The sequence below is a fragment of the Pelodiscus sinensis genome, chromosome 24, assembly GCF_049634645.1.
Source record: "Pelodiscus sinensis isolate JC-2024 chromosome 24, ASM4963464v1, whole genome shotgun sequence".
NCBI classification, from domain to species: Eukaryota; Metazoa; Chordata; order Testudines; family Trionychidae; genus Pelodiscus; species Pelodiscus sinensis.
This window is the reverse complement of record NC_134734.1, coordinates 11618114-11670228: the sequence shown is the minus strand read 5'-3', so window position 1 is coordinate 11670228 and position 52115 is coordinate 11618114. Positions and strand designations below refer to the sequence as shown.

The 52115-nt window shown below is 60.5% G+C and overlaps 3 protein-coding genes across 4 annotated transcripts; 2 read left to right on the top strand and 1 right to left on the bottom strand.

Moving 5' to 3' along the window:
- The first annotated feature begins 4801 nt into the window (after positions 1–4801).
- On the top strand, positions 4802–24450 carry LOC102444238 (rho guanine nucleotide exchange factor 15-like). Its single transcript, XM_075907144.1, has 16 exons — positions 4802–4948; positions 9309–9618; positions 9705–10862; positions 11285–11330; positions 11644–11693; positions 11912–12123; positions 12890–13050; positions 19868–20020; positions 20528–20657; positions 20827–20901; positions 21012–21104; positions 21442–21596; positions 22298–22462; positions 22992–23077; positions 23249–23353; positions 23703–24450. The coding sequence occupies exons 2-16, from the start codon at positions 9315–9317 to the stop codon at positions 23885–23887; spliced, it is 3078 nt and encodes a 1025-aa protein (XP_075763259.1). The 5' UTR covers positions 4802–4948; positions 9309–9314; the 3' UTR covers positions 23888–24450.
- A 150-nt stretch (positions 24451–24600) lies between these two features.
- On the bottom strand, positions 24601–42794 carry PLOD3 (procollagen-lysine,2-oxoglutarate 5-dioxygenase 3). The gene is made up of 19 exons (XM_075907155.1): positions 42472–42794; positions 39201–39292; positions 38770–38906; positions 37783–37946; positions 37348–37460; positions 31932–31995; positions 31654–31751; positions 31059–31160; positions 30698–30829; positions 29907–30028; positions 29247–29351; positions 29039–29164; positions 28550–28691; positions 27989–28102; positions 27499–27564; positions 27039–27143; positions 26441–26587; positions 25891–26016; positions 24601–25060 (listed from the first exon to the last, which is right to left on the bottom strand). Exons 1-19 carry the CDS (start codon positions 42566–42568, stop codon positions 24905–24907), a joined length of 2208 nt encoding a protein of 735 aa, XP_075763270.1. The 5' UTR covers positions 42569–42794; the 3' UTR covers positions 24601–24904.
- A 1842-nt stretch (positions 42795–44636) lies between these two features.
- Positions 44637–48888, top strand: ZNHIT1 (zinc finger HIT-type containing 1). Of its 2 annotated transcripts, XM_075907208.1 has the most exons (5): positions 44637–44784; positions 45740–45910; positions 46577–46656; positions 46961–47130; positions 48619–48888. In XM_075907208.1, the coding sequence occupies exons 1-5, from the start codon at positions 44763–44765 to the stop codon at positions 48638–48640; spliced, it is 465 nt and encodes a 154-aa protein (XP_075763323.1). In that variant the 5' UTR covers positions 44637–44762; the 3' UTR covers positions 48641–48888. The 2 variants fall into 2 exon arrangements, with proteins under 2 accessions (XP_075763323.1, XP_075763324.1); XM_075907209.1 differs by lacking the exon at positions 46961–47130.
- Positions 48889–52115: the final 3227 nt, after the last annotated feature.

Here is a 52115-nt window from a genome sequence, read left to right as displayed (position 1 = left end):
CTGGGTAACACCACAGTGAACCAGCAGGACATCAGATGGCTGCACCCCATGCAGTTCCTGGTGGCCCCAGGCACAGGAGGCCAGGGGTGTGGGAGGCCACATCTGGTTTGGGTGCCCACAAGCATGGGCCTTACTGAATGGGTAACTGGCAACAGGCAGGGGGTAGAGGTGGCATGGCCAATTGGTTACATGGTGGGGACTGGAAGCCAGGACTCCTCGGTTCTCTCTTGGCTCTGGGAAGACAGTGGGGGCTGGTGGTTAGAGTGTGCATGAGGCACCAGGATACCTGGGTTCTGTGCCTGGCTCTGCCCTCACTGTGTGCCCAGGGATGCATCCCATGACTCAGTTTCCCCTGGCTAGAAAAGGGAAAAGCTTACCCCAGGGCAGGGGGTGCAGTTCATGGGATGCCCGGGGGGGAGTCAGCTGTCCTTTGCCCCCGCTACTGGAGAATCCATGTCCAGAACGCTCCCAACTTTGAGCCTGGTGCAGGAAGGGAATGGCCACTGTCCCAGTGTGTGTCCCTAGCCCTGTGTCTTTGTGTGCACTGGAACCCGCCTGTTCCCAGTGCTGGGCTCATTCTGCCAATTCTTCTGGCCTCTCCCATCATGCACCGGGTGCCTCTTCCTCCTGTTTGGTAGGGGTCTATGCCGCTGCACCCCACAATGCACTGGCAAGTTACCCAGAAGCCTTTGCTTCCTGGGGGTGCCCATACCTTGGGGTAGAGCTGGGAACCCACTGTCCTCAAGGAACTGCTGGTGTAACCCTAAGGCCCTTTTTCTACAGTGGTTGGGCTGCTCAGGGAGCCTCCGGCTTTCGGAACAACTTTGGAGCAGCCCCGTGAGAGTCACCTCCACTGGTGTTTGCCACACGGCCACTCACCAAGGCTGCGCTGCCTGGGTTGTGGGCATTGCTGCGACCCCACTGCCCCCCGGACTTCCCCGGAGCCAGTGTGTGGCCCAGCCCGGCCTCCCGGCTGCACCAGAGCCTCTCGTTCAGCAAACTGGCCTGGCAGCATCTGATCCTGGCCATGACCCTGGACTGCAGAGCCCAGGGTTAAAGCTGTGTGTCCCCCATGCCGGTACCCACAGGGCTAGTGATCCTGGCCCCACCACAGTCACGCTGCACAGCTGTAGTGCCTGGCCTCTCTCCCTCTGCACCCCGCGCCTGGCTCTTCTCTGACCCCAGCGCAGAGATTCCTCCAGGACCTGTTCCTGCGGCTCAGTGGGGGGCCTCAGATCCTAGCCACATCCCCCTCCACCGCCCAGCCAAATGGAGTCACCCTCCGGCCCCCAACACAGAGATTCCTCCAGGACCAGGATTTCCCACGTCCTCCTCGTCCTGCTACATGCATCCACCGTAGGGAGCAGATACCCCTCCCAAGCTCCCACACCGTGCAGGACCAGCACCTCTGCTGGGATCTGCAGCCCTCTCCCTAGTGCCCGCCCCACTCCCTGCAGCCCAGCGCCCCTGGTGCTCCTGCCCCATTTCCTGTGCAGTGCCACCTGCTACCCTGCCCTGCTCCCTGCAACCCAGCCCCCACAATGAAACTCCACCCTGCTCCCTGCAGCCCAGTGCCCCCTACTGCCCTGCCCTGCTCTCTAATGCCCAGCACCCCCGGCTGTCCCCACTCAGCTCTGTGCAGCCCAGCATCCCCTGCTGCCACTGCAGCTCAGTGCTCCCTGTTGAGCCTGTCACCAAGGTGTGGGGGAGTCACTGAGCCCTGCACCCCCATCTGCAGCCAGCTCTGACTCTCAGCCGGCAGGTGGAACAGAAGGTTTATTAGGTGACAAGGACACAGCATAGAACAGACTTGTCAGCTCAGGAACCAGGAACAGTCAGAGTCATTCATCTTGGGGGGTGGGGCCCAGAGCTAGGGCCTGGCTCTTGCACTGTGCCCCAAGCCAGCCCAGGCTGACTGGCTCCTGGTCCCAGCCAGGCTCCTCCTCCAGCCTTTCTCCTGCTTCCCGGGCAAAAGGTGTCACCTGGTGACACTCCCATCCCGGATGCAGGCTGTAAAGGGGGTCGGCCATTGTGTATGTGAGGGAGGCTCTTACACCGAAAATTCCCATTACCATCCAGGCACTGGTGCAGTTCCTGGGGAAACTGAGGCACACACGTGGGGTTACCATAGGACAGTAGACCTCACATGCAACATAACAAGGGGAATTAAACCCCCCACTTTGTGGCATCTCTGCTCCTAGCCCGCCCCCCACACTGGGGGGCCAGCAACCAAGCTGGGGTCTGCAGGCCCCTCAACAGCCCTGCCCCACTCCCTGCAGCCCAGCGGCCTCTGCTAGCCGCCGCCCCCTCTGCAGCCCGGTGTCCCCTGCTGAGCTCCCCAGCAGGCAGGGAAGGGAACTGGGAAAGCTCTCCTGAAGGAGAATCGCTGCACTGGGTGCGGCCAGGGACACATGGGTGGGGGGGCCGCGGTGCCAGGCTGGGGGGCGCGGTGTTAGGCTGGGGGGCGCGGTGCCGGGCTGGGGGCGCAGTGTTGGGCTGGGGGGCGTGGTGCCGGGCTGGGGGGGCAGTGTTGGGCTGGGGGGCGCGGTGCCGGGCTGGGGGGCGGAGTCCCTTCAGTTCCAGGCCGGGGGGAGCCAGGAAGCGAGTCCCCTCCCCAGCCCGGCTCCTCCCCCGGTCCCGAACCCGTCACATGGAGGCGGCGGCGCCTGCCCCGAGCTCAGGCTGCGGCCGCCTGGAGCAGCCCGGCGGCGTGTGCGGGACAAAGGGGGCCTGAGTCTGCAGCGCCGGGCGGGACCCGGAGAAAGACCCGCGCCCCGGCTCCGGCGCCCAGTGCGCACCCGGCTCCTGAGTCGCAGATCGGGCCGCGCCCCCGACGTTGAGCGAAGGTGGGTCTCGCCGCAGAGCCGGGGGAGCGGGGCAGGATGGGGCGGGGGCGCCTCCGCAGTGCGCCGCTGGGCGGGGGCCGTTTCCTGCCCGGCCCCCTACCCCGGCACCCAACCAGTGTCTGCAGCACGGCCAGGCTGTCGCCCCCTCCCCCGCCGAGCTCCTGTGGGTCCCTGCCGGCTGACAGGTCCTGGGTTTGGGTCTCTCCCTCTAGAGCTGTGTCCCCACGGGTGGCCAGGCTTCCCAGTGCCCCAGGGCAGCGCCAGGCGGCGTCGGGCTGCAGGGAGGGGGTGGGGAGGCAGTAGGGTGCGCTGGGCTGCAGGGAGTGGGCAGGGGGCAGTAGGGTGCGCTGGGCTGCAGGGAGTGGGCAGGGGGCAGTAGGGGGCGCTGGGCTGCAGGGAGCGGGCAGGGGGCAGTAGGGGGCGCTGGGCTGCAGGGAGTGGGCAGGGGGCAGTAGGGGGCGCTGGGCTGCAGGGAGTGGGCAGGGGGCGCTGGGCTGCAGGGAGGGGGCGGGGGGCAGTAGGGGGCGTCGGGCTGCAGGGAGGGGGCGGGGGGCAGTAGGGGGCGCTGGGCTGTAGGGAGTGGGCAGGGGGCGCTGGGCTGTAGGGAGTGGGCAGGGGGCAGTAGGGGGCGCTGGCCTGCAGGGAGCGGGCAGTGGGCAGTAGGGGGCGCTGGGCTGCAGGGAGCGGGCAGGGGGCAGTAGGGGGCGCTGGGCTGCAGGGAGCGGGTGGATGCAGTAGGGGGCGCTGGGCTGCAGGGAGCGGGCAGGGGGCAGTAGGGGGCGCTGGGCTGCAGGGAGCGGGTGGAGGCAGTAGGGGGCGCTGGGCTGCAGGGAGTGGGTGGAGGCAGTAGGGGTCTCTCTCTGACAGTCAGTGCTGACCCCTATGCCCTGGCACTACGGGGCTCCGTGCTGCTGCCCTTAGTGGTTCCCAGGCCTTCTCTGTGTGGACTCTGGGAAGCACCCAGGCATGTGGGGGGGCTTGTCCCAGCAACCCCACAATATGAGAGGGGGGGGCAGTGACAGGAGTCAGCAGAGCAGGTGAAGGAGGAAGTGAGAGACACAAAGTGAGTCAAGCTCTCACTGCTGCCGGAATGGGGAAGAAGTTCCCGCGGTGGGCAGGTACCTTCGCACGCAGCGGGGCAGGGAGCCAGGACTCCTGGGTTCTCTCCACGCCCCCAGATCTCCTGTGGGGCGGGCTCACATCAGGCCTGGCAAACCCCAAGCCACCTCTGTGGCATTAAGAGACGGGAGGCTGGCGCTGAGCAGGGCAGGATGGGTGTGAGGCTCCGGGGCTGGCCCACCTGGCTGAGCTCCGGGAACAGACGCTGCCTCACACCCTTGGGTGTTGACACAGGAGGGAAAGTTTCTTCTTGTGTGTCAAGACTGGCCGGCGTGGTGCGGTGGGGGTGGGGGTGTGTAAGGGGTGCCATGCAGAGCGGGGACAAAGTAGGAGGTGCTCTCCCCCCAGCGTTCTCTCTCCACCCCTGGCATTGCCCTTGGCTGTCCCAGCCAGGTCTCCATCCCAGAGCTGGCCGCATTTTCAGAGCAGGCTTGGGCTGGGGCAGCAGGAAGCTGAGCCGGGGGGGTTGGACAGGCTCTGCCTGCTGTGCGAGTGCAGACTGATGGGGGAATGTGCAGGGATGTTCCTCTACCCCCGCTCATTATACCTGCTTGCCCCCAGTGCCGTACCAAACTGCCCCATGCCAGGCACCCCTGCAGCACAACAGGGCCCCCCAGCGGGGCTGGTTGCAGATCGTGCTGGCTGGGATCTTGCTGGCTGGCCTGTTGTCTGGGTTTCCATGCCCCACCCCACAGTCTCTGCTGGATACCAGGTACCCAGGAGGAGCAGAGAGAGGACCCAGGAGTCCTAGTGCCAAGTGAGGCTGGAGACTGATTCCCCCTCACTGGTAGGAGTAAAGCTCAGGCTGCGGGGTGGTGGGAGGGAGGGTGCCAGGGAGAGAACCCAGGAGTCCTGGCTCCCAGCCCTCCCCCAGCAAGGGGCGGGGGCAGGAAATCAGGGCGGAGGAAGCAGTGTGGGGGGGGGGACTGTCAGCAGAATCGCAGCATCAGTCGGGGAAGGACCGGAGCAACTGCTGGCTCGGGGTGAGCTGGGGTGGGGGCTGGAAACCAGGGGTGGCAAAGGTGGCAGCTGGCCCCTCCCCTGCCCCACATGGCCCTGTGATGGATTCACACAGGGTGGGGGGAGAGGAGCCGGGAGCAGGCGGGGGGCTGGCAGGCTGGGGAGCAGGAGAAATCCTGGGGCTGGGGGATGTTTGTAAGGGGCTGGGGGGTCTCTCCATTGTTTATGTTGGAGATTAGCTTAGCCGGGACCCTGGATACTTGGCTCTGGGAGGAGAGTGGGGGCTGGTGGTTAAAGATGGGGGGCTGGGAGCCAGGACTCCTGGGTTCTATCACCATGTGGTCCCCTTCCAATGCAAGCCAGTTCCTGGATCTCTGCCCCCCAAGGGCCAGGCTCCCCCCTTCTCCCAGCTGCACCCCCAAATCTCCAGCCAGGGATCCCCAGAGACTGTAAGAGAAGCTGTCACTGGCCCAAAGGGCATGGGTGAATTCTCATGGCAGCCAGGAACAGAAACTAGGAGTCCTGGCTCCCAGACCCCCTGCCCCAACTACTAGCCCACACCCCCCTCACAGAGCCACGGAGAGAACCCAGGAGTTGTGGCTCCCCCTCTGGCATGGCTCTAATCACTCGATCTCTTGCATTTGCTGCCCCTAGGGACTGTGGTGTGTGAACAAGTTTCCTGGTGGGACTGTTTTAACTCCCTGGCCAGCTCTGTGTCTGCAGAGAGGCCTGCCCCTGTAGCTTAGGGTCTTCTGGGAAGGCCGCTGTGTATCTTAGACCCCATCATTCCTGAAGGGGATTCCTTGCTGGCTCTGAGAGCTGTGCTGGAGCTCTCAGGGTACCTGCTATTTCCAGAACAGCAATGGGGTGCCCTGGAATAGGGGCACCATGCTGGCCGCAGGCTGCCCAGCAACCCATCAGCAGGAAGGGGGCACTCAATGCGAGGGGCGCTTTGAGCAGTGTGGGGGGGCATGCTGGGAGCTTGGACCCTGGGGGCTCTGTCCCAACCCATTCCCCTTCCACCCTTTGTATTGCAGTGAGTTCCTGGGTCTCTTCCCCACAAGGTACAGACCTTCCCCCTTCTCCCAGCTGTGATCCTGACTGCACTAACCACTAGTCCCCACTCCCTTCCCAGAGCCAGGGAGAGAACCCAGGAGTCCTGGCTCCCAACCTCCCCCCAACCACTGGACCCCACTCCCCTCCCAGACTAGAGAGTGGAACCCAGGCACCTCCCATGTCTCCAGACACTCACAACAGAACTGTTGCTTGGTGCTCAGGGCTGCGGATTCCCTGCACCTGGGCTCAGTGTGCATAGTGCAGGGTGATGTCCCTCCCCCTCCCTCTCCTGCTGCTTGGGTGCCCCCTCTTCCAGCTGATTGGTCAGTTCAGTGCTGGCGCAGTGTCCCAGCCCATCCAGTGATAGGAGGGGACTGACAACTTCAGAGCAGCCCCCACAGAGCTGTGGGGAAATCCCCCTTGGGCACTACGGGGTCTAAGATACACATGGTGCAGTGCCAAAAGCGGCTGGCCGGGGGCAGCACAGAGCACAGAGGCCTCCGAAGGAGCTGTGGGATCCAAAGCTCTGTGTGTATAGGGTGGGGGTGAAAGAGGATGTGGCTGCAGGCAGGGGGTGGGGGCTCTCTGCAGACAGCCGGCCTGGGAGCTAAATCAGTCCGGACAGGAAACTCACTCAGACGTCACAGCCTCCCAGGGGCAGAGCATGCATGAGGTCTAGTGGTTAGAGCTGTCTCTGTGTGGACTCCTGGGTTCTATTCCTGGCTCTGTGAGGGCAGTGGGAACTAATAGTTAGAGATGGTGGGGGGAGCCCAGACTGCTGGGTTCTATGTCCAGCTCTGTGCACTTCATTCCATCCTGTCCCCTGACTCTGCCTCAGTTTCCCTGCCTGGGTTCCTTATTGCTGGTATAATCTGGAGCTGGGAGGGGCCAGGGCAACCCTCCCCCGGAAATTCCTGCCCTTCCCGTGCCTGAGGCTGTGGATTTTCCATTTCCTGTCTGCGGAAAGTCGCATTTCCACTCCCTGCTTGGGGGGAGAGGGGGGGATGTCCCTGTATTCCTCTCCCCACTGGGGCTCTGTAGGAGGCCTCCAGCACATACCCCCTGCCCAGTGGGAGATCTATGAAGGGCCAGTCCAGCAATCTACACCCCCAGGGGCTCCTTCTCCTCTCTGCTTGGGGGTCACTGTCCCCCTTCTTTGGCAGGCTTCAGCAGGGAGAAAACCCAGAAGCCCTGACTCCACCTCTCCGCTCTAACCACTAGTTCCCACTTCTCTCCGAGAGTCAGGGAGAGAACCCAGGAATCCTGCCCCCCCCACTCTAGTCGCTAGCCCCCCTTTTCCTCCCAGAGATGGGGGTAGAACCCAGGAGTCCTGGCTCTCATAAGTCCGTGGCTGTCCTGCTAGGGAAGCACTGGGGCTGTGTGAGACCTTAGCCCTGTAGTGCCCCAGGCTGAGGGAGATTTTCCATGCACTCAGCTGCTGAGGACAGGCTGCGGTGCTGCCTGGGCTCCCTGCCCCATGCGCAGGCGGTTCTCCCGGTACAAAGAGGCCCTGTGTGAGCCCTGCTGTGAGTCACCAGGGCTTGTGGGGAGCTTGGCTGGAGCGCCCGCCCGCCTACACAAAGGGCCTTTGAGAAAGGGGTGAGCCCAGAGCTGGGGGGGAGGGCTGTGATGGGGTGGAGTGGGGCTATGGGAGGCCTGGCTCCATGCTGGAGGGGGGCCTGCAGGGACAACATAGGGGTGAGGAGCTAGGGGGGCACCAGCCATTTCCAACCCCTAGACTGGTTCAAACCAGGAGTTTTCCTGTCACCACCCCCTCTGTGTACAGCCTGCTGCGGGAGGGGGTCTCTTAAGGGGGCAAGGCAGCAGTAGCCACTTGGGGGGAGGTCAACTCCCTCAGCTTTGTAGATTAACTTCCAGACCCCCCTGCTTCCCGCAGAGTCCCTTCAGCGGGGGTGGGAGTGACCCACTATGTGTCATGGGCCCCGCATTGCTGGCACCCATGGGTGATTCTCCCCAGTGTAGGGACTGATATCAGGTAAACTGAGGCACTGATAGATGGACGGCCATCCCCGGGATATGGGATCAGGGAGAGAATCCAGGAATCCTCACCCTCATCCCTTTCCCTCCACAGTTCCAGCCACTAGACCCCACTCCCCTTCCCGTCTGTATTATCCAGTGCAGCCCCACAACCCCACTCTCCTGGTCTGCTGGAAATAGCCCAAACAGCTGCAGCCACGCAACAACTGCCCCGAGTCTATCTCCGAGAGAGGACGGGCGTGGGGGACCCAGGACTCCAGGTTCTCTCCCCAGCTCTGGGGAGTGGAGGCTGGTGGTTAGAGCAGGGGCGCTGGGAGTAAGGACTCCTGGGTTCTTTTCCCAGCTCTGGGAAGTGAGCGGGGGCTGGTGGTGAGAGCAGGGGCAGCAGAGCTGGGAACCAAAGCTCCTGGGTTCTCTTCTTGGCCTGGGAGGTAGGTGTCCATCAATGCCTGGTGCCTCAGTTTCTCCTGCCGTCCGTTCCTGAGCTGTTGCACTATGGGAGGTGGGGCTGGAGGGTGATCTGGGTTGGAGAGGGGAAGAGCTTGTGCTGCCCTGCCCCATGCCCAACAGCGCCTGCGCCAGCTGCTGGGGAATCCAGGCCAAATTTAACGCTGGCAGCCGGGCAGGATTAGCCAGTGCCGGGGAGGAATGCTGTGTGGGGGGAGACAGATGCATTGGGTGTGAGGGGCTATCCCCCCCCTCAGCCAAGGCCCCCCTTGCAGCACGGCGCCCTTGACGCTCCTCTCTCCATGTCACTGGGGCTGCCTGGCGCCTGCTCCACCCTCCACAGCAAATCGCTCCCTGCCTCAGCCCACCGCTGTCACCCGTCCTGTGCAGAAAGGCAGGGCCCCATGGCACTGCCCCACCCGGGAGCTGCAGTATGGACATACAGTGGTGGGGGGCTGGGAGCCAGGACTCCTGGGTTCTCTCCCTGGCTCTGGGAGAGTAGTGGGGGCTAGTGGGTAGAGCAAGGGTGGGGGGCGGGCTGGGAGCCAGGACTCCTGCTTTTTCTGGTGACAGCTGGGTGTAGTTCCTGGCATCCCGGCTGGGTCCTCAGCCTCCAGCAGCTGCCTCTGTCTTTTCTGAGCCTCCTGTTCCAAATTCTTTTGCTGACTTGTGCATCCCGCCCCAGAGGTGGCCGCATTTCAGCGCCAGGCGAGGAGTCCCTGTGTAACTAGCCACCCACCCCAGAAGTGGCCACATCCCAGCGCCAGGCGAGGGATCCGTGTATAACCAGCTGCCCGCTCTACTGCTGAGGGATCCCTGTACACACAGCCCTACCCCGAGGAGGCCACATCACCTCCTGACTGTGTCTCTCTCCCCCTGCAGGTGACCATGTCATCGATGGACCCCCTGCCTCCCGCCATGCCCCCCGCCCAGAAGCCGACCCGCATTATGAAGCCGCGGCCCCCCACCCGGCCACGGCCCTGCCTGGCATCCCGGTCAACGGGCCAGGACGCCTGCCCCACTCCAGCCCCCTGCGGGGAGCAGCCGCAGCTCCAGTCCCTGCATTGCTCAGGCAACGTACGCAAGATTGTGGGGCGCTTTGACCAGCGGGCCAGCGGGGGCCGGGCACCCAGCCCTTCCCTGGAGAACGGGGAGCAGCGCCCCCCACAGGCGCCCCTGGGAACAGCGGTTGGTGAGTCAGGTTCGGGGCAGGCTGGGAGCCCACTGGGCATTGTGTGCCCAGCCCCCCTCACCCGGTCTCTGTCTCTCTCCCTGCAGGTCCATTGCAGGAGGCCGGCAGGGAGCCGCCCAGCCAGGAGCCCCTGTACGCCTGCCCCCGGCGCTGCCCCTGCGGCTGCCACCAGCGCCGGCCTGGCATGGTGCTGGTCTGGGTGCCGGCCCCTGAGGGGGAGGAGCCAGGCTCAGACGGCTCTGCCTCCTCCAGCGAGGAGGGTCTCCCTTTCCGGCACCTCCTGGTGGTCACCCCGGCCCCCCAGTCCCGCTGGTCGCCCCTCAAGCCCCCCGACCCGCCCCCCGAGGAAGGCACCGTGGTGCTGACCAGTTACCACTCTACGGCCAAGCAAAATGGGGCCCCGGTGCTGGCCAAACCCCCCCGCCGGGCCAAAGGGGGAGCTCCAGAGGTGGAGGCACCTCCCCCGGCTGTGCCCCCTAAAATCCCAGTCAAGCCTCCGCGTGGGGCCCAGGGCCCAGCGCTCAGCTCCCGGCGTGGCTCGCTGCAGCTAGATGGGGGGCACGGCTGCCCCCCATCCTCCACCCCCTCCCAGGACCCCCCAATCCCTCCCACACCATGTGCCCCGCCCCCTGTCCAGCACCCGCTGATCCTGCCCACACCACGTGCCACGCCCTCTGCCCAGCACCCCCAGAACCCTCTGATCCCGCCCACTTCACATGCCACGCCCTCTGCCCAGCACCCCCAGAACCCTCTGATCCCGCCCACTTCACATGCCACGCCCTCTGCCCAGCACCCCCAGAACCCTCTGATCCCGCCCACTTCACATGCCACGCCCTCTGCCCAGCACCCCCAGAACCCTCTCATCCCACCCACACCATGTGCCATGCCCCCTGCCCAGCCCCCCCAGAACCCTCTGATCCCGCCCACACCACGTGTCACGCCCTCTACCCAGCCCCCCCAGAACCCTCTGATCCCACCCACACCACGTGCCATGCCCCCTGCCCAGCACCCCCAAAATCCCCCGATCCCCACCAAGCCATGCCCCCTACCCCCGCCCCCTGCCCAGCCTCCTCCCCCACCCCCCGTGCAGCCCCTCCCCGAGACCCCACCCCCTGTCAAGCTCTGCCCCCCTCTTCAACCCCCTTCCCAGCCTCCCCCACCCCCTCCCCCGCCCCCCTCCTCTCAGCCCCTCCCGTCCCTTCAGAAGGAGAGCGCCCCGGTGCGGGGGGACGGAGCCTGCCAAGGTACGGCCCAGGAGCAGAGCTCATCCATGCCCCACATCTTGGGTTGGGTGGTGGCCGCCCTCTGGAAGGGGGTGGTTGAGTCGTTCTGAGGGGAGGGCTGAGATTGGGGGTCCTCTGGTGGGCAGGCTGGGGGGAGATGATCGGGGCTCCCTGGTGGGTGGGGTTTGGAGTGGAGCCAGGTTTGGGGCTGGCTGAGGGCGGGTAGGGCTCCCTGTGAGGTTTGGGGGACAAGCTAGGGGGAGGGGATTGGGAATCAGGTATCGGGGTTCCCCAGAGGGTGGGTTGAGAGTCGGGGGGAACCGGGTTCGGGGCCAGCTGGGAGGAATCAGGGCTCCTGGGGGCCATGGACTGGTGCTGAGGGCAGCCCCAGGTGATTACCAACTTGGGAAAACAGCCCCCCAACATCTGCTCTGTATCCCCAGGAGATTGTGATGGCCCCAGCCCAGAACCGGAGCTGCCAGAGGACAGGTGTGTGTTCCCCCCCCAGCCCCATCTGCCCCTGTCTGCCTCCCAGCGCATGTCTGCCCCTCAGCCCCAGGCATCTCTGTCACATCTGCTCCCATAATCCCTTCATTTGCCCCCCAGGCCTTGTCTGCCCCCCAAGTCCCTCTGTCCACCTGCCTCCCACAGTCCCTCCCATCTCTCCATCCTGTCTGTCTGCTCCTCCACAGCCGCTTTCTCTATCTGTCTGCCTGTCCCCAGTCCCCCACAGTCCTTCTGTCCATCTCGTCCCACCCGCCCCCCGTCTCTCTCACTCTGATCTCGTTCTCCCCCCCGACAGGTGCAGCCCATCCCCGAAGGGCCCCGGCTGGGGGTTGCCCTTGCAAGACGGTAGGGAAGATTCTGGGGGCTCTGGTGGAAGAAGGGGCTCTCTGTGGGAGGATTGGAGGTGGGGGATTAGGGCAGGAAGGGCCCAGGGGCAGGTGCATGGGGCTAGGGGAGAGGATCAGGGTCTTGGGAGCAGGGGGATGTTGTGGAAGGGGGTAGGAGCATGGGGGGCAATATGGGTAGCCTCCATCTCCCCCTGACCCTGTCCCCCCCCCCCGCAGAGCCCCTGTACCAGACGTACCGGCAGGCCGTCATCCGCAAGGAGATCCAACGCCAGACGCTGTCCCGCAGCGCCAGCCAGGCCAGCTGGGACAGCGACGCCGCCCCCCCCGGGGCCCCGGGCCCCCGCAGCACCCTCTGGCAGGACCTGCCAGCTGTGCGGGGCAGCGGTCTGCTCGAGCGCATCAGCCCCCAGGAGCGCAAGATGCAGGAGGTGGGTAGGGTGCCCTTCCCCCCCCCACCCGTCATGGGTCCTGTGCCCCCTTTTTCCCCCGCCCCACCGTGCCCCCGGTATCTCTGCACCCTGCAATGCCTCTGCTTCCTCCCGCCCCTGCCATGGGCCCTGTGCCCCCCGGTACCCCTGCCACTGCTGTGCCCCCCACAATGTCCCTGGTTCCTCCTGCCCCCCTGCCATGGTCCTTATGCCCCCTGGTAGTCCTGCCCCATTCCTCCCTCCCTGCTGTGCCCCCAGTTCTCTCTGCCCCACTATGCCCCTGGTAGCCCTGTGCCCTACAACGCCCCCTGGCTCCCCACATGCCCACTGTGCGCCTCAGTTCTACCCCTCCTGCCATGTATCCCTCCACCTGGTTCTCCCCACCCCACCTTGCCCCTGGTTCCCCTGCCCCCTGCTATGCCCCCCAGTGCACTGTCCCCTAGTACTCCCCCACACCCTCCACTGTGCCCCTAGTACCACTGTGCCCTGCTGTGCCCTTCGTATGCCTGTCTCCCCACCCTGCCCCCCTGGTAGCTCCATACCCCTGTGCACCTCTCTTGTCCCCTGGTTTCTCCTGCCCCCCAGCTTTCCCTGACTGCCACTGTGCCCCTCATTTCCCCTACCCCCCCGCTGGGCCCCCACAACCCCTGCCTCCCCATGCAGGTGAGGGATGTGGGGTGGCCGAGGAGAGCACAGGGACCTGCCCCACTTCCTCCCGCCCCTGCTGAGGGCCCCGTGTTCCAGCCTGAGCCCTGTGTCCTGGCAGAGCCTGTTTGAGGTGCTGACGTCAGAGGCCTCGTACCAGCGCTCGCTGTGCCTGCTGGCCGAACACTTTGTGGAGTCACGGGAGCTGGGCGAGACGCTGGTGCCCCGCGAGCGCCAGGCCCTCTTCTCCAGCATCCTGCGGGTCAAGGAGGTCAGCGCCAGGTCAGCCCGTGTTCCCACCCACCCCCATTCCTGGAGCCATCCTGCTTCTCCCTTTGTGTCCTTTCATTGTGTCCCCCCAATGCCAGCCAATGTGTCCTCCGCGTATCTCCATCATGTCTCCCCCTGTGTATCATAGACTCATAGACTTTAAGGTCATAAGGGACCATTATGATCATCTAGTCTGACCCCCTGCACAATGCAGGCCACAGAATCTCACCCACCCCTCCTAGAATAATCCTCTCACCTATATCCCAAGGTATGTCTACACTACCCTCCTAATTCGAACTAGGAGGGTAATGTATGCATACCGCACTTGCAAATGAAGCCCGGGATTTGAATTTCCCGGGCTTCATTTGCATAAACCGGGCACCGCCATTTTTAAATCCCAGCTCGTTCGAACCCCGTGCCGCGCGGCTACACGCGGCATGGACTAGGTAGTTCGGACTAGGCTTCCTAGTCCGAACTACCGTTACTCCTCATTCCACGCGGCACGGGGTTCGAACGAGCCGGGATTTAAAAATGGCGGTGCCCGGTTTATGCAAATGAAGCCCGGGAAATTCAAATCCCGGGCTTCATTTGCAAGTGCGGTATGCCTACATTACCCTCCTAGTTCGAATTAGGAGGGTAGTGTAGACATACCCTCAGATACTGAAGCCTTCAAATGCTTTGAAGACCCCAAGATGCAGAGAATCCTCCAGCTGTGACCTGTGCCCCATGCTACAGAGGAAGGCAAAAAACCTCCAGAGTCTAATCTACCCTGGAGGAAAATTCCTTCCCAACCCCAAATATGGCGATCAGCTAAACCCTGAGCATGTGGGCAAGACTCACCAGCCAGACACCCAGAAAGTTCTCTATAGTAACTCCTATCATCCCTCCATTGACCTATTTATCACTGATAATGAAAGGTCAATTAGTTACCAAGATCATGTTATCTCATCAAACCATCCCCTTCATAAACCCATCGGCTTCGTCTAGACTGGCATGATTTTCCGCAAATGCTTTTAACGGAAAAGTTTTTCCGTTAAAAGCATTTGCAGAAAAGAGCGTCTAGATTGGCACAGACGCTTTTCCGCAAAAGCACTTTTTGCGGAAAAGCGTTCATGCCAATCTAGATGTGGTTTTGCACAAGAAAGCCCCGATTGCCATTTTCGCCGTCGGGGCTTTTTTGCGCAAAACACTTTTTAGCTATCTACGCTGGCCCTCTTGCGCAAATACATTTGCGCAAGAGGGCTTTTTCCCGAACAGGAGCAGCATAGTATTTGCGCAAGAACACTGACAATCTTACATTAGATCGTCAGTGTTCTTGCGCAAATTCAAGAGGCCAGTGTAGACAGCTGCTTTTGCGGAAAAACTTGCCAGTCTAGACGCAGCCATCTAGTTTAATCTTGAAGCCAGATAGATCTTTTGCCCCCACTACTTCCTTTGGAAGGCTGTTCCAGAACCTCACTCCTCTGATGGTTAGAAACCTTCGTCTAATCTCAAGTCTAAACTTCCTACTAGCCAGCTTATATCCATTTGTTCTTGTGTCCACATTGGTATTAAGCTTAAATAATTCCTCTCCCTCCCTGGTATTTATCCCGCTAATATATTTAAAGAGAGCAATCATGTCTCCCCTCAGCCTTCGCTTGGTTAAGGTAAACAAGCCAAGCTCCTTGAGTCTCCCCTCATAAGACAGGTTTTCCATTCCTCGCAACATCCTAGTGGCCCTTCTTTGTACCTGTTCCAGTTTGAATTCATCCTTCTGAAACATGGGAGACCAGAACTGCACACAGTATTCCAAATGGGGTCTCACCAATGCCTTGTACTTGTATAATGGCACTAACACCTCCTTATCGCTACTGGAAATACCTCTTCTAATACATCCCAAGACCGTATTAGCCTTTTTCACGGTCATGTCACAATGGCGGCTCATAGTCATCCTATAAGCAACTAGGACTCCAAGGTCCTTCTCCTCCTCCATTACTTCCAACTGATGTGTCCCCAGCTTATAACTAAAATTCTTCTTATTAATCCCTAAATGCATAACCTTACACTTCTCACTATTAAATGTCATCCTATTGCTATCACTCCAATTTACAAGGTCACCCAGATCTTCCTGTATGATATCCCAATCCTTTTCTGAATTGGCAATACCTCCCAACTTTGTGTCATCCGCAGATTTTATCAGGACACTTCCACTTTTGGTGCCAAGGTCAGCAATAAAAAGATTAAATAAAATTGGCCCCAAAACTGATCCCTGAGGGATTCCGCTAGTAACCTTCCTCCAACCTGATAGTTCACCTTTCAGTATGACCTGCTGTAGTCTCCCCTTTAACCAGTTGCTTATCCACCTCTCAACTTTCATATTAATCCCTATCTTTTCCAATTTAACCAATAATTCCCCATGTGGTACTGTATCAAATGCCTTACTAAAGTCAAGGTAGATTAGATCCACTGGATTTCCTTTATCTAAAACATCTGTTACTTTCTCAGAAAAGGAGATCAGGTTGGTTTGGCACAATCTACATTTTGTAAAACCATGTTGTAATTTGTCCCAGTTTCCATTAGCCTCAATGTCTCTAACTACTTTCTCCTTCAAATTTTTTTCCAAGATCTTGCATACTACAGATGTCAAACTAACAGGCCTATAGTTACCCGGGTCACTTTTTTTTCCTTTCTTAAAAATAGGAACTATATTAGCAATTCTCCAGTCAAATGGTACAACCCCTGAATTTAGAGATTTATTAAAAAAATTTGCTAATGGACTTGCAATTTTATGTGCTAGTTCCTTTAATATATTTTAGATGAAGATTATCTGGGCCCCCCGATTTACTCCCATTAAGCTGTTCAAGTTTGGCTTTTACCTCGGATATGGTAATATCTACCTCCATATTCTTAGTCCCATTTGTTATGTTAACATTATCCTTAAGCTCTTCATTAGCCTCATTAAAGACTGAAGCAAAGTATTTGTTTAGATATTGGGCCATTCCTAGATTATCCTTAACCTCCACTCCATCCTTAGTAATTAGCGGGCCTACTACTTCTTTTTTTGTTTTTTTCCTATTTATATGGCTATAAAACCTTTTACTATTGGTTTTAATTCCCTTTGCAAGGTCCAACTCTACCTGACTTTTAGCCTCTCTCACTTTGTCCCTACATGCTCTAACCTCAATAAGGTAGCTTTCTTTACTGATCCCTCCCATCTTCCACTCCTTATATGCTTTCTGCTTTTTCTTAATCACCTCTCTGAGGGTATGTCTACACTACCCCGCTAGTTCGAACTAGCGGGGTAATGTAGGCATACCGCACTTGCAAATGAAGCCCGGGATTTGAATTTCCTGGGCTTCATTTGCATAAGCCGGGCGCCACCATTTTTAAATCCCGGCTAGTCCGAACCCCGTGCCGCGCGGCTACACGCGGCACGGAGTAGCTAGTTCGGATTAGGCTTCCTAATCCGAACTAGCTGTACTCCTCATTCCACGAGGAGTACAGCTAGTTCGGATTAGAAGCCTAATCCGAACTAGCTACTCCGTGCCGCGTGTAGCCGCGTGGCACGGGGTTCGAACTAGCCGGGATTTAAAAATGGCGGCGCCCGATTTATGCAAATGAAGCCCAGGAAATTCAAATCCCAGGCTTCATTTGCAAGTGCGGTATGCCTACATTACCCTCCTAGTTCGAATTAGGAGGGTAGTGTAGACATACCCTGAGATGCTTGCTAATCCAGCTTAGTCTAACACACCTGCCTATACATTTTTTTCCCTTTTCTTGGGATACAAGCTTCTGACAGCTTCTGCAACTTTAACTTAAAATAATCCCAGGCCTCCTCCACCTCAAGATCCATAATTTCTTTAGTCCAATCAACTTCCCTAACTAATTTCCTTAATTTTTTTAAAGTTAGCCCTTTTGAAATAAAAAACCCTAGTCTCAGATTTATTTTTGTTTATCCTTCCATTTAATTTGAACTGAATTAGCTCATGATCACTCAAGCCAAGGTTGTCCCCTACAACCATTTCATCTATGAGGTCCTCGCTACTCACCAAAACCAAATCTAAAATAGCATCCCCCTTTGTTGGTTCAGCAACTACTTTATGAAGGAATTCATCAGCTATCACATCTAGGAAAATCTGAGCCCTATTATTATTACTAGCACTTGTTCTCCTGTCTATATCTGGAAAGTTGAAATCTCCCATGATTACGCAGTTTCCATGAGTATTTACTTCATTAAAAACATTAAAGAGGTCTCTATTCATGTCCAGATTGGATCCTGGTGGTCTATAACACACCCCAAGCACTATTCCAGGGGAGGATCTGATAGTTTTCTTCCCCAATGTGATTTTTGCCCAAACAGACTCTGTCTTCTCCATTCCATCATTTTTTATTTCTTTACAATCTACCTCATCTTTGATATACAATGTGACTCCACCACCTTTACCCTTATTTCTGTCTTTCCTAAACAGCACATACCCTTCAATACCTGTACTCCAGTCATGCCTAGTATTCCACCATGTTTCTGTCATTCCTATAATATCTGGTTTCACTTCCTGGACCAATAGCTCTAGTTCCTCCATTTTGTTACCTAGGCTCCTCGCATTCGTGTGCCTCATTCCACGAGGCGTACAGCTAGTTCGGATTAGGAAGCCTAGTCCGAACTAGCTAGTTTGTGCTGCGTGTAGCCGCGGGCACAGAGTCCGCACTAGCGGACATTTAAAAATGGTGCCGCCCGGGGTCATGCAAATGAAGCCCGGGAAATTCAAATCCCGGGCTTCATTTGCAACTCCGTATGACTACATTAACCACCCTAGTGCGAACTAGGGTGGTAGTGTAGACATACCCTTACTTCGTTTTCCTCCCTCTCAGTGTTAAAATCCGGCGTAGAGATTACCTGGACATCTCCCAACCATCTCCCCCAAATTCCTAGTTTAAAGCTCTCTTAATCAGTTGAGCCAGCCTCCATCCTAGAAGTCTATTTTGCTCCCTACTTAGGTGAAGTCCATCCTGAGAGAACAGTCCTCTGTCCATAAATGCCTCCCAGTGACTATACATCCCAAAGCCCTCCTTATACCACCACTGCCTAAGCCATCTATTGATCATCATAATCCTGTCACATCTTAGTTGCCCTTCTCTAGGAACAGGCAGAATCCCACTAAAGATCACCTGAGCCTCAATTTCCTTGAGCGTCCTCCCCAGCCTAGCATAGTCTCCCTTAATTCGTTCCAGCGAGAATCTAGCCATATCATTTGTTCCTACATGAAGGATGTTTAATGGATTCCTTCCTGCTCCCTTAACAATCCTCTTCAACCTCAGTTCCACATCCTGTATCTTAGCACCTAGCAGACAGCACACCCTTCTATTCTCTGGATCAGCTCTGGTTACAGGCCTGTCTATTCTTCTCAATAAGGAGTCCCCAATCACGTAGACCTGCCTTTTCCTAGTGACAGTGCGATTCTCTGGTCTATCTCTTGCTTCTCTGATTGCAAGTCCTTGCCATTCCTGTTTTCCCTTGTAATCTTCTTTAACCCATCCTATATCCTCCTAATGCTCCATAAACTCTTCCCCTTTATCTATGGGACTAGCCACTCTTCTCTTCTTCCTTAACCTTCTATCTTCATTATCTACTTACTGTGCCCCTTCTTCATTCTCCAGCTCCACATAGAGCTGTTATGGAAGGAAAAATAGAGCTCCACATACCTGTTCTTGAGCTCTATTTTTCCTTCACTGACCCATCTTTTCCTCTGCCTGGTTCTCTTAGTCACATGCTTCCACTGTCTATTTTCTTCGCCCAGCAGTCCCCGCTCTGAGGCCCTTGATCCTGCTTCCATCTGCATATCTAAGCTTTCCCCTTCAGCCACGTCATGCCTTTGCTCCATCATCTGCTCAAACCCCCTTCTAAACTCGACCAGAGTTTCCACCTGCATCTCCAGTCCTCGGATCTTTTCTTCCATCAGCTCTATCAGGCGGCACTTCATACAAACAAAACTCCTTTCAGGTACCCCCTCCAGAATCATGTACCTACTGCAGCTACCACATCTAATCCTCCTCCTTGTGTTCTCTACTACCTGGGCCATGGCCACTACTGCCTCTCTGTTTTATCTGCTTTCTCACCAAAATCCTATTAGTCCGGTGAACACAAAAACAAACCAAAACACCCCCTCCATAGCAAAAACAAACCCCAAACAAGTCCCAATATCCAAACTCCCCCGTTTGATATCTATGTCGCTGCCTGACTAGAAGACTACCTTTATAGGACTAATCAGGGCTCAGCTTCTCTCCCAGCACACTGCCCCTACAAGCCTCTATACATACAAACAATACGAATCCAAATCCAAATGCAAACTTCTCCTCCAACAGAACTCCCACTCAAACTTGTTTTCAACTCTGTTTGCTGCCTCCTGTGCCGCTGCAGCTATCTATCCCCACCATGTCCCCCATATCTCACCAGTGTCCCCCCGTATATCCCACCATGTCCTCCCATATCCCCGTCTTGCCCAGTGTCCCCCCCATATCCTCCAGTGTCTCCCCCCATGTATCTCCACCATGTCCCCCATATCTCCCCATGTATCCCTACCATGTCTCTCATATTCCCCCGGTGTCTCCTCGTGTATCCCCACCATGTCCCATTGTCTTCCGTGTATCCCCACCATTTCCCCCCATATCCTCCAGTGTCTTGCCCAGTGTGTCCCCCCATACCTCCAGTGTCTCTCCCTCATGTCTCCCCAGCAGGTCACCCCTAGATCCCTCTGGCATGTCCCACCTGGAGCCCTACCATTTGCCTCTCCAGTCCCTTGGTGCCCCCCCGCCCGGCCCGGCCCGGCCCTGATGCCCTCTGTTCCTGTGGCAGGTTCCTGGTGGCGCTGGAGCAGCGTGTGGCTGAGAGCTTGCAGATCCGCGACCTGAGCGACGTGGTGGTGGCCCACGCCCGCAGCGACTTCCCCGCCTACGTGGACTATGTGCGCAACCAGCCCTACCAGGAGCGGGAGTACAGTGCCCTCATGTGCGCGCCGCAGGGCGTGGGGCAGGGGTGGGGCCACAGGGCATGGGGGAGGGGCTATCGGGGCATGGGGTCAGGGTACAGGCTGGCAGGGGATGGAAGCATGGGGGGGTTGGCAGGGCGTGGGGCTGTAGGGTGGTGGTGGGCGGAGGCTGGCAGGGGGTGTGGGGAGGGGGCTGGTAGGGGATGGGGGCACAGGGTGGGGGCTGGTAGAAGGTGGGCAGAGGCTGGCAGCAGATGGGGGTGTGGGATGGGGGGTGGTAGAGGGTGGGCAGAGGCTGGCAGGGGGTAGGGGCAGGGTCCAGGAGCACAAGGTGGGGCTGGCAGAGGGTGGGGGCTGGTAGAAGGTGGGCAGAGGCTGGCAGCAGGTGGGGGTATGGGATGGGGGCTGGTAGAGGGTGGGCAGAGGCTGGTGGGGTGGGGGCTGGTAGGGGTGGGCAGAGGCTGGCACAGGGTAGGGGCAGGGGCTGGCAGGGGATTTGGCCCCGTCTCACCCTTCCCCCGGCACAGGGAGCGCAATGGACCCTTTGCGGTGGCACTGAGCCGGCTGCAGGAGCATCCGCGGTGCGAGCGCCTGCCCCTGCTCTCCTTCCTCCTGCTGCCCTTCCAGCGTATCACACGTATCAAGATGCTGCTTGAGGTAGGGACCCGGCATCCGGGAGCTGAAGCAGAGCGGCTGGTGGTTAGTCGTGGGGGCTGGGAGCCAGGACTCCTGGGTTCCCTGCCCGGCTCTGGGAGGGAAGTGGGGGGCGGGGGACCTGGAGTCCTGTGTTCTGCCCCCATCTCACTGGGCTCCCCCCTTGCTGCAGAACATCCTGCGCCGGGCAGAGGAGGGCTCGGAGCGGGAGCGCAACGCCCTGGACGCGCTGGCCTGCGTCTCCAAGGTAAGCCGGGGGGGTGGTAGTTGCCAGGGCTGCCTGACGCCCCTGTCAGGAGGGAGGAAGGGGGGAAGGTGCTTTGGCTCTGTCTCCCGCTCACCCCGCTCTGCCCCCAGATCATAGAGGAGTGCAACTCGGAGGTGGGGCGCATGCGGCACACGGAGGAGCTGATCCAGATCGCCGGGCGCATCGACTTTGACCGGCTCAAGGTGCCACCGAGGGGCTGGGAGGGACAATGGGTGGGGTGAGGGGTTCTGCTCCCAAGGACTCTGCTCTTCCTGCCCTCCACCCCTGCCTGTCCCTAAGGGCCTGCCCCCCCATAGCTCTGCTGGGGGGGTCTGGTTGTGTGACATCCCCCTCCCATCTCGTCTCCCCTCTCGCACTCGCCCTCCCCATTGAGGGCAGCCCATGTGTTCTGCCCCCCATGGCTCTGGTGCTGCCCCCCGCCTTGTGCTGGGGGGTCTTGCCCCTCCCCTGCCATCTCTACTCTCCAGCACTTGCTGGGTCCTGCCCCCCCATGGCTCTGACCTGGCTCTGCTCCCCCAGGCGGTGCCCATCATCTCGCAGAGCCGGCGGCTGGAGAAGCAGGGGCAGCTGGCCGAGGTGCAGCCCCGCGGGTCCCTCTTCGGCACCAAGGCCCGGACGGTGCCCATCTACCTCTTCCTCTTCACCGACCTGCTCCTGGTCACCCAGCGCAAGAGGTGGGCCTGGGAGCTGGGGGCAGGGCCTGCTGCGAGACGGGGCGGGAGGCTGGGCAGGAGGTGCCGGGGGAGAGGGGGGACCTGGGCCGGGGTGACAGGATTGATAGGATGGCCTAGTGAGGGGTCCAGGACTGGGAAGCTGATCTGGGGCAGAGTTGGGTTGTGGGGGGCTCTGGAAACTCGGGCAGGGGCTGAAGGCAGTCTGGGAGGGGCTAGGGGGCTGGTCTGAGAGGAGTGGGGTAGGGGGGCTGGTCTGGGGCGGAGTCAGGTTGTGGGGGGCTCTGGAAACTCCGGGAGGGGGTGGAGGCAGTCTGGGAGGGGCTAGGGGGCTGGTCTGAGAGGAGTGGGGTAGGGGGGCTGGTCTGGGGCGGAGTCAGGTTGTGGGGGGCTCTGGAAACTCCGGGAGGGGGTGGAGGCAGTCTGGGAGGGGCTAGGGGGCTGGTGTGGGGCTGAGGGGCATTGCGGGCTCTGGAGACGGTGGGGCTGGGGGTGTTCTGGGAGGGGTGGGGAAAGAGGCTCCTGGGTGGGAGTATCTAGAGAGAAGGGAGCTGTGGGTGCTGAGGGCTGGGAGTTGGGGTGTCTGGGATGTCCAGAGGGCCTGTGAGCGGTGAGGGCGGCTGGACTGAAGGGGAGGGGGAGGCCGTGTGGGGGCTGCGACGGGGGGTGTCCAGCCGCACGCTCATGCCCCATTCCTCCCCCAGCGCGGAGCGCTACGTGGTGCTGGACTACGGGCACCGGTCGCTGGTGTCGGTGCAGGGGGTGGAGCACCCCCCCCCAGTCCCCGGCCTGGCCCAGGCCTTTTACCTCACCCTGCTGCACAACCACCAGGGCCGCGCCTCCGAGCGCCTCTGCCGGGCACCCAACCAGTGAGTGCGGGGCGGGGGCCCAGAGAGGAGGCCAGGGGTTGTGGGGCAGCTGGGTGGGGAAAGGACTACAGGCAGGGGTCCGGCACACTGGGGGGGATGCATAGAGAAGATCCTGGAGAGACGGAGGGGCAGGTGGGCAGAGAGTCATGGGGAGGCAGCTGGGGGGTTGTGGGGCAACTGAGTGGAAGACCCCGGAGAGACGGGGAAGGTGGGCAGAGAGTCATGGGGAGGCAGCCGGGGGGGTGTGGGGCAACTGAGTGGAAGACCCCGGAGAGACGGGGAAGGTGGGCAGAGGGGCATGGGGAGGCCGGGAGTACCTGGGGAGGGGTCCCTGGGGAGTAGACAAACGGGGAGGGAGAAGACAGGCCCCCCCCCAAGTCAGGCGGGGGGGCCATTCCCAGGGGGCAGGGTTTCCTTCCCTGTTCCTGAGGGGGCTCTGTAGCTAGCCTGGGGGGAAGGACGGGACCTCCCCACTGAGGACGGGGCGGTGGGGCATGAGGGCTCCTCCTTTCAGTCTACCTCTCCCTAGGTCGGACATGCACCGATGGATGGAGGCCTTCCCCCAGCATGGTGCCCCCCGGAACCAGCCCCAGGAAACCATCTACGAGGACTGGGGTGGGTACCTGCCCTGCCCGGCTGCCTGGGTTCCCTGCCTGGCTCTGGGAAGGGGAGAGGGGGCTGGTGGGTTAGAGCAGGGGGTAGGAGGGTGTTGGGAGCCAGGACGACTGGGTTCCCTGATGAGCTCTGGCAGCCCAGGGGTCTCACCTGCCCCTCTCTGCCCCCCAGATTGCCCCCAGGTGCAGTGCGTGGAGGCCTACGAGGCTGCTCAGGCCGACGAGCTGAGCCTGGAGCCGCTCGACATTGTCAACGTGCTGCGCAAGACGAGTGAGGGTGAGGACCCTGCTGCCCCCTGGAGCCCCATGCCTGGGGGGGGGGGTTCAGGTCCAGCCCACAGAGCCCCTGCCCTGCCTTCTGGGGAGCTGGATCAAAGCCAGGCATCCGCTGGCTCTCCCTGCTCTGTGCTTTGCCCCATTTTGAAACCTCTCCCCCTTGCTCCTCCAGCCCCCCATGACCCAAAATCCTTAGGGCCTCTTGCCCCACAGCTGTTGTCCCCCTCATGCAGCCACAGCCCCTCCCCCAGGCGTGGCTCCTTCCCCCATGGTGGCAGGAATGTGCCGAGCGCAGGGCCGGTGGCGATGCCTCACGCCAGCTGCGCTCCCCTCTCCCTTCCCTCCCTCAGGCTGGTGCCAGGGCCTGCGTCTGGCTGACGGGTGCAAGGGCTGGTTCCCGGCCAGCCACGTGCGGGAGATCACCAACGAGCACGTCCGCCGGCGCAACCTGCGCGAGAGACACCGGCTCCTGCAGGCTGCCCGCCAGCTGCAGCTCAGCCGCCACGCCACACACGCCAAGGCCAACTCCGCCTGAGCCGGGGCCCCGCCGGGCACGGACGCTGCCACAGGCCGGGAACAGCCCAGCCAACTCTCCCCACTGCCAGGTCCCCCCAGCACAGCGGGCACTGCCTGGGGGGCACAGGAGCGGCCTGGTCTGGGACGATCTACCTCAGCAGAGCCCCCCACATGCCTTGGGGCTGGGGGTTGCATTAGCCTCCCCTGAGCCAGCGCCCCCTTGATGCTCATCCTGAGCTGTGACCGTTCCCCCCCTCCCTTCCTGGTATCTCTCCTGGCCCCCCAGCACCTCTCAAGGGATCTGAGGGTGGGGGAATGCCCGGATGGTGCCCCATTAATTTATTGGGACTGGGAGGGTGGGGGGTGGGGTTAGAGTCCTGCCTTTGCAAGGTTTTTATAAAGAGAAAGCAAACATAAACCATGGTCATGTGACTGCCGGGGGGGATACACGGGGGGGGGGGGGCTGTGTCACACTGACCCGCCCCCCCCCCCCCCGGGGCTGTGTAGGGATTTGTGCTCTGGCTGTAGCCTGCCCCCAACCCCCACAGGTTGCAACATGTTGGACACCTGGCAAGGGCTGCCCCACGGCACCACCACCCCACAATTTCCACAGCTAGTAGGCTCAGCTGGGCCATTAGCTTGTGGGGATACAGCTCCCCTCCAACCCAGCGCCATGGAAATAACCCAGGAGTCCTGGTTCCCACCCCTGCAGAGACACACCTGAGGCCCTAGTTAAAAATACACCTTTATGGGGGGAGCAACCCCAATAACTTAACCCACTTTATACACAGCAGCCAGGTCCTCCCCCAGCACCCAGCTTATCCTGCCCCACGGGAGCGAAGACCCACCGGGGGAGGGGCCTTCGACCCACTGCCCTGGCCCGAGGGGGATGGGCGAGCGAAGGCACAGAACAGCCCCCCTACAGCTGGGAGGGGGCGGTTGACACCCCCTGGGCTGGGGGCAGGGAGACGGTGACCCAGTGCCCGGGGAAGGGGCTGGGCGAATTCCCTGAGTGGTGGGGGGGACATGGCCGGGGTTAGGGGTCGACGAAGGACACCATGATGTAGCGGGTGCCACGGGTAGTGGGCAGCCCCTCGTGGTAGTGGGTCAGGCGCCCGGGGTGCATCAGGCTCCAGCCCTTCCGTGGTGCCGTCACGGAGCAGTTGTAGCGCAAGAATCGGCAGCCACCGCCCTGCAGAGAGAGGGCCGTCAGCAGTGCCCCTCACTCCCGACCCGCAGCCCCCCCCACTCCCGACCTGACGCCCCCCCACCCTGGCCCTGCAGTGCCCCTCACTCCCGACCCAACGCCCCCCCCGGCCCTGCAGTGCCCCTCACTCCCGACCCGCAGCCCCCCCCACTCCCGACCTGACGCCCCCCCACCCTGGCCCTGCAGTGCCCCTCACTCCCGACCCGCAGCCCCCCCACTCTCGACCTGACACCCCCCCCCACCCTGGCCCTGCAGTGCCCCTCACTCCCGACCCAACGCCCCCCCGGCCCTGCAGTGCCCCTCACTCCCGACCCGCAGCCCCCCCCCACTCTCGACCCGACGCTCCCCCCCACCCTGGCCCTGCAGTGCCCCTCACTCCCGACCCGCAGTCCCCCCCCACGCCCGACCTGACGCCCCCTCCATCCTGGCCCTGCAGTGCCCCTCACTCCCGACCCGCAGTCCCCCCCACTCCCGACCTGACGCCCCCCCCATCCTGGCCCTGCAGTGCTCCTCACTCCCGACCCGCAGTCCCCCCCACTCCCGACCCGACGCCCCCCCCCCACCCTGGCCCTGCAGTGCCCTTCACTCCCAACCTGCAGCCCCCCCCCACTCTCGACCCGACGCCCCCCCCCACCCTGGCCCTGCAGTGCCCCTCACTCCCGACCCGCATCTCCCCCCACTCTTGACCTGACGCCCCTCTCCCCCCAGCCCTGCAGTTCCCCTCATTCCCGACCCACTGCCCCCCCACCCTGGCCCTGCGGTGCCCCTCCTGACCTGCAGCTCCTGCTCTCCAAGGGGGGGGGGGGGAATCTCACCTCGTAGTCCGTGTCCTTGCTGTTGAGCGCGATGTTGATGGTGAAGGTGGATGAGTCGTGGTGAGGTCTCAGCGCCGGCTGCTGCTCAGGTCGGTACCGGACCACGAAGTTCAGGAGGGCCCGGGCCTGAGGGGAGGGGTGGTCAGTGCAGGGATGGGAGCCCCTCCTGCTGGGTCCCACTGATGGGTATTGACTTAGAAGCTGCTGTTAGAGCCAGATGGAGAAGCCACTTGGCAGCCCAGCCCTGCCCCCCTCCCCCAGCTCTGCCGGTGCCCCTCACTCCCGACCCACAGCCCCTGCCAGCCCAGCCCTCCCCTCTCCCCCCCAGCTCTGCCGGTGCCCTTCGCTCCCGACCCATAGCCCCTGCCAGCCCAGCCCTTCCCTCCCCCCCCCAGCTCTGCCGGTGCCCCTCGCTCCCGACCCACCGCCCCTGCCATCCCAGCCCAGAGTTAAAGCAAGCTCTGGGGGTAGGGTCTGTGCACAGAGTGATGTAACTGAAGATTGCCCCAGGGACACCCCATCCCAGCTGGAGCTCTCTCAGGCCTGGTACCTTGGTGTAGTAGCCAGGGTACAGCTGCTCGGTCACGGGTGCGATGAATTCCCGCAGGAAGTGCAGCCACTCACGTTCAAACCCAATCTGGTTCATGTGAATGTCATCGGTCGGCACGTTTTCATAGCCCCCGGCCAGGCGAGCATCCTGGGGCCATCGGGATAGATCAACAGGGGGTGCCGGGCTGCAGGGAGTGGGCGGGGGCAGCAGGGGGCGCTGGGCTGCAGGGAGTGGGCAGGGGACAGTAGGGATCTCTCTCTGACAGTCAGCGCTGGCCCCTCTGCCCTGGCACTAGGGGGCTCTGTGCTGCTGCCCTTAATGGTTCCCAGGCCTTCTCTGTGTGGACTCTGCAGGGAGCAGGATGGGGCAGCAGGGGGCTCTGGGCTGCAGGTAGCGGGCATGGGGCAGCAGGGGGCACCGGGCTGCAGGGAGCAGGATGGGGCAGCAGGGGGCGCCGGGCTGCAGGGAGCAGGATGGGGCAGCAGGGGGCGCCGGGCTGCAGGGACCTAGGCTATGGTGCTGGGAGCAGGGTGCGGTGCAGTGGGCAGGGAGGCAGTGGGGAGGGCGCTTGGTTGCAGGAGGGGCTGCACCCACTCACCTCATGCCGTCCTCCGGACCAGATCCCATAATGCTCCACCTCTTCCACCAACTCGTCACAGGCCAGCTCAGTGAGGACGGGGAACCAATACACGTCGGGACAGGGCTGTGGGGAGAGGGGTTAGAGACAGGGCTGCCTGGGAAGGAGGGGGGTACTGGTGGTGGGTCACTGTGGGGCAGGCTGGGGGTGCCCAGAGAGGTACAGGAAGTTGTGTGTGTGTGGGTGCATGTAGGGGCAGCATCCCCAAGGTATGGGAAAGGATCGGTGCGGGAAGACACCTGGGGGGGGGGGTCCCACAGAGGTATTTGGCGGGATGGGGTTAGGGTTGACTCTCTGCCCAGCCCCCCAGTGTTCCCATGGGTGGGGGACAGGGCAGATGCTGCTAAGCTCTGCTCCTGAGCAGTAGTGGTGGATGGGGTTTTGGGGAGGTGGTGGGGAGATGTGGGGGTCAGGGGGTTACCTGTTCCACCAATTCCCCGTCCAGCACTCGGGAGTAGTTCTCATGGATGTATTTCTCCTGCCAGTCCTGGGGTACCCCAAATACAATGTGAGAGAAATCCTCTGCCTCCATCTCTCCTCCCCCACCCCCAGCCAGCCTCCTGCCTAGTTTCCCTCCTTACCCATCCACCATTACCCCTATACCATGCCCCACATATTGGCTGTTGGCCATAGCCCCTCCCCCAAACAAAGTTCCCTCTAACCTTTTCCATCCATGTGTGGAATATTTGTTTAATGTGCACCAAGGCATGTACCAATGTGCACCACCAGGAGAAACACAAACCCAGCTGTGGGCGCTCTGCTAATCAGTGTGGCACTGGAATCTCCTGAGCCCTGGCACAAGCGCCCAGCTTACAGGGAACCTTGGTGCTAGTCCCCCTCTCACAGGGGGCAGGGTCACTCACCAGGGGTGGAGTCACTCACAGGGCTGGGGGCGGGCCAGGGTTACTCACCAGGGGGTTCTCCATGATCTGCCAGAGGTCGGGGTGCAGGCGGGATGTGTTATAATTGGCTATGGAGAGCAGGTGTCCAAAATCCTCCAGGTTTGTGATGTGCAGAAAAATCCCCTGCAGGAGACAGGCCTGTCAGAGGTGGGTGGGTGGGTGACTGGGGGGAGGGGGGAGGGACTGTGGAGGATTTGGGGGGGGCTGTGTGTGTTTTGAGGGGCCCGTACCCTCTCACAGACATCCTTGCAGAAAGCCATGTTGAGGTGGGTGGGGGATCTGTGGGGACCTGTGTGGGTTTTGGGGGACATGGGTGAGGTGTTCAGGGGAGCTGGGGGGCCTATGCCCTCTAATGAATGTTCTTGCAGAAGGCAAGTAAGGATGGGTGTGGAATTTAGGGGTGCAGTGGAGGCTGTGGCGGTTTCAGGGCACCATGGGGGGTGTGGTTTGGGGGAGCTCAGGGGGCCTGACCCTCTCGTGGATGTTGCAGAAAGCACGTCAGGATGGGTGGAGAGATGTATGGGTGCCATGGAGGCTGTGAGGGTTTTGGAGGGCTCAGGGGGCCCGTACCCTCTCGCGCACGTTCTTGCAGAAGGCCATGTCGGGGTCGGTCTCCTCCATGGTGAAGACACTCCGGTCGTGCAGCTCCGAGCGCAGCGTCTCCCCACGCACCAGGTAGGCCTGGCTTATGTAGGGCACATTCCACACCCCACTGTGGGACAGACACACAGACACCGGCTCAGCAGAGCAGCAAGGGTGGGGTGGGGCCAGGGCCCTCCTCCAATAAAGGAGGCTCCAGATTGGTGGAGTTTAGGGAGTGGAGCTCCAATAGAAGTGGGCAAGTCCAGGCCACACCCCCTGTGAATGGGGCAGAGTTCTGATTGGGGGCAGGTCTAGGCCACACCAATGGGAAGGGGGCAGAGCCCCACCTGGAGGGTAGATTTAGATCACATTCACGGGGAAAGGGGTGGAGCTTCAGTTGTAGGCAGATCTAGGACACACCCCTAGGAAGGGGGCGGAGCTATGGCTGGGGGCAGGTCTCTCTGGGGGTTGACTCACATGCGCTTGCCCTGCACCAGCTCCACGTAGTCCTCGGAGCGGGCGTAGTAGCCCTCAGGGCTCAGTGCCCCCCAAAAATTTGACCAGAGCTTGCGTGGGCGCGACACCATGGGGGCGATGACTTTCCTGCAATGGAGCAGAGAGACAAAAGGTGGAGCTAAGCAAGGGGGCGGAGTCACGTGAAAAGGGGTCGGGGGGCGGGTCTCACTGGTTCTGTTGGATCAGGTCGCGCAGGGCCCCTGGGTGAGTCAGGGCGACATCCGCATCCATACTGAAATAATAGTCACAGTCGGGGTCCTGCCGGCAGATGTCCCTGGAGAATACATGGGGGAAGGGGGGTCAGACAAACACCATGGACCAGCTCCTCCACACCCTCCCTCGGTGCCTGTCCCCCACAGCATCATGCCCCCTGCAGCCCCTGGTCCTGCCTCCAGCAGCCCAGCCCTGCCCACTTCCCCATAGCCCCACCCCCATTCCCAGAGGAGGGGCCCCCCCCGGGTCCTTTAGCCACCGCCCATCACCATGAGACCACCCACGCTCCTGTTGCCCCGTCTTCCCTATGGCACTGCCCACCATCTGTCCCACAGCTGTGCCCAACACCTGTCCTGTGGCCACACCCACATTCCCACAGCTCCGCCCACCAGCTGTCCCACAGCCCCACCCCCACGGGCACACTCCCATTCCCATGATCCTGCCTATGACATGTCCCACAGCCCTATGGCCCCGCCCCCATTCCCACAGCCCCACCTACTATCTGTTGCATGGCTCCACCCCCACCCTGTGGTCACAACCCTGGCCAATCTCCTCTTGTATGGCACCTTCCCCCCCTCCCTCTGCCCGGGTGCTGCCCCCAGCCCCGTCCACTCACATGCCCATGTCCCGTGCCTCGCCCTGGTTCAGCTCCTCCTCCGGGCCCACCAGCTTGATGCTGGCGAAGGCCCCGCGCAGCCGCTCCCAGGCTTCCTGCACGTGGGGCTCGTGAAACACCTCCTGGGAGGAGGGGCATGGGTCAGCTGGGGAGGGTGGGAACCGCACCACCGTGTCACGGGGGCTGGGGGAGTCTCCAGGCAATGGGGGTCTCTGGAGGGGATACGGGTCCCTGTGGGGGGTGTCTCTGCTACATGGTGGGGTGGGGGCATCAGTGGCTGGGGACATGTCGGGTTTCCTGGGGTGGCTGGGAAGATGTGTGGGATCTGGAGGTGTCCAGGGGATGGGATCTCCACGGGCAGGGAGAAGTGGGGGCAGTTTAGGGACATCTGAGGGTCTCAGGGTGGTCTCAGGGGCAGCCAGGAGTGACATAGGGCTGCTGGGGATTGCAGGGGTGTGATGTGGAGCAGCTGGTGGTGGCAGCTGGGGGCAAGAGCAGGCAGGTTGGTGAGGGGTGTGAAAGTGGGGTGGGGGTAGAGCCATGGGACAGCAGCTGGGCGGAGCTGTGGGAAGGGGGCAGGGGTGTGGGACAAGTAGGGGCACAAGGGGCAGCGGGAGGCAATGAGGGGGTATTGCAGGGAGTTGTGGGGAGCACAGGGGGCCAGTGGGGGCACAGGGACATGGGGCAGCAGGAGGGCGGGAGCCAGGGGACAGCGGGAGGCAGGAAGGGGCTCGAGGGGCCGTGGGGAGCAGGTAGAGGTGCAGGGGGCCCACAGACAGCGGGGCACTCACGCGGTTGTGCAGGAAGAGGCTCAGGCGGGCGTAGGGATAGTCCCAGGCCAGCAGACGCTGAAGGAACTGGGGCAGGAAGGGCGTCGGCTGCTCGATGAACACTCCCACCAGCACCCGGGGCAGCGCCGCCTCCTGGGGAGACACAGGGGATCAGACACCCTGAAACCAGCCACTGCTGGCCCTCAAGCCCAGCCCCCCTGAATCCAGCTGCTCCCGGCCCCCAAAACCCCTCCTGCCAGCCCCTCAAGCCAGCCTCTCCCACCTCCCTAAACCCAGCCATGCCCAGCCTCTCCTCCAGGAGGGAGACAGGGCCCCCACCGCATGGGGCTCTGCTTTGGGGAGTGGCCCCCCCCTCGCTCACCGGGGTCTCTGACAGGTCAAGCAGCCCCTGGTCACAGACACCACAGCCTCCCTCGTAGGTCCAGCTGTTAGGGATGTAGTTCCCCAGGTAGTTCAGTTGAAGCTGGGAGGGGGAGAGAGAATGAGGTGAGAGACGTGCCCCCTCCCCAGTAATCGCTCCAGCTGCCAGCCTTCATCCTCTCCTGCTGCCCCACCCCTCCCCCACAGCCAGCCCACATTTGCCCCATCCTCACCTACTGCCCCCACCCCTCCCTCTTTCCCCTTCTACCCCGTCCTCTCCTGATGCCCCTTTCCCTGGAGCTGGCTCCCATCCTCTCCTGCTGCCCCTGACCCCCAGCCTCTCCTGATGTGCTAACCCCCACCTTCTCCCCTCTCTAGCCCCTATAGCCCCCATCCCAGCAGACACCCCCCCAGTCCCTCCCCACACCTCTGAGTGCAGGGGGGTCTGCATGTTGGGGTCACCGGCTAAGGGCAGGGAGTGTCAAAAGGGGTCAGAAGGCTCCTGGGGGAGCCAGGGACTTGTAGGGGTGGCTGGGGGCTGTGAGGGTATCGGGGGGAGGAGTCTGGGAGACTGGGGGGAGTGGGCTGGGAGGTACCTTGGTGGGCCCGTTGCCATGTATCACCACAGGGAGGGTGTCATAGGCCACGTTCCGGGCACGGACCCGGTTCCTCTCGAATTTCAGCACCACCTCATCTGAGAAAGAGAGACACATGGGGGAGAATCCCAGCCCCGCCCCACTCCCCACAGCTAGAACCCAGGCGTCCTGCCTCCCAGTCCCCCCCAAACTCCTCTCCCCTCCCAGAGCCAGGGAGAGAACCCAGGCATCCTGCCTCCCTGCCCCCCTCCCCCAGGTTAGGGCTCCCCATCTCTCACCAATGGCCCCGTTGAGGTTCTGGAAGATTTTCGACTTGTGGTCAAGTGCCAGTCCAAACTTCTCCTGTGGGGGAGGGAAAAGGAGAGGGGGGTCAAAGCAGGGGGAACCTGCACCCAGGGACTGTCCCCAACACCCTCCCTTCTCTTCACTGCTTCCCCCAGCATCCAAAAGCCTTTCCCTGCCCCCACTCCGCAAAGGACACCCCTGAAATGATTCAATTGGGGGTAGGGAGCAGGATCCCTTGGGGAGGACACATCTCCCTCAAACATTCCTCCCCCCCCCCCGGCCCTGAACCCCCCACAACGGGACCCAATGTCTTCTGCAAAGAGACGGTGTTTGGCAACCGAGTGGCCATGTTGGGGCAGTCTCCCCTGCTGTGCACCCCCAAGCCACCAATGAGCAGGGTCCAATTCCTCATCTACCCCTGCTTGTCTTCTCCACTGGGTCACTGCAGCTTGCATGCCTCTCCCCAGAGTCAGCTGCATCCCAGAGCTGGTCCCAATCTCCTCTGACAGTGCCCAGGAATCCTGGCTCCCAGTTACCCTCATCCCTTCACTCTGATCACCAGTCCCCACTCCCCTCCCAGAGCCAGAGAAAACCCAGGAGTCCTGGCTCCCAGCCCCCTCCCCCCCCCACACTAACCTCCATTCTCCTCACAGAGCCAAGGAAAAAACCAGGTGGTCTGGCTAAAAGCCCCCCACTATAACCTGCAGCCTTCCCTTCTCCCCATCAATGCCCCTCACTCCCGACCTGCAGCCCCCTGTAGTCCCAGCCCAGGGCCCACCCCCCCCAACTGCTCTGCTGGGACCCCTGAATGTCTAGTTTGTGCAGATTCCTGTCCAGTTATGGAGGCTGGGGGAGCCAAAAGCTTTCCCCCCTTTCCTCCAGTTTCTAGCCCAAACGCGCCACAGCCCAGAACCAGACTGGCTGCGCCACTCGTTACACCTCTGGCCCGTTTGGGCCTTGGCAGCCCCACCGAGTCACGGCACAAGCTAATGCAGCCCCCGTTCCGTCCTCCGGACCCATCCCCCACAGCCCCGTGGGCTGGGAAGCTCTGTTTGTTCAGCCGCCTGGCATCGGGCTGGTTTTCTACTTGCACGGCCCGAACGGGTCACAGCTGGGTCGCCAGGCTGCCCAGGGGCTGCCCCACCAGGCTGGGGCCCATCTGGAGTCTCTGAGTCGTCTGGAGGTGTGTCGGTAATCCTTCCTCCCAGGGACCAAACTGCAGATGTCGCTGCTTTCTGCCGAGTTCCCCATCACATAGTCTGGGGTTTGGGCTCTTTTCGTTACCCCAGCTGGGATCCGCCCTCCAACCTGGGGTGAACACGGTCGCCCGGTTCCAGACACGGCAGTTTATCCTGTCTGGCCCCTTGGGAGCTAAATTCTCACCCAGCATCGGGCCAGTAGTCCCAGGCTGTCTAACCCTCCGGAGCTGTGCTGCGGGTCCTCCTGTAACTGCACCCGGTGTCAGTCCATAATGCGACGCAGTGCGGGCTGGATCTTCCCTGGCCACCCCGCTCTCTCGGCCATGTGGTGGCGGGTGACCCTTCGTGTGGAACGTCTTCAATTCCGCTGCGGTCCTTCGTGGCCTGCTGTCCGTCCCCAGGGCGGACTGTATTCGTCCCGGGATACAGAAAGGGCAGTCAATGCCAACCTGTCCTTGATGCTCCGAACTCAAATTCTTCCTGAGTCCCTCTGTCCTGGCGCTATTGGTAGGGCTGGTTACACTGCTCCACATGGGCCTCAAGGTGATTTGCCCTGGAGCCCCTCTCAACACCAAATCCTCCATCACGTTCTCCCTCTTTTCTCCCCGGGCTCATCCTGGTGGCCACGCCACGGCTGCTGGTCTTTGATCTTTCTGACCATGCACGTGCTGGGCGCATGGCTCTGGGCTTTGGAAGTCACTTCTGGGGTGAACTGCTCTATGAAGGGCTAGTCAGAGCTGGGTCCAGCAGGGCAGGGATGCTGGTGGTTGTTGCTCTGTTTGGAGATGGCTGGGATCCCAATAAATGCCACCTCCCGCACTGCGTCAGTGCCTGAGTCCGTCTGTCAACAGCCTGGCCACGAACATTCAGTTTCCCTCTCCAGGCAGGCCCCGCCCTTCACAAAGGACAGGACCCGACCCTGGCTCTTGACTGTCTGTAAAACGAGGCGACTTCCCGCTTTGTTGCGGCAAACGCCTGCCAAACGTCTGGATTGGGTGTAACTGGGTGCACCACGCGCCGCCGTGCACCGTCCCGTAGGATACGGCGTCCTCTGCGCCGGGGGCACGTTGGCTGGAATCTGTTCCTTGTAGCCCGGGCGTTCTCTCCCTGTGTCCCGGGGCTTTTACAGTGCATCTATAAGGCAAGGTTCGGGGGGGGATTAGCAGTCTCAGGGCTCTAGCCCTCTGGCCAAGGCGGAGCCGTAAGCCACCCCTGGCTCTCCGGCCCCTGGGCAGGACACAGCAATAAGCACTGGCCCTCGGGGCAGGGCAGAGAAATGGGCAGTCTTTCGCCGGCCTTCTGGCTCCAGCAGACCAACACAGGCCTCTTGGCCTAAGGTAGGGAGGCTGCCACCCCAGGGTGGGGCAGCTGCAAGGGACAGGGAACCCGGACCCATCCTATTCCAGTGGGTCCCAGCCCAAAGCTTTTCAGTGGCAGAAGATAAGCGGGGATCTCACCAAAACACCCCACCCCTGAATCCTGACACCACCACAACCGGCCTGGTATAAGCACGGCCACACCCCTTTCCCAGTCGGCTTCTGATGGTCTGCAGTGAAGCCAAAGGATTTAGTGACGTGCTCTGCCAGCTGCCCCGTAGCTAACCCTGAAGCTGAGACCCGGACAGGTCTGCGTGCCCCTTGTCTTGTGTGTTAGCAAAATCGTGCAAACTACTGCGCCCCTCTGCCCGCTGGGAAAGCTTGTCGACGCTGAAGGCCTCTGGGGCATTGGAGAGTAACATGCTGGCGAGAGTCACCGAACCTTGTTGGTTTCTTCCTTCTGCTTTTCACCCTTGGAGGTTTCTTGCCTTGTTTCTATTCTTCGTTGACTTCTGACGCCACAACAGGGTCTTCCCTACCAGGTCCAGCCATGGGGTCAGCTCACGTTTTACCCAGCACACGGGTTCCTCTTAAGGTCCTTTAATGGTCTGGCGGAGGTTTGCATGACCGCAGTATTTGCACACCACAACTTAGCATCCCAGCATAAAACTGTCCAAGTTTTGGCTCAATCTTCTCCCAAGATCTGGTCACTACGAGTCATGGGATTTGGGTGAGGGTTAGGAATTTTCCCTCTCCAATTCCTTCCCTCCACTATTCAAACCCAGCTCTTGACCAATTTTCCCAGGTTTTCAAACTAGAGTTCTTGGTCGTGTTCAGCCCAAGTGAGTTCTGTGTATCCAGCCATGAAGGAACCATACCTGCTCCGGAATCAGCCAGACAAGTTCCCCACCACCTACACCCACATCAAAAGGCAAAGGAGGTAGGGATGTAAGCAAGTAGCCAACGGGTCTAGGCTTATCGGTTACTCTAATCAACTGCTCGCATTCCCCAGCTTGCTGCCTCTGTAAGGGTATGTCTACACTACAAAGTTAATTCGAACTAACAGACGTTAGTTCGAATTAACTTTGATAGGCGCTACACAGGCAAACCGCTAGTTCGAACTTAATTCGAACTAGCGGAGCACTTAATTCGAACTAGGTAAACCTCATTCTACAAGGACTAACGCCTAGTTCGAATTAAGTAGTTCGAATTAAGGGCTGAGTAGCCACTTAATTTGAACTAGTGGGAGGCTAGCCCTCCCCAGCTTTCCCTGGTGGCCACTCTGGCCAACACCAGGGAAACTCATCTGCCCCCCTCCTTAAAGGGGCACGGTCTGGCTACAGTGTCTGTGCCAGGTGCAAGCCTGCCAGCACCCAGCCAGCAGACCCTGCACCTGGCACAGCACGAACCAGCCACCCGCTGCCACCCAGCCCTCCGCCTCTTCCTGGGACCAGGCTGGCGGCTCCCGGGAGCCTGCCCAGGTCCGCAAGAGGTGGGCGCCCACCAGGTCTAGTGCGGAGATCGTGGACCTCATCCACGACCTCCGCACTAGGCACAGGAAAGTGGCCGTCTAGGGCAGGAGAGCTGCCAGCCTGGCTACCCAGGAGCAGGTTTGCATGAAAATCAGGGTGGTCCAGTGAGACCCCCGACCCTGAGCCCTGAGCTTACAATGGCCGTACTGGGTCAGACCAAAGGTCCATCTAGCCCAGTAGCCTGTCTGCCGACAGCGACCAACCCTAGGGACTCTGGAGGGGATGGACCGAAAACAATGACCAAGCCATTTGTCTCATATTCAGCTTGTGGTCCACTATAACCCCTAGATCCCTTTCTGCCGTACTCCTTCCTAGACATTCGCTTCCCATTCTGTATGTGTGAAACTGATTGTTCCTTCCTAAGTGGAGCACTTTGCATTTGTCTTTATTAAACTTCATCCTGTTTACCTCAGACCATTTCTCCAATTTGTCCAGATCATTTTGAATTATGACCCTGTCCTCCAGAGCAGTCGCAACCCCTCCCAGCTTGGTATTATCTGCAAACGTAATAAGCGTACTTTCTATGCCAATATCTAATTCGTTGATGAAGATATTGAAGAGAGCCGGTCCCAAAACAGACCCCTGCGGAACCCCACTAGTTATACCTTTCCAGCAGGATTGTGAACCATTAATAACTACTCTCTGAGTACGGTTATCCAGCCAGTTATGCACCCACCTTATAATAGCCCCATCTAAGTTGTATTTGCCTAGTTTATTGATAAGAATATCATGCGAGACCATATCAAACGCCTTACTAAAGTCTAGCTATACCACATCCACCGCTTCTCCCTTATCCACAAGACTCGTTATCCTATCAAAGAAAGCTATCAGATTGGTTTGACATGATTTGCTCTTTACAAATCCATGCTGGCTGTTCCCTATCACCTGGCCACCTTCCAAGTGTTTACAGATGATTTCCTTAATTACTTGCTCCATTATCTTCCCTGGCACAGAAGTTAAACTAACTGGTCTGTAGTTTTCTGGGTTGTTCTTATTTCCCTTTTTATAAATGGGCCCTATATTTGCCCTTTTTCAGTCTTCAGGAATCTCTCCTGTCTCCCATGATTTTCCAAAGATGATAGCTAGAGGCTCAGATACCTCCTCTATCAGCTCCTTGAGTATTCTAGGATGCATTTCATCAGGAGGTTTGGTCTCGGACCGGTGCGCAAGCCTTCCCCTATCGACTACTTGGTTGGTCAATAAAAATTCCATCAACTACTCGATTAGCAAATTAACCTTATTTTAACCTCCCTAAAAAGAGGAACCAGGGTCCCACGGGGCTTGTTTGGAGACAAGAATTTGAGGTCAGTGCCGATGTGGGGGGCAGAGAAAGGGCAGTAGGGGCACCGCCACCAGACTCACCCGCAGGCCAGGGTCCAGATAGATGCGGGTGTAGAATAGCTGGTCATCGTCGTTGTCCTTGTATTTCCAGAGCTGGACCACACGGTGGATGGCCGGGGCGAAGCCGATGAAACCTGGTGGCAGGCGGAGAGGTCGTGTACCTCCCAGCTGCCAGGCCCTGCCTCGCAGTTGCTGCCCCTCCTAGACACCACACCACCCTCTCCCACCAGCACCAATGCCCTCCCTACAGGCCCTATGCCACTTTCCTCCTGCCCAGGGCACTCCCACACATACCCCCTGGACCCACAATATCCCCCAGCTTTTCCCATCCCACGCTGCACCCTCCCACACCCACCCATACCCCTGCCTCTGACCCTTCCCCCATCCTCCTGCTCTCTTCCTGCCCCTGCCCCCATCCTCCCCCTACATCCCTGTGCCTCCCCCTCCCCCCCTCACCTCCTGAGTTGAGGAAGCGCTTGCCGGCGCTGACGGGGGGGTACCGCTCGGCCAGGCCCCACTCAGGCCAGCAGAAAGCCTCAGCCGAGAATACGACCTGGCTGTCGAATGCCATGAACTTCCGCAGCAGCTCCACGGGCCCACTGGCCAGCAGCACATCATAACTGGGGGTGCAGAGACACACTGGGGAATGAGCCAGGCCAGAGCCCCTTTGCACCCCCTAAAGCCCTCCCTTCACTCCCAGAGCCCCTTGCATCCCCAGAGCCCGCACTGCACCCCCCAGAGCTTTGGGGGGGCCTCCGGCTAGTCCCACGCTGTCACTGGGGAGGGGTCAGGCTGATTCCCGCTGGGGAATGGTACAGCCCAGAGCACCCCTGCACCATCAATGCCCCCCCAAGCCCTTTCTCCCCACTACACCCCCAGGGCAAATTCAGAGGCTACAAAGAGGAAACATACCCCCTAGCCATCCCCTGGCCCCCCACCATGTCCTGGGAACCTTGAGGTGCTCCCTAGTGGGGCACAGGGCTGTGTATGGATCCCAGGGGCCACCTGGCCTAGTCGCTACTCCCCTCCACCACCAAAAAGGGCAAAGTGAGCTCTGCGCCACCAGCCAAGGCCTGGTACCCCAAGACAGCAGGTGGGTCGGAGCTGGGTCCCTCCCTGACCAGCCCCCCACCTCCCAATGCACCTGTGCCCAGCAAGGCAGGGGCACCTGCTGTTATGCTCCTTGTCGAAGCAGCTACGCCCACATCCCAGCTGCAGGGGGGTCCCTCTTCTGGGTCCAGGCAGGCCCTGGAAACCATCAGCCCCCAGTGCACCGCCAAAATATCCCCCCCAGCCCAGAGCCCCAAACGCTGCTTCCAGCAGAGCAGGATCATGGGGTTGGCAGTGCACAGAGAGGGGATCCCCCAGGGTGTACCCTGAGGCTTGAAGACACGGAGCCCCATGCGGGAAGGGGAGTGGGGCACCAGCCACCTCCCTCCCTACCTGTCGACAAACATGACGACGAGATCCTCGTGCTCTGTGTGTTTCGCCATCTCCTCTTTCAGCCAGCGCACCTTCTGCCCGCCCCCGACCGTGCGGGCCACATCCCCTCCGCGCCACTCTTCGCCCAGGCCCAGGGTCTGCAGGGACAGGGGCGTGAGGGAGAGAGACCCGGGGAATGCTCAGACCCGGGGAATGCCTGCCCAGGCTGGGATGCAGCCAGGTCTGGGGTGGGGCACGGGGCTGGTTACAAAGGGCCCCTGGGCCAGGGCTCAGATGCAGTTGGATCTGGGGTGGGACAGCTGGTTACACAGGGACCCCTCGCCTGGCACTGAAATGCAGCTAGCTCTGGGATGAGGTGGCCGGTTACACAGGGACTCTGGCCCAGGGCTGGGATGCAGCCAGCTCTGGGGTGGGGCGTGAGTCTGTCTCACCTTGATGGTGTAGTTGAAGTAGCGGGCAGTGCGCAGGAACCGCATGTATCCCTCCGTCTGCTCCGTGGCAGCGGTGATCACCAGCAGTTTGTCTATGGGGAAGAGAGATCCCGGGTCTGGTTAGTGCCTGCCATAGACCCCAGCCTGGCTCTATGCATCCCTGCCTCCCAGCCACCCACAGCCCTGGGGTTCACTCCTCCATCCACCCTCAGCCTCCTGGGGGGGCTCCCTCTTTGGGACTGTGGTAGGGCTGTTGTCCCTGCAGGGAATTTCTGCCACAGAGACCAGGCCAATAGAGAGATGATAAAGGAGGGGGGCTTGTGGTACCCCCCAGGAGCTGCCCTGGGATCCAGAACTCCTGGGTTCTCTCCCTGGCTCTGGGAGGAGAGTGGGATCTGGTGATAGGAGCAGGGGGCGCTGGGAGGCAGGACTCCTGGATTTCTCCCCACTTCTGGGAGGGAAGTGGAGGCTGCTGGGTTAAAGCAAGGGAGGGCCGGGAGCCAGGACTCCAGAGTTCTCTCCCTGGCTCTGGAAGGAGAGTGGGGGAGTAGGAGGGAAACGTATGCTGGAGCCCAGGAGAGCAGCTGATGCGCTGGCCCTGTGCCACGCCCCTGTTCCTGGCATCCTGCCCCGCCACGGAGAGAGACAGAGGCCCTGCTGCCCCCAGCGGCTCATACGGGGTCCTGGGACCCAGGGGGGAGCAGGGCTGTGACTGTGCTGCCCTGCTCCAACAGGGGGAGCTCTCCCCCCAGCCCCTGCGAGCCCATGAGAAAAGCCCGGGAGGGTCTGGCCAGCACCCAGTGTGATGGGGCCCTGATCTCGCTTGGGGGGCAGAGGACTCTATATGTGGGCTGGCACACCCAGGGGCTCCACTCTGGGCTGCAGGTGGGGGGTGCGTGCCAGGCCTGGGAGCCCGGCTCTGGGCTGCAGACAGGTGGCGTGTGGCACGCCGGGGGGTGCTCTCAGGCTGGGAGTCGAGCTGTTACTGTCCTACGCGAGAACAATCACAACAAATTACCAGCACACAGCCCTTGCCAGGCAGCTAACAATAAGCAGATGGTGGTGCCCGTGCCAGGACTGGTGCTGGGCTTGGGAAGGAGACGGAGCCACCCAGGAGAAATTTGGGTGCTGCCCAGCTGATTAGCAGAGTGCCCACAGATGGCAGCAGGGGTTTCTACCGGTGGTACACACCCACACATGCCTTGGTGCGTGTAACAGAATTTATTCCACCCCGGATGGAAAAAATTAGAGGGAACATTGATCCTGGCACAGGGCGCCCTGCAGCCTCCAGAGAAGGGCTCACCCCATTTTGTGCAGGCTAAGTAGGGCTTGGCAGCCAGGGAGTGCCTGGCAGTTGGGGGATCATGTGAAATCCCCACCCTGAGCAAAAGGACAGGGGTGTGTGTGGCCAAGCCTCCCAGGATTCTGGGAAAGGGCTGCCTGGGCACCCCCCTACTCTGACCCTCTCCTGGGCAGCGGCCTGGCCTAAGCCTGAGGCGGGCAGAGAGTCGGGAGCCAGGACTCCTGGGTTCTATCCTTGGCTCTGGGTGGGGAGCAGGGATGTGAATGGTTAACTGGTTCCAGTTAAGTGGTGGGGACAGGCGCAGCTCCCTGAGTGTAGCACACAGGGGTGCTCCAGACCACAGCAGTTCCTGTCTGCGGCAGGCCTGTGGGTGCGCGGCCGGCCTGTGGGTGCACAGCAGGCAGTGGCATGTTGGCCAGGCTACAGCAGCCCCTGCCTGTGGTGGGGGCTGGCCCCCTCACCTGTTCCCCTTTAATCAATTCATTTTTGAATGTAACTGGGTAACCAATTAAACAGGATTTTACATCCCCTCTGAGCACGGGGCATAGTGGGGAGCAGGGTCTTTGGCTAGGGCTGGGAGGCAGGAAAGCCACAGGAGCCCCAGTGCCTCTGGAGGGGTGTCTGTGTTCAGACAAGCCAACAGCTGAGAGGTCCCCAAGGCAATCGGCAGCATGAACCCCCACTTCAGCCTGTGAGTTCCCTCTGCCCCTATGCAGCAGTGGGGGATGGGTTGGCCGCCACGGTGCCATAAAGGGGACTCCCTCTGCCTCCAGCTCCTCCACAGCAGGTTGTGTGCCTGCTCCCTGCTCTCAGGTGCTCCTCTGCCCATGGGCACACAGGAGCGCTTGGCCTCAGCCAGCCTCTGGCCCGGGGTCTCTCTGCTCCTCCACCAGAGAGACCCTGAACTCCGGCTTCTCCTCAACCACTGCGGGCCCCCCACCTTGGGATCTCCACTGGCTTTGGGGTCAGCTCCCCTGCAACTCCTGTGTGTCTCCAGTGGGTCCCCCAGCACACGCCCAATCCCTGCATGTGTAACCCAGACACCTAGTGTAGTTCACTGTCCCATGCAGTAGCACCTAGACTACAGCAACAGATAAGAACAAGAGAGGACTACAGCATGGGCTGAAAGGCAGCTGGCTTTTAGCTCAGAGGGTAGCGGCTCTTGTACTAAGCTCCAGAGGGCCCAAGTTCAAATGCCCCTGGTGGTGGTTACATATGCACCACTGCCTCCCTCCACCCGATGTGGGAGTGCTCCTCCCAAAGGTGAATGCCCCTGTCCCACCACTTAGAGCATCCATCTCTTGCCCCAATTTCCCCACTGCACCCACTGCTGTGGCTCCTAGTCCCCCATATGCCACCCACACAATCTATGTCCTCTGTCCGGATCAGATCATTCCCTGTGCCCCTGATCTCCTCCGTACCCTCCTCACATCCTGTGTCCTGCATCACCCCATGCACCCTCTGCACAGCCCCACCCTGTTCTCTCCCTGCCCCACTTCCTGTGTGCTCCCTGCCCAGCCCCAATCTCCTCGTGCGTTCCCTGTTCTGCCCCGATCTCCCCATGCGGCCCCTGCTCTGTCCTGAGCCACTTTTGCAATCTCTCCCTGCCTTGCCGCCTGCCCTGATCTCCCCGCGCGCCCCTGCCCCATCTCTCCTCCTTACCTTCTCCTCACGTCCTGCATCACTCCATGCACCCCCTCCCTGATCTTCCCGTGCTCCCCTGTCTCGACTTCCCCGGGTGCCCCCTGTCCAGCCCCGCCCTGATCTCCCCGTGTGTTCCCTGCTCTGCCCCGATCTCCCCATGCGCCCCCTGCTCTGTCCTGAGCCACTTTTCCAATCTCTCCCTGCCTTGTCCCCTGCCCTGATCGCTCCGTGCGCCTCGCGCCCTGAGCCCACTTTTGCAATGTCCCCCTGCCCCAGCCCCTGTCCCGATCTCCCCGTGCGCCTCCTGCACTACTCCGCGCTCACCTGGATTCAGCACGTCCGGGTCCCGGGTCCCGCGGGCTGCGGCCAGCAGCAGCAGCGCTGCCAGGGCGGTCAGGAGAGCGGCAGGGCTCGGCTCCATGGCGCAGTAGCCTGGCCCGGGGAGGCTCTGAGCGGCCCCCAAGCTCGCAGCTCTCGCGATCCGAGTCCCGGCTCCTCCCAGCCCCCGCCCAGTGTAGAGGGAGCCAGGGTCCCGCTCCCCCCTGGGGCTCTGAGCCCCTCCCTCCCAGATAGGGAGCGCACCCCAGCCCCTTCACACACTCCCCCGCCGGTACCCCGGGATGGGGCGCGCCGGAGACACCCCAAAAGTGAGAGCTTGCCCTCAGCCAATCAGCTTCCGCGCCCCCTCCCCATCGGCCAATCAGTCCCCGCACCCCCCTCCCCACCAGCCAATCAGCGGCCTGGAAAGTTCCGGAGCGAGAAAGCGCTGGAAAAGCGAGGTTGGGAAGAAAAGGGAAGTTTTGTTTCCTGCTGCCACGTTGCCAAAAAAGGGGGAGGAGAGGGGATGCTGGGGGGGCGGTGCGAAATCAGGACCCCTTGGTGGGCGGGACGGGACATGTGGGGGCAGGGGGCTCCTGGTGGGAGGGTGAGGAGTGGGAAAAGGGAGTGCTTGGGGGGCAGTGAGGAGCTGGACTAGAAAGATCCAGAAGTTAAAACCAGCGGGAGAAGGAAGCGAGTGGGGGCTAGTGATTAGAGCAGGGATTGCTGGGAGCCAGGACTCTTGGGTTCTCTCTTCCTGGTCCTGAGAAAGGCGTGGGAGTCTCATGGGGGACACCCAGCCTGCAGCAGTTACACTGACAGAAGGCAGTGGGTAGGCAGTACTAGGCCGGGCCCATAGCCCCTGCCTGTCAGGAGACTGGATGCAGAGCATGGAAGGAGCTGGGGGATTGTGTCTCCTAATTTTCACTAGGGGTCTGTTCACAGTAGCTGTATCCACACTAGATGTGCAACAGCGCACCTCTACCAGGGAGCTCTCTTTCTCTTCCCTGCCCGTGATAAAAGCACCCGGGGTTAAGTTGGCATCATTCCAGAAGGGTGACTTGTTCACTCCCTGGAGCCACATATTTGGTACCAATGTCATGGCTAGTATAGACAAGCCTGGTTAGGCGTGGCCCTCTCCCTGAGATGTGATTCCTTCAGGGGAAGTCAGGGCAGATTCTGAAGGGGCCAGCCTGCACACAGATACACTGGCTGCAGCCCCATTCAGCTTGCTGTGGTCCCAGGCAATGTTCCCTCTAATATTTTCCATTCCTGTGTGGAATACATTTTGTTGTGTGCACAGATGTGCACCACCAGGAGAAACACAGACTGCCTGCTGTGGGCATTCTGCTAACCAGATGGGCACCATTTGAATCACCCAAGTGCTCAACTTTTAGGGAACAGTGGTTCCAGGAGAGCTGGGAAGGGGGATAGGAGTGTGGGGGGGGGGAGGGGTTTGCAGTACTTTCAGTGCACACGTCAAACCATCTCTTGTCATGAGCCTGTCAGGGAAATACCGATCTGGCTGCTCTTGCTGGATGCGCCCCTGAGCAGTGCCAGTGCCACTGTTGTCTCTCTCCCGAGGGGAGGGAGGGAGCTTGTTTTCCCGGCCCCAGGGGACTTTTACTGGGGGATCCTCTGTTGCCCCCCCCCAGTGCACCAGCTTCTGCCCATTATGGGGGTAGTGGTGGGATATAGAACCAGGTGGAAGGGGGGTAGGAGCCACTGAACCAAGCACTCAGCCTTGCACCTGGCATGAGCCTGGCAGCACCACTTGCAGCCCCTGTCGCTTCGGTCCAGGGGCCTTGGGCAAGGTCTAGGCAGGGCCAGAGGAGACAATCCCGGTGGTCGGTGATAGGATGGGGAGGAAAAAGGCGGGTCCCTCTCTGAGCGCTCGGATGGGGGGGACCTGGCGCAGCCGGCCCGGCGGGGGGGGGGGGGGAACGAGCGGGGAGAGGTGGGGGGGAAGGGGCTGCAGGGGAGGGAGCACCCAGGGGCGGGGCAAGCCCTGGCAGGCAGGGGAGGCGGGTCAGTGAGGGAGGGACCGCCCCCCCCCGGCCGCTGGGGGAGGGGCTCCGGCCCAGGCCAGACAAGGGAGCGACGAGGGTGGGAACTTCCCTCTGAGCACACGCGCCGAGGGGGCGGGGCCCGGCGGGAGAGGCGGAAGCGGGGCTGCCCCGGGTAAGATGACGGCGGGGGCGGGGCATAGTGCAGGGGGCGGGGCATAGGGAGGATGTTGACGGGGGCGGGTCCGGGTTGCCGGAAGTGACAGTGGACCCGCACAGCCCGGTTCCAGCATGGTGGAGAAGAAGGTGTCAGGTGAGTGGGGGATGGGGGGCAGAGCGGCAGGGGCCGGGCCAGGCAATGGTGGGGGGCAGGGAGCAGAGGGTGGTGGGGGATGGGGGATGGGGGACAGGGAATGGTGGGGGGGCAGAGAGCAGAGGGTGGTGGGGGATGGGAGACAGGGAATGGTGGGGGGCAGGGAGCAGAGGGTGGTGGGGAATGGGGGACAGGGAATGGTGGGGGGGCAGGGAGCAGAGGGTGGTGGGGGATGGGAGACAGGGAATGGTGGGGGGCAGGGAGCAGAGGGTGGTGGGGAATGGGGGACAGGGAATGGTGGGGGGCAGGGAGCAGAGGGTGGTGGGGAATGGGGGACAGGGAATGGTGGGGGGGCAGGGAGCAGAGGGTGGTGGGGGATGGGAGACAGGGAATGGTGGGGGGCAGGGAGCAGAGGGTGGTGGGGGATGGGGGATGGGGGATGGGGGACAGGGAATGGTGGGGGGCAGAGAGCAGAGGGTGGTGGGGGATGGGAGACAGGGAATGGTGGGGGGCAGGGAGCAGAGGGTGGTGGGGAATGGGGGACAGGGAATGGTGGGGGGGCAGGGAGCAGAGGGTGGTGGGGGATGGGAGACAGGGAATGGTGGGGGGCAGGGAGCAGAGGGTGGTGGGGAATGGGGGACAGGGAATGGTGGGGGGCAGGGAGCAGAGGGTGGTGGGGAATGGGGGACAGGGAATGGTGGGGGGGGCAGGGAGCAGAGGGTGGTGGGGGATGGGGGATGGGGGACAGGGAATGGTGGGGGGCAGAGAGCAGAGGGTGGTGGGGAATGGGAGACAGGGAATGGTGGGGGGCAGGGAGCAGAGGGTGGTGGGGAATGGGGGACAGGGAATGGTGGGGGGCAGGGAGCAGAGGGTGGTGGGGAATGGGGGACAGGGAATGGTGGGGGGCAGGGAGTGGACGTGTCAGACCCCTGCTCTGACCTCCCCCAACCTGCAGCACGGTCCCAGGAGCTGGGCCAGCGGCGGGTGCTGGACCGGGCCACACGGCAGCGCCGGCTGAGCCGCCAGCTCGAGGCGCTGGAGAACGACAACTTCCAGGACGACCCGCACGCCAACCTGCCGCAGCTGGCCAAGCGCTTGCCCCAGTTTGACGACGATGCTGAGACCGGTGCGCCTGAACGTTGGGATCCCCGCTCCTGCTCTCCCCAGGGCCACCCAGATACTTGAGTTGTCTCCCCAGCTCTGGGAGAGGTGGGGGGGGGGTCTAGTGGTTAGAGCGGGGGGGGGGTGGAAGGGAACTATGAACTAGGACTTCTGGGTTCTCCTGGGCTTTGGGATGGGATGGGAGGGGGAGCTGGTGTGGAGATGCATGGTAGGGGTTGGGGAGTGGGCATCTAAGGGTACTCTGGGGGTGTAAGGCTATAGTGGATTGAAATGGGGTGGGAGACATGGGGTTGTCTGTCCCAGGAGAGTGAGAGGTCTCTGTGAGGGTCTCAGTATCTCTGCTGCCCCAGATATGGGGAGTCTCTGTATGCCTGCCCTGTGGTGGAAGGGTGTTATGCTGCCTCCGGTCTTGAGAAGGGTTTTCCTGATCAATGTTCTCTCTAATTTTTTCTATCCATGTATGGAATACGTTTTGTTACATGCATAGAGGCATGTGTGGATGTGCACCACCAGTAGAAACACAGGCTACCGGCTGTGGGCACTCTGCTAATCAGCTAAGAGTACCCGAATCTCTCCTGGGTGGCCATCCAAGCTCAGACAGGGAACATTGGTCCCTGTGTCTCTCTGCCCCTGGGAGGTGTGTCTAACCCATTGGTCCCCTCCACCCCAGGGAAGAAGAAGAAGAAGACCCGTGGGGACCATTTCAAACTCCGCTTCCGTAAGAACTTCCAGGCCCTGCTGGAGGAACAGGTATGGCCTGGAGTGAGGGAGGAGGGTAGGAGTATGTGTGTGGAGGATGGGAGATGTGTCTGGCTTCAGGAGTGTATGTGATGGCAGAGGGGTTTGGCCTGGACCCCTGAGCGTGTGTGTGTGTGGGGGGGATGTCTGGCCTGGCACTCATAGTGTTTGGAGGGCACAGATATTGGGAGGGGGGGGAGGTCTGGCAGGACTGTAGGATACAGGAATGGGAGGCTGACGGGGGTATGGTGGAAACAGGAAACATGGGACAGGGCCACTGGGGCTCACGTGCTCCCTGCCCCCCCTCCTCTCCCAGAACCTGAGCACCAGTGAGGGCCCCAACTATCTGACGGCCTGTGCAGCCCCCTCGAGTCTACCTCAGCGCCACTTCTGCGCCGTGTGTGGCCTGCCCTCGCACTACACCTGCGTCAGCTGTGGGGCCCGCTACTGCTGTGTGCGCTGCCTGGGCACCCACCAGGAGACCCGGTCAGTGACCCCTCTACAGTGCCTCTGTCACCCCCAGGACCACTGGAGACCAGGGGACTTTCTTGATACCCCCAGGAAACCCCTTTGCCCCTCCCACTGCACTGTCCCCAGAGCCCCAGGGAAGACGACCACTCTCAGTACTCCCCAAGACACCAGGTGACACCCTGTATACCTCCCTAGGAAAGACCCAGGTGCCCCTGGCAGACCAGGAATATTTTCCCATCATCTCGGTGTGTCTGTCCCTGCAGATGTTGCGAGGGTGTCTCTCTGCTCCGTGGTGGGATCCTGGTTTGTGTGTGACCTCAGGTGGTGGTGGGAGTCTGTTCTCTGACCCTAGGAGACCAGGGGAGCGCTCAGGGGCACCTAGGTTGGGAGGGGTCGCCAGGCAGTGGAGTCACTGGCAGAGTTTTGGGGGGGCTCCATTAATTCTTGCCCATTGGCCTTGTCCCAGCCCCTCTGCTCACTCTGCTGGCAAGGGGCTGTGGAGCAGTGCCACTTCCCCCATGAGGCTGGAATGCTGCTTCCCACCCTGCCTATCTTGGGCATGGCTTGGTCAGTGCCCCATCTCATCCCCTCTGACGGCGCGTCAGGGACTCCCCGATCCTGCACCCCAGTAGCAGCATTAACAGACTCAGCCAGCCAGTAGAGTAGAGACGATTTATTGCTTCTCCAGGATACAGCACAGCATAGACGTGATGTGGCTACAGGAGTCAGGGCCCGGATGCCTTAGACCCTTTGGGTTAGCGGGTCCATCGCCCCCCTCAACTCTCAGCACCCAGCTTAGGCTGTTCCCTTCATGTTTCCCAGCCAGAAACTGACCCTTCCCCCAACACTCACTTCCTTTGTTCCATCCCTTGGTAGGACGGATTCAGTCACTGTCTTGGGGGCCCTCAAGGAGCCGCCCGCTGGGCAGCGCTTACAGACAGAGGCCACTAGGGGTCATCCACAGGCCAAGCACCGCAACCAGCAACCTACTGACACTGCATCACACCATCACTGAGGAACGGGGAGTCACTGGGCCCTACACCCACATCCGCAGCCAGATGTGAGACTCAGCCGGCAGGTGGAACAGAAGGTTTATTAGGCAACAGGGACACAGTGTAGAACAGACTTGTCAGCCCAGGAACCAGCAGCCAGCACCATCCATCTCAGAGAGGGGCTCAAAGCCAAGGCCCCAGCCCTTACCCCTGCACCCCAAGCCAGCCAAGACTAGCTCGGCCCCTCCTCTAGCTTTTGTCCTGCTTCCTGAGCAAAAGGTGTCGCCTGATCGCACCCCCTCCCAGGCTCAGGTTTATACAGGGCACCAGCCACTGTGTACATGGGGGAGGCTGGTGCACCAAAATCCCTACCGTCTAGCTATTGGTGCAGTGCCCAGGGAAGCTGAGGCACACACACAAGGTTACTACAAGATAGCAGCACTCACATGCAGCATGCCAAGGTAAATGTGATCCCCACTTAATCCCGCCTCCCCCTTTTCTCTCCTTGCAGGTGCTTGAAATGGACAGTTTAGCTCTGCTTGGATCCTGGATTTTCACCCCCAGTTGGAGGGCCCAAAGTCTGCTGCACTGGAGGGGAGAAGGGTTGTTCTTGAGGGTCTCTGATCCTGGGGGACCCTGATTCTGGCTGGTACTGGCAGAGAGGGCGACTGATTCCAGGGGGGTGCACTAATCTTGCTGCCCTGTGGGAGGGACTGATCCTTGAGGTCCCAAGGCCTGAGCTGCCTGCGTCTGCCTGTAAATAAACACTCCGTCCTCACTACCCAGTGTATTCCCTCTGTCTGTGGGGGTGGGCATGGACTCCAGCCCCATGACACGTGGGGGGCACAAATATATCCTCATCCCTCATCTCCGGGCTTCACCCTGTTGCACTGAGGGAGGGGAAGGAGGCGCGGGGGGGGGGGGGGGGGAGAGCAGTCTGGTAGGATTCCTGCATGAGACTGGAGGGGTCCCATGCAAGTAACCAGGACACCTGGGTTCTTTTCCTGGCTAAGTGACGTCAGAGAGCAACTTCCCTTCCTCGTGCCTCAGTTTCTCTTCCTCTCCCCCTATGTGGTTGGGCTGAGTCCCATGGGACAGGCACTGTCCTGCCCCCATTTCTGGGCAACGCCCCTGGTCATAGGGGCTGAAACACAGCTGAATCCAGGGTGGTACCCAAACAGTTCACTAGGGGGAGCCCTGGGCCCAGCTATAGCTGCTGGAGCTTGAGGGGAGTGAGAGCTAGTGATTAGAGCAGGGAGGGTGCTGAATGCCAGGAGTCCTCACCTTTTCTCTCTGACCTCTGGCATGGTACTGCCTGGCTGTACCTTGGTTTCCCCACTGTTGGGAAGGAAACAATGTAACTACTGTGCTCCCAGCTACCTTGGGGATGGGGCTCAGGTTTGTGCACTTGTGTCTCCTCCTCAAGATGTGGCATATTCCCCCCCTTCCCTTGAGCGTCAGTGCCTGTGGTTCATGCATACAATTGACCCTGACTCCATGCATGTTCTGAGGATGCTTCACCTACCAGCAGCCCCCCATTAGCACCTCCTGCTCCTCTCTCCCTCTACAGCCAGGCGTTCTGGGGTGCACAGGAGGCATTGGGGAAGCAGGGCTGGGGGGAAAGAGGTGGTGAGGGGGTGGGTCCTGGTGCAGAGTGGGCATCATGCACCCCCCAGCAGCTCATAAGTTTATACTCAGTTTTGTCAAAAGAGGGGTGGGACCCCAGTGGGGTGTAGAGAGCACTTTGGGGGTTGGGGAGCCCAGGTCTGATGGAAGGGCTCGGGATCAGGAGGCTGTGGGTCCAGAGGGCCAAATCCCAGCAGGAGAGGCAGCCTTTGCGGCCGCATGTTGCACTGAAGGAGGGTTCCTCCCAGCAGCCATATGGGGCCTGTGAAGCTGTGACAGCCACACTTGAGGTTAGGGGCTTGCCAGGCCACGCCCCTTCATGTGCCAGGCCACAATCACGGCACGATGCGCTGCAGCAGCGGGGCTGGCAAGGGCGAATCAAATCCACACGTGTAATGAACCAAGAAAACATAAAAACCAGCCAGTGGTCCTGGGGCATCCTAGGCTACGTCTAAACTACAAGCCTCTTGCGGAAGAGCAAATGAAAATGGAGCACTCATTTGCATATGTCATGTTCATTTGCATTTCCTCTTCATTGCCCTTTTGTACAAGATGTTTTTGCACAAAAACCCCCTTTTGCGCAAGAGCCATTTGCAAAAATGTTTTGCGCAAAAACTTCTTGTGGAAAAGGGAAAGGAAATTGAAATGAGTGTGACATATGCAAATAGAGCACTCATTTGCATTTGCTCTTCCACAAGAGGCTTGTCGTACGGCCAAGGCCTTAGAGACTAATGTATGTAGATAGTCTCATGAGCTTTTGTGGGCAAAGAGCAGTGTTCTGAAGACGTGGATTTTGCCCACGAAAGGCCATGATACTGTACGTATTTGGTTAGTCTCTAAGGGTATGTCTACACTACAGCGCTAATTCGAACTAACTTAGTTCGAATTAGTTAATTCGAGCTAAGCTAATTCGAACTAACGCATCTAGAACTAAAAACTAGTTCGAATTAGCGTTTTGCTAATTCGAACTAGCGTGTCCACATTAAGTGGACCCTGAACCAGGGTTAAGGAAGGCCGGAAGCAGTGCCGGCAGGGCATCAGATGAGGACTTAGAGCATGGAGCTGCTGTCTCAGGCTAGCCGAGGGCTGTGCTTAAAGGGACCTGACCCCCACCCCGGACAGACAGTTCTCAGGGGTGCCCCGCTTGCAAAGCAGACCTGTCTTGGAGTGCCCTGAGTGCCCACACTGGGCAAATCACAGCACTCGGCCATCAGCCCGGCTGCACTTGCTGCAGGCTGCCATCTGGGGAGAGGGGGCAATTGGGGGGCTGCAGGAGAGCTTCCACCCCCAGAAGCCCACAGAGCCAGCCCAGTCCTCCCCATCGGGGGCGCGTACCCAATTCCTCCCTCACCTCCTTCCACTTACCCTTCCCTAGCCCCCGTATTTCCTGATGTACAAAATAAAGAAAACGTGTGTTCAAAAATAGAATCTCTCTTTATTGAACAAAACTCGGGGAAACTGGGAAAAGGAGGTGGGACAGGGGAAGAGAGAGGCTGGGAGAGGGGAGGGCAACTAAAATGATCAGCGGTTTGGAACAGGTCCCATATGAAGAGAGACTAAAGAGACTGGGACTTTTCAGTTTAGAAAAGAGGAGACTGAGGGGGGATAGGATAGAGGTCTATAAAAGCATGAGTGGGGTAGAGAGGGTGCATAAAGAAAAGTTCTTCATTAGTTCCCATAATAGAAGGACTAGAGGACACCAAAGGAAAGGAATGGGTAGCAGGCTTCAAACTAGTAAGAGAAAGTTCTTCTTCACAAAGCAAAGAGTCTACCTGTGGAACTCCTTGCTGCAGGAGGCTGTGAAGGCTACAACTAGAACAGAGTTTAAAGGGATGTGAGATCAAGTCATGGAGGTTGGGTCCATGGAGTGGTATTAGCCAGGGGGTGGGAGTGGTGTCCCTGCCCAAAGTTTGTGGAAGGCTGGAGAGGGATGGCATGAGACAAATGGTTTGGTCACTGTCTTCGGTCCATCCCCTTCAAGGTTCCTAGGGTTGGCCGCTGTCGGCAGACAGGCTACTGGGCTAGATGGACCTTTGGTCTGACCCAGTACGGCCATTGTAAGCTCAGGGCTCAGGGTCGGGGGTCTCAGTGGACCCCCTTGATTTTCATGCACACCTGCTCCTGGGTGGCCAGGCTGGCAGCTCTCCTGCCCTAGACGGCCACTTTCCTGTGCCTAGTGTAGAGGTCGTGGACGAGGTCCACGATGTCCGCACTAGACCAGGCGGGTGCCCGCCTCTTGCGGTCCCGGGCAAGCTCCTGGGAGCCGCCAGCCTGCCCGGGAAGAGGGGGAGGGCTGGGGGGCATCGGGTAGGTGGCTCGAGCCGTGCCAGGTGCAGGGTCTGCTGGCTGGGTGCTGGCAGGCTTGCACCTGGCACGGGCACC

Bases quoted from the DNA above. Each gene is read 5' to 3' on its own strand.
- PLOD3 (XM_075907155.1), bottom strand. From the start codon at position 42,568: ATGGAGCCGAGCCCTGCCGCTCTCCTGACCGCCCTGGCAGCGCTGCTG. The intron at 28,692-29,038 runs GTGAGTCAACCC...TCTGTCCCACAG, and splicing joins CTGGTGCAGGGCAAGCGCAT to TGGGGTGTGGAATGTGCCCT. The intron at 27,565-27,988 runs GTGAGTAACCCT...GGGGTACCCCAG, and splicing joins AGATCATGGAGAACCCCCTG to GACTGGCAGGAGAAATACAT.
- LOC102444238 (XM_075907144.1), top strand. From the start codon at position 9,315: ATGTCATCGATGGACCCCCTGCCTCCCGCCATGCCCCCCGCCCAGAAG. The intron at 10,863-11,284 runs GTACGGCCCAGG...CTGTATCCCCAG, and splicing joins GGGGGACGGAGCCTGCCAAG to GAGATTGTGATGGCCCCAGC. The intron at 21,105-21,441 runs GTGCCACCGAGG...CTGCTCCCCCAG, and splicing joins TCGACTTTGACCGGCTCAAG to GCGGTGCCCATCATCTCGCA.
- ZNHIT1 (XM_075907208.1), top strand. From the start codon at position 44,763: ATGGTGGAGAAGAAGGTGTCAG. The intron at 44,785-45,739 runs GTGAGTGGGGGA...CCCAACCTGCAG, and splicing joins GGTGGAGAAGAAGGTGTCAG to CACGGTCCCAGGAGCTGGGC. The intron at 45,911-46,576 runs GTGCGCCTGAAC...CCTCCACCCCAG, and splicing joins TGACGACGATGCTGAGACCG to GGAAGAAGAAGAAGAAGACC.